The following is a 72,089-nucleotide window of genomic DNA, read 5'->3' as shown; positions in this document are numbered from 1 at the left end:
CATGGTCCTTGGTTCTCGGACCACCAATCGCGCATTTCAATGCGTGATGGCCCAAAGAATCAAGTATGCATTTTTGATATGGAATGCAATGCACATAAGCAAACCAATGGGACTCAACCTCTATCACAAGCACTTCAAGAGGCCAAGCATGCATGCAAATGGGATACAATCCTAGGCATGTGAGCTAAGGATGCAACATGGCAATGCAATGCATTCATGCAATTGTGCAAGCAAATATGCGAGGTAAGCATGCAAGCAAGCAAAGGGTGGACCTAAGCATGGTTTAGGCAGCCCTCACTAAGCCCAAAAACAGTGGCCAAAGTGCCCAAAATGAAGGACTAATGGCATGCAAGCATGCATGTATACAAGGACCAACACTTAGGCATAAAGGGACAAATCTCAAGCACACTTAAAGGAGGCCAAGCACGGACTAATGACATGCAATGTAAGCATTGAAAATCATGCAAGAACATGGTGTCAAACCAGGCAAACAAGATAGGCTAAACATTAGCATGCAAATGGCCCAAGTACTTGAAGCAAGTCAAGGGGACTTAAACCATGACTAAGTCAACCAAGCCTCACAAGGCTAAGAGGACCTAAAATAGGTCTAAGGCAGGCCTAGACAACACTCAAGGGACACCTAGATGGCATCTAAGTGGCTCAAATTCAAAAGCATGCACAATGGCCAAAACGTGGAGCATGCAAGACAAGCTTTCAAAGCTTCAAAGAGGCACCCAAGGCAAGCATACAAGCATGTTAAAGGGACTGAAATAGCATGGCAAATGGTCCCAACCCACTAAATTAAGGCAAGGATGCGTGCTATACATTCACACACTTAAGGCCAACAAACCAAAAATGCAAAGGGGCTATACTAAGCATGCCATGGCCGACCCAAACAACCTAGGACAGACCTCAAACATGATAAAATAAGCACAAACGCTTCACAAAGCTAGACCTAAAACATGCTTGAACAAGGGTTTACAACCTAAGGCATGTTAAGGCCTAAACATGGCATTATAAGGTAGGAATGCTAAGCATGCATGGTGTACCAAAACCAACAAAAAAACAGAGGCATATTATGACATAATAAGCACAAAAAACAGCCAAGGCATGGTCAACATGAAGCTTAGCTAGGTGCTCCCTCAAGAGGCCAAAAATGGTCCATTTCAAGGACAACAAGGAGAGGGGGCCCTCTCCTTCCTAGGACCTCAAGGCACCATCCTCACCTCTGAAATCCCTCAAGATTTCAGTGGTGAGGAGGCCCAACACCAAGGTCCCGGAGCTCACTCAAAATAGCACAAAATGGGGCCTCTCAAGGCCTAAGAGGGGTCAAACACCTCCAAACCACAAAACACTATAAACAAACTATTTAGAGGGCCTAAAAATAGAACTTTTTTATATTATACACTAAGCTCAAAAACAGTTCTAAGATAGGCAAAAATACTATGCAAAAATGGGGAATAAAGGAGTAAGATTGTTACCCTTGAAGACCCTCTTCACAAATGAAGCTCCAACAACTTCTTTGAGCTCAAAACAACCCAAGAACCTCAAGAACAACCTCTGGTCCTTCAAGAAACCAAGGAAAGGTGTAACACTATGTGTTTGTGTGCAATAGTAAGACACAAACACACTTAAACACAAACAAAGGCCAAATGAGAGAGAGGTATAGAGATAGAATATGTATGAAACCCTAAACCTAAAACCAGAGCTCTCACACAACTTTTCTCTCTAAAATGTCTAACCTAGAGCCAAGAGGGGAGGGCTCCTCTTATAGAGGAGCCAATCTTGTAAAGCTTACAAGGTAAGCTAACAATGAAGCCATCCCTCCATACACGTGTATGGAGGGGAACAAAATGCCATACAGCTGTATTAAAATATCTGCAAAAGCATATGAACAGTAGTCGGCTGCTCAAAATTGCCATTTTGTCAAAATGGAGTGCCGACCGGCAACAAAGAATGCCAATCGGCAATATACATTGCCGATGGCAACAAAACACCAGCCGGTGGCTTCTGGCCATGGCCGGTGATGTGTGGGGATGCCTCACAAGGTATTCCCTGCCCCTCCAAGGAAAAACACAAGTGTTTGGTGCAAAACCAGACACTAAACAGTCGAGTTCGGAGATCCTGAGGCAAAGCACGTAGCCGAGACCTCCGGGAACTCCAAACGAACACAAACATGGATGATCACCGGGTGTTCAAACAGTGACGTCCAAGTCTTGAGGACGGTCAAAAATGGGGTGTCTACAGTCGGGTGGAGCTATCATTCTCATGGACTTAGATGGCCTGGAATTTTCGCAACCGATCAATATGGACAAGTTGAAGAAATACTATCCCTGAAAGGCTCGCTAGGTCGAAAACCCGAAAGGGCAACCTAGGCAAAAGTCAGAGCATGAAAAATTAGAAATAAAGAAAAACTGAGCTTGCATGGTTGAAAACCGTAAAGGGTGGCCTTGGAAAAAGTTAGAGCGCAAAAGGAGAGAGTAAATACTCGAGCGAACCTGAACCAAACTATGTAAGGCCTGATTCCCATCTTTGGGATACGTTGGCAACTTCATCCTGAAGTTCGTCTGTAAACACCTCCAACTCAACTATCCTGTCCATGTATCTGATCAAGTCATCTTTGTATGTTCTTTACCTCAGGGTTTGGTTATGATCTTTACTCTGAGAGAAGAGCTGGTTACAATGTTGAGCAGTTGTGTTCAACCAAGTTGCAGTTACAATCTTTTGATTCAGAGTTGTACATCTCGTGGATTGATTTTGTGCGTGTCAGGTGGTGATCCTTTCAAAAATGGTTTTGAAAAGTTTTAATAAGAGTTGATTTTGTACAAATTTTACATTTTACAACTTAGACCATTTTTGGACCAAAAGGGAAAATTTTCAGTGCTCACAACTTTAATTTCATTAATTTCAACATAAAAGTTCTCCAACTCTCTAATATAAGTCAAAGTTGCTTTTATTACATTGAAAAGACTTGAAAGAAAGGTCAAAGCAATAAACTAGGGGCATAGATGAGTCAGGTGCTCCTGCGTCCCCCGCTTGTGCTTGTAGAAGCTTCTGAAGGCAAAATGGGCTCGGTTTGTGCCTCACCCTCAAGCTAAGCCAGGTATTCTCCAGAAAGGGCGCAACCGAAACTAGGGGTAGGGACCAGAAGCTCTCTCATCCTCCAAGAAGTGTGGTACCTAGCCAAATGTGAACCACGGATGGGGAATGAAACCAAGTACTCTACCTCCTCCACTAGGTGGGTCTGATCATGCCCAAATTGACATCTGAACCTGAAGGAGAAGTAGAACGCACAGTGTGTAAAGCCGATCAACTGAATACCAGGCTGCCGAGCCATGCTGTAGCTCATCTTGGTTAGGTTAAGCCAGGGGCAGCGCCAAGCTATGTCCGTAGCAAACTTGTTGCACATCTAGTGGCACCACCCCTCGTTTGGAAAATCCACTACTCAGTGACGGAAGAAATAGCCTCGAGGTGAGTACTCAGGGTAAGAGTCCATTACCTTCAACTTATCCATAAGCCACATTTGGGAAGGAATGAAAGAAAAGAGAGATTAAAGAATAGAGAGGTGTATGTTGAGAGAAAAGTGAGAATACGGTTTTGAGAGAAAAATAGAGCATGAGTGCCGAGCGATGTGAGAAACACATATATGCAAGGGTGGGAAACAATACCTGAAGAAGTAGTGGGCTTCCCACGAATTTGGTAGTCTCTTGCCGATGAAAGACATCTAAGCCCATCAAAGTCTCAGCCAGCACCAAGCCAATGTAACTCTTGCCTTCTTTCAAACCTTGGGAAACTTTAACCAATCAAATGCTGGACCTGCTAAAACTTGGGGCAAGAAGGAAATGAGCAAGCATACATAAGCAAAGGGCATGTTGCTGAAAACCCCACCAGAAAAGGTCTCCTCGGTCACCAACGCCAGAAAAGCGATGAATCAGGCTGGGAACATCTAGCTCACCGTTATGAACCAAAGATCGAGCCTCGTGTAGAGTGATCCCACACATCCGTCCCAGAGCTTGGACATGGCCAAAACGGGGTTGAGGTATGATTTCCTTTTGGCTCCGAGATTCCATTAGTGCCTAAAATTCTTCAATTGTCGATCATATTTCTTGTCCTCCAAAGCTAAAGAAATGTGTAATTAGGTCCCAGCATCGTGTCATGGCATGAAGGAACGGAATACAAAGTAGAGAACGGCTCAACAAAAAAAGTGCATTTATGACAAAATCCAAAAATTTTACCTTTTTCGAGCCATCTAAAGTCGCAATCCAATCCGAGAGCTTTTCGGTGAAAAATGGCTCCATTTGTGAAGAAATTGCAGCTGAAATGAAGTTCTGGAAAAGAATTCATGAAGCTGGACGTTTTGTAGAAGATAAGGCTTTGAGTGGAAGTCAGTTGTCAGCAATCTGGTGATTCTCACCTTCAATGGCCAGCAGGCGGCCGATATGCCACATTGATGGCCGGCAAGATACATAGACGACTGGCAGGTGGTCGACAACCTTTTTTTGGTCTACTGACCACCTTTGTACGGAGCAGTGCTTGAAGCATGTGTTTTGTTTTGGGTCTTTGTGTGTTTTAAGGTCTTATTTTGAGTCTTTTTTGTTATAGTAGATTTGTTTATTTGTATTCGAGTTGTTTTGCTTTGTTTCTCGAGTTGTTTTGTATATCGACATGTATGTTGTTGTGGAGAAGTGGTTTGGAAATACTCTCTGGATCTTGTAGAACGCTCTTGATCCTTAGCTAGTCACCTGAAAAGAAATGAATGTTCCGGTTAAGCGTGCTAGAATTACCACTCCGACGGGTAAGTCAGTGTATACTCTCTGGGTTGCTTATACCTCAAGTTAATCTTACTTTTTCTTACATACCTTTCTTTGGCTGATGCTCCTCTATTTATATTTTTCTTTTAGGACTCAGGGTCGGGCCCACACTTAATCCATTGCACGTTTATTTATTCAGCTTTTGTTTGAATGGTTCTACGACCGATTAACATATTCGGCTTTGGGATCGTCCAAGATACAACCGAATACAAATTCCGTCTTTAATTGTCCTCGTATCGTTATTCGACTTTATTGCCCCCACAGTATTCGGCTCCCACAATTGCCCCCCAAACATCCTATTAACGCTAGTTAGTTGGCATGTTTGGTTTCGAACGGCGTGTTTGGTTTCGAACTTGAAAAGTCAAGGAAAGAACAACGATTAACCTCATTCCAATGCATGTCAGAACACATGCTTTTTAGGCATCATTACATCTTCCTGCCTCTTCGTACGCTTTCTTCATTTAATGCGATTTGAAAGTATGCTGTCCCTTCGAACATAAGTTTTTTTGAATACTCAAAGCTTCTGATTTGCCTTTCGATATACCTCAATTTTGTGACCTCTGCAACTTCCTCCTTGTTTCTCATTATCTCTTCTGCTTCTTGTAAGTTCTCTTCTCCTTCATTTCGAATCCCATTTCCTTGTTTAATTTTAGTTTTTTTTATAATCCTTAGGCTGGATAGGATGGGAAAACACTTTAAAGAACTCATTTCTACGAATTGAATTTTCGGTTTCCGATGCCATTACTTCATCCCCGGTGACGTCCATCTGTCACTCGTGGCAGACATCACCACTGATATGGAGAGGGTTGATGAAAGTACAATCATCTTTCCTCTCCTATCAATTGTTGAGGGCGGAGTCCATTTTTCCCTTCACCCATTTTTAAGGGCTGTCCTTCGACACTGGGGTCTAATCCCTTCCCAACCTAATGTGAATTTTTTCTGAATCAAAATGGGGATTATAGAGTTGAACCGACGCCTTAGGATAAACCTTGGTATACCTTCAATTCGACATTGCTATTCCTTAGCCAAATCTTCTGGCTGGTTGGGACGCTATTTTCTCAGGACGAAGGATACCGATCATCACTTAGTGACTATGCTTGCCAGCTCTGGCTAGCATGTTGACGATGTGATGGTCGTTGTCCGAGGCAACTGGGAATTTGGCGAGGGTGAAGATCGCCTAGATCCCGTGCCAAGATGAAAAGGCGAACCAAGTGGCCGTATAGCACATTTTATTATTATTATATATTTATTCAGCTTTCCTTCTATGTACTTACCATTTTGTTTATGCAGACAATGATTTGAAGAAAGTTTTGGTTTCAGCTGACGATGCCGTACTTGCGGAAATTAAAATCACAAGCTAGTTCGTTGGTCATCCAAGCCTTCAGAAACAAGGGAGGGCGACCCACATTTTTTGAGATACGAGCCAACTTACGCAACATTTTCGGCGATAGATAACATTCCAATTCCGAAGGGCGAAGAGCATCTTACGGCCCTTATCTTCCCCAACTTCAAAAACCTAACGCAGATTGGTTTGGAAGCCTCCGATTCGGAGTAGGTGGAAGAACAAGTAGCTGAAGCGGTCACTGAGGAGCCAGTCCAGTCGAAAGCTGAGGTAGACATGGCTCTAAACTTGGCCTTTGAGGAAGCCAGCCTCAATTTATCTAACCCTCCATCCACTTTAGGCCAAGGGGACGTCTCCTTTGAAGACATTTTTACAGACTTAGGAGACCTTCCTGACCTGTATCCTGAGAATATGGCTGGGGAGTCGCTCACGCAACTTGCCAGGAGGAAAAACGGTGAAAGGATGGCTACCCGGAGGAGAGCCGAGGCCATCTGATCGGAAACTTCACCCGCTGCCGTCGCTGAGTCCTCTCTGCCTGTTATTCAAGAAGAAACGGCACAGATTGAAACGGCTGAGATGGAGCAGGTAGAATACGGGGCTCAGGAGGCTGGGCAAAGGGGCGAAAAGTGCCCCGCCGAGCAAGAAGCCGTCTCTAGCTAGGACCAAATCGATATACTATTTGTCTTCAATTTATTAATGAAAATTCCTTATGCTTTTCTGTTTGCTGCATATGAGTAAATTAAACATCCGATAAATTAACTGAATCAATTAAACATCCTATGCTTGTCTTTGCTATTTTGCCAAATAAATAAAAGAATCGGCAGTTAACAATTTGGAAAGGTGCATGAATATTTGATAAAATAACGAGTAAATCGGCACAAGGGCTCGACGTCTGGCCGATTAGATTAATGAATCTGCCCTTGATCCAGCTAATGCATGAACCAGAACACCGAGTTCTATTAGTTCATGGAGTGGCTGGGGCACATGAGATGATCGGCACCAGGCCTGGATATGTGGCCAATTAGATTAACGAATCTGCCCATGCCCCAGCTGATACATGAACTGGAATGCCGAATTCTATTAGTTCATGGAGCGGCTGGGGCACATGAACTGATCGGCGCAAGGGCTCGACATCTGGCTGATTAGATTAATGCAGTTAACAATTTGGAAAGGTGCATGAATATTCGATAAAATAATAAGTAAATCAGTGCAAGGGCTCGACGTCTGGCCGATTAGATTAATGAATCTGTCCTTGACCCAGCTAATGCATGAACTGTAACACCAAATTCTATTAGTTCATAGAGTGGTTGGGGCACATGAGATGATCGGTACCAGGCCTGGATATGTGGCCAATTAGATTAATGAATCTGCCCTTAAGCTAGCTGATGCATGAACTGGAATGCCGAATGCTATTAGTTCATGAAGCGGCTGGGGCACATGAACTGATCGGCGCAAGGGCTCGACATCTGGCCGATTAGAGTAATGAATCTGCAGTTGACCCAGCTATTGCAAGAACTGGAACGCCGAATTCTATTAGTTCATGGAGTGGCTGGGGCATATGAGATGATCGGCACCAGGTTTTGAAATTTAGCATTGATGAGATCGCCTCGGGGGTGCTGCACCTGTAAGGAATAAATGAGTGTGTGTCGGGTGCGTAGAGGGGCCATTATTGCGTTCAAAGCCAATAAATTGAGAGAGGAAAATAGTTGTGTGCACGATTGTGGATGGCAAGAAGATTATTCTTCAACAGAAGAGGAGAAGGGAGAACACTCACGGAGTTGGATGCAGAGATGAATTGAGGTGGTGAGCTTACGTGCACGGGGAGTAGGACGTCGAGGGAGTGTGAAAAACGCCATTCCCCTCGTCGTTGAAGTAGGTCATCCAGAAGGTAAAAACAGCAACGGGGCAACTCCCTTCCACCACGCTCGAGAAGAGAGATCAGTGCGACGCCGCAGCCATTAAGTTATGCGGTTTTTGTGGGGAACAAACCGATGATGGAAGTGGATTTAATTGTTCACGACCCAAATGTGGCAGTCGAGTTTGCTTGACAGATTTTTCCACCAGAAGTCCAGCAGTCGATGGTCGGTCGACCTGATTTCGAAGTGTTTTGGAAGGGCATCCACGAAGTGATGAAAGGGCAGTATACCGCCTATGAAATCGGCATGCGTCTACGTGCCGCGTGGCGGGAGATAAAGCAGAAGGATGAATGCATTCGAAGCTTAGAAGCTCGCACGGAAAAGGCTGAGCGCAAACTAAGAAAGGTCAAAACTGTTGAGACACAGTCGGCCAGCCAAGCTAACCCGATTGTGGAAGAAAGAGTGACCCAACGGCTTATAAGTCATGCGATTGCCGATCGAGATACGACAAGCATGTTTGCAATAGAGGCTACAAAGACCAGGGCTTATGAACAAGGCTTCCGTGACGGCTGAAAAGTTGGGATACAAAAGACTAGGGAAAAGCTTGCCGAGGAGGTCTGCCGATGCGAGAATCGTGGATTTAAGCACGGGTGGGTCAAGGCTCTCCAGGCTGCAGAGGCTCTCTGGGCAGCAGGCGTTGATTCGGCGTCACCGTTATATCAAGGTGTAGACACCCCATTTTTGACCGACCTTAAGACTCAGACGTCACCGATTGAGCGCTTGGTGATGTTGCATAATGTGCTTGTTCAGAAGTTTCAGGGTCGCGGCCGTAAGCCCTGCCTCCGGACTTCCGAACCCTTTTCTGTGCCTTGTCTCGGTTTGCGAACCTGACTCGGTTTTCTCTGTTTCTTTTCCTGAGGGGAGAGAGAGGTCCCGTAGACCATCTCTCAATGTCCGTAGGCTACATTTGGTGGCCGTAGGCCATTTTGCCCATTTCGGAGTCCGGTTCCCGGTTTTCGGAGCCGTCAGGCCGTGTGCCTCGGTTCGGGACCGCTTAACCATCTCCTATTGCTCTGATTTTTGGCATACATCCTATTTCATCCATTTTGAGGGACACTGAGGGCTGAGAAACCCACTTCGAGGTCAAATACAATTTTCGGTGCTTAACAGCCCATTTCCGGGACCCCGAACTGCGTGTTTTGGCTCCGGAACATTCGTTTTGCAACGGTTTTCGCTCGTTTTTGGCAGGTACCTCTGTTTTATCACAGGGAAGGTCACTGAAGGGTGGGAGGCCAGCAATTGTTGCGACAGCCAGTTATCTCTCCTCCCGAACCTCCCGGCGCCCGTTTTTCCAACTTCCGGGCTAATGTTGAATACCTTAGAGCTAGCGTTGCCAACTTTCAACCACATATCTGTGATCTACACATCTGAGAGGCCCCTAAAAGTTCATGGCCGGCCATTAAGGTCACCTGACCCTTTTGACCCCTTTCTTCCGGGCTAATGTTGAACCCCTTGGACCCTTTTTCTCCAACTTTCAACCACATATCTGTGATGTACACACCTGAGAGGCCACTAAAAGTTCATGGCCGGCCATTAAGGTCACTTGACCCTTTTGAACCCCTCTTTCCGAGCCACTGTTGAACCCCTTGGACCCACTTTCTTGGAATTTCAATTACATGGTTGTGTTGTACACACAAAGGCCTACCTCCCCATTACCTGGCCGGCCAGAAAAGATGGTTGACCCTTTTGACCCCTAGCCGGCCGGCTAGGGGGTGTGGCCGGCCGGCCACCTCCAGCAAAAGTAAGCGGCCGGCCGTGCTCCTCTCACTGTGCCCCTTCCAGCTGTGAGGCAATATCCCCCAGATATTTTCTGTATCCGGGGGATATTTTGGGAGAGAGTTTTCCTCTCCATTTGACCCCCCTTTTACACCCCCTTTCTTGACCTTATAACCAGCTGAGGGCCTTCTTCTAGGGGGTTAGAAAAATTGATCTTAAGGACTCCATAGCCAATTCCATCTCCATCTTCTTCAATTCTTCAAAAACCCTAAGTCCATTAACCTCCATTCCTTCTATACCACCAAGCTCTACCACCACTATCTCATTTCCAGCAGCTAGGAAGGGTTCTTGAAGGCCAAAGGAGCAGCAAATCCATCCAAAAAGCAACCAAAGTCTAGATCTTCAAGGGTAAGTTACACTTTGATCCTTTTGACCCTTTCCTTTGATCTATTTCTAAGCCTCATTTCTTTTTGGTTTCAAGCTTCGGTCCTAACTGAAAAGGGCCATATTTTGAGCTCATCTTCACTTCTCATTGAGGGCTCAACCTTGTTTGAGCCCTTCATAATATACTTGCTCCATTGACCATGTTGTATGTCATGATTTTGTATGCTTTTTTTGACCTATGAGCAATTTATTTTCGAGCATGTTGTAAACTGATATGAGGCATATTTTAAGCTCCTCTTCAACATTGGAGAAGGGCTCAACATTGTTTGGTGTTTCCATGTGGCACTTGTAGTTCAATCTCTTATTTGGCCCCATTTTTTGTATAAATTGATAGCCCTCTTTGCTTCTGTTTTTGGACCTTGGTCCGAACTGAAAGTGGTCTTATTTTGGCCTATACTTCATGTTCCATTCACACTTTTTTTCTGTTTGGTGATTATTTTATACACTTCATGTTTTAGCACCTTTTGAGCCTTATTTTGCATCATATTTTTAGCATGTTTGTATACTGATTTTGAGGCTGCCATATACTGTAAATGTTCATATTTTTGGTCCATCTTCAGTGTTATAGAAGGAAATTTTTCAGTTTGAGTTTTGCTTATACCACTTGCTTCTTTACCCCTCTTTTGGCCCCCATTCTTGCATGCTATGCTTCCCTTACCTATGCTTACTGTTTGGCCATGTTCATAACTGTGAAAGTGCGTCTTTTGGGACTGTCTAGCTTCTGTCTTTGCATTGCATGTCCATATTGTGCATGTTTGGCATGGCTATAGGCCATTTCGGGTGCTTAATGTTGCATTTCGGGACAATTTCGTGCATTCGGTATCATTTCGCTACATTTCGGGACTGTTTTTCCCCACATTTTGTTGCTGAAATTCTGTTAGTGTGCTTGCATATCATTTTTGCCATGTTGCATGTCATTTTAGCATCGCCTCGGTTTGCGTGCCCGTGTGCACGCATTTCGAGGCACTTCATTTTCTGCCATCGGCATCTTATGTGAGTGTGGCTGAGGCTCATTCATGTTAGTATAAGTCCATTTATCATTTTCCATGTCATTCGCATCTTTTTATCATTGCCTCGGTTTGCGTGCCTGTGTGCACGCATTTCGAGGCACTTCATTTTCTGCCATCGGCATCTTATGTGAGTGTGGCTGAGGCTCATTCATGTTAGTATAAGTCCATTTATCATTTTCCATGTCATTCGCATCATTTTATCATTGCCTCGGTTTGTGTGCCTGTGTGCACGCATTTCGAGGCACTTCATTTTCTGCCATCGGCATCTTATGTGAGTGTGGCTGAGGCTCACTCATGTTAGTATAAGTCCATTTATCATTTTCCATGTCATTCGCATCATTTTATCATTGCCTCGGTTTGCGTGCCCGTGTGCACGCATTTCGAGGCACTTCATTTTCTGCCATCGGCATCCGATGTGAGTGTGGCTGAGGCTCACTTATGTTGGTATAAGCCCATTTGTCATTTCCATGTCATTTTAGCATCGCCTCGGTTTGCGTGCCCGTGTGCACGCATTTCGAGGCACTCCGTTTTTATCCGATCGGCATCCGATGTGAGTGTGGCTGAGGCTCACTTATGTTGGTATAAGCCCATTTGTCATTTCCATGCCATTTTAGCATCACCTCGATTTGCGTGCCCGTGTGCACGTACTTCGAGGCATCTCATTTTCATCATTCTGCCATCGCCTCGGTTTGCGTGCCCGTGTGCACGCATTTCGAGGCATCTCATTTTCATTGTATCTGCCATCGCCTCGGTTTGCGTGCCCGTGTGCACGCATTTCGAGGCATCTCATTTTCATTGTATCTGCCATCGCCTCGGTTTGCGTGCCTGTGTGCACGCATTTCGAGGCATCTCATTTTCATTGTATTTATCATCACCTCGGTTTGCGTGCCCGTGTGCACGCATTTCGAGGCATCTCATTTTCATCATATTTATCATCACCTCGGTTTGTGTGCCCGCGTGCACGTACTTCGAGGCATCTCATTTTCATCATATTTATCATCACCTCGGTTTGCGTGCCCGTGTGCACGTACTTCGAGGCATCTCATTTTCATTGTATCTGTCATCGCCTCGGTTTACGTGCCCGTGTGCACGCACTTCGAGGCACTTCATTTTCAGCATTCTGTCATTTTCTCGATTCGCGTGCCCGTGTACACGCATTTCGAGGCATGTCATTCCATAGCATTGTGTATGTTAGGATTATATCTTAGTTGCATTTCATGCATATCATGCATATTGCATCGTGTCCGGAATAGGAGTTAGCCCGGGCACGGGAAACGAGGTACGTTTCGTACTCCGAGTGACGGAATGTGTCTCAATTCCCCAGTCACCGACACTCCGGATTATCCATGATGGGGTTAGGTTTTAGCTATAGTTTCATGTGCATTCATCCTATATAGAGTTGTGCATTTCGACTCTTCGGCCATCATGCCTCGGTATGCGTGATTGGTGGCGCGAGGATCGAGACATGCATATATATGTGCAAATACATTGCTATGCCCCTTTCCTGCTCTCTGTTGCAGCAAAACGGAGAATCAACGACTTTTTGGGACTTGGCACGCTTTTCAAGGAACAGGTGTAAACAGAGGCTAATTGGGGCATCCCGGTGGATTTCCGCGCAAGACAATCCGGACATGCATCATCCATCAGAAGCAAGGCAGTCCCTGGCTTGCACGCCAGTTTATTTGCTTTCTAGTTAATTCATTAATTAATTAGAATTCTGTAATATTTTGGACTGTAATATTCTTTTATTTTGGGGACTGTAATATTTGGACTGTATTATTTATTCGGACCCTCCGAGTGAGGGCACAACTGTAATAAGTGTGCGTGAGTGTGATGTATGTCTTCCAACCCCACGTCTTTCTCCCTTTTATTTATCCGCTTATGATGGTTAGATTAGGGCATGTTTAAATTAACATACAGTATGACAGCATGTTTGCATCATTCATCTGTATTGCATGCACCGGGCTCGGCGCATCATACTAACTGCATTGTATTTTTAATTCCAAGTTGAATACATGTTAGTTGTAGCATCTCATATACCATCTTAGAATAGCCGAGCCTGCTATAGTTACATTTTTGCATGTGATGCATTAGGCATTTCTGTATACTTAGGATCATGCATGATTTCTAATATAGTTTCTATTTTGGCTTGGAGTACTCGGTAAGTTTTTATGCTTTAGCATCCTTGCATGCGTGTGAGTGAATGCCATGATAGCATGCTTACCATGAAGCTATGTGCTTATCTGATATATCTGTCTGAATGCCTGTGGGTGAAGGTTGGGTTATCTGAATTGGAATGAATCATCAAAATGTTTCAAGCCTACCTGCGGGTAACAAACCATTTTCAAAAACAAGCATGAAATGTTTTGTTCCAATTCGGGCGACCCGGTCTATACTTATATGCTGTGCGCGTCACATAGTAACCTAGGCTAATAACCGGTATAAGAACTCACAATGTTTTCAAAAATTGATATCATGGTTAGTAGAGGCCGGTCTATGACCGGGCGAGCGGGGGTGCTCACGAAGTGACCTTCCCCAATCGTACCCAAGTTCCCGAGCCGAGGCAACTTTGGTGATGACGGACGCGTGGCCTTTTGGCACCGAGTCAGGGTTTCCTAAATTTCCCAAAATAAAATATTTAGGTGGCGACTCTGTATCTGGCAAAGCAGTCCATGTTTGGCACTTCTTTCAAAAATCTGTTTTTCTCAAAAACGATTTGCCGGATTTGGACTCTTTGGTTCAGACTTAGAACCGTGACTACGAAAAGTCGAGTCCGAGCTGTAGCGAGGTCCCCCGCGGGCTTGTTACACAAGGTCATCATATTCCCTTTGCAGCTTTCGAAGTCGAGAAGAGCGATGACGAGGGGGATGCCGAATTATGTATTACCGATTGATTCAATGAAACATATTATTTTAAATGTTTGCATGTAGTTTGAATTTATGTTTATAAATTTAGCTATGATCGTCTACTGCTCTATGTCAATTGCGTTGGCGCTTATATATAACAACTCATGAAAGGAGCTCTGAATTCGGATGCTCGTTCGTGCCATTCGTGTTTTCCATAAAGGGCGCTTTTGAATTTGGAGGCTTATACGGCCCGAACGTTGTTCACGTAGGGCGCTCCGAATTCGGAGACTTATTCGGCCCAGGCGTGTTTTTCATGAAGGGCTCTCCGAATTTGGAGGCCTTTTTGCGTTGGTCCAAACGCCATTCGTGAAAAGGCATTTCAAATTCGGGGGCTTATTCGGCCCAAACTCCATTCACATAGGAAGCTCTGAATTCGGAGACTTATTCAGCCCAAGCACGTTTTTCACGAAGGGCACTCCGAATTCGAAGACTTTTTTGTGTTGGCCCACTACTAAAAACTTGACTTTTTGCGACGGTCTTAAACGTCCCAAAAGGTCCATATATCGTCGCAAAAGACTTTTTGCGACGGAGCAGCGACGGAAAATGGGGGGTGGCGGAAAGGGGCGTGACAAAAAGTATTTGCGACGGTTACAAACCGTCGCGTTCTTGTTGCGACGGCTAATCAATAGTTTTTGCGACGGTTTCGCCTGACACAAAAAAAGGGGAAAAAACGGCATTTTTAGTGACGATGTTGATTGCCGTCGCAAAAAACCTTTTTTAGCGATGCTATATGCCGTTGCAAAAGGTATTATTAGTGACAGTCTAAAACGTCGCCAAAAAAGTAGTATTAAGTTAATACCGTATTGGCAACAGTTTAAACCGTCGCAAAAGATTTATTTGTGACAGTTGAAACCGTCGCAAAAGATTGGAACTATTATGTATATGCGACAGGTTAACCCGTCGCTAATAAAATATAAGGAAATGAGAATTACATTAGCGACGGCTTATTATTGTCGCAACAAAATTATTTTTTATAAAATCATATTTTATTAAATATTTCCTATACAAATTATTAATATTTTTAAAAATACATCCACATCCACATTCACATCCACATCCACATCCACATCCAAATTCACATTCAAAAAATCATATATACCAAGAATAATATATGTACCTTGTAACAATTGTCAATCAAATATTAATTACAAAAATATATAAAATAACTTCTAACAATACTAATAATTTTTGAAATTCAAGAACTCAAATTTTTAGTATCGACAATAGAAATAAAAAAATAAAAAAATAAAAACAAATACAATGTAGCTTGTTTTGATATCAATAGTAAGCTCCCATATCGATATGCGAATATATCACGTACTCAAAAGTTTTGCATCTGCAAAAAGAAACAAAAAAGAAAAAAAAAATCGTCATTTACAACATAATTATTTTCAAGCTTACAGAAAATGTAAAACATTTGATATTTTTTTCAAAAATTAAATAAATAAATAAGATTGTAAACTCTAATATCGATATGCGAAGATATCATCACGTACTCAAAAGGGTTGCACCTGCAAAAAAAAACCAAAAAAAAACAATCATTTACAATATAATTAATTTCAAATTTATAGAAAATGTAAAGCATTTGATATTTATTTCGATAAATAAATAAATAAGATTGTAACATATACATGAATCGAGCGCCACACAATGTATCTTCCCACAGCTTCTCCAACTGTTCTTAGACATCGGGAAGTTGTTTCCAAAACAGCGTTCGGCTTGTTCGCTTTTAAAACAAAAACTTTGCAAAATCCAGGTCCAATTGGAACTCCATCAATTTCACACAACGGATCAACACTAATAAGAAGTCCCTCTGCCAATTGGACTCTTGGTATTACAGAACTCTCCAAAGAAACTTTAATTACATCCTACAATGATGATCATACTATTAAAAATAGGCAATGATTGTACACAATGAGCTATAATCTATAACAATAATCGAATAAACACAAAAAGAGTTTGTAAAGAAGAAGTATTGATCGAGTTCCGTCTTCTCCTACAAGTCATGTGTGCCAAGTATGTTGCGCGTGTCAAGTTTCGTTGACATCCGAACCCGTTTGAGCATTTAGTATGTCAACCGGTTTAGAGTTATTAAGTAACAAATTTTCATTAACGGAAATTAGGCTTTAGATTCAAAACCGGGAATCGATTTCGAGTTCCGTCTTATCCTACAAGTCATGTGTGGCTAGTATGTTGTGCGTGTCAAGTTTCGTTGACATCCGAACCCGTTTGAGCATTTTCATGTGTCAACCGGTTTAGAGTTAATAAGTAACAAGTTTTTATAAACGGAAATTAGGCTCTAGATTGAAAACCGGGAATCGATTTCGAGTTTCGTCTTATCCTACAACTCATGTGTGCCTAGTATGTTGTGCGTGTCAAGTTTCGTTGACATCCGAACCCATTTAAGCATTTTAGTGTGTCAACCGGTTTGAAAAAGAGTTATTAAGTAACAAGTTTTTATTAATGGAAATTAGGCTTTAGATTGAAAATCGGGAATCGGTTTCGAGTTCCGTCTTATCCTACAAGTCATGTGTGCCTAGTATGTTGTGCGTGTCAAGTTTCGTTCACATCCGAACCCGTTTGAGCATTTTAGTGTGTCAACCGGTTTGAAAAAGAGTTATTAAGTAACAACTTTTCATTAACGGAAATTAGGCTCTAGATTAAAAACCGGGAATCGGTTTCGAGTTCCATCTTATCCTACAAGTCATGTGTGGCTAGTATGTTGTGCGTGTCAAGTTTCGTTCACATCCAAACCCGTTTGAGCATTTTCGTGTGTCAACCGGTTTAGAGTTAATAAGTAACAAGTTTTCATAAATGGAAATCAGGCTCTAGATTGAAAACCGGGAATCGATTTCGAGTTCCGTCTTATCCCACAAGTCATGTGTGCCTAGTATGTTGTGCATGTCAAGTTTCGTTGACATCCGAACCCGTTTGAGCATTTTAGTGTGTCAACCGGTTTGAAAAAGAGTTATTAAGTAACAAGTTTTTATTAACGGAAATTAGGCTTTAGATTGAAAATCGCGAATCAGTTTCGAGTTCCGTCTTATCCTACAAGTCATGTGTGCCTAGTATGTTATGCGTGTCAAGTTTCGTTCACATCCGAACCTGTTTGAGCATTTTAGTGTGTCAACCGGTTTGAAAAAGAGTTATTAAGTAACAAGCTTTTATTAACGGAAATTAGGCTTTAGATTGAAAATCGGGAATCAGCTTCGAGTTCCGTCTTATCCTACAAGTCATGTGTGCCTAGTATGTTGTGCGTGTCAAGTTTCGTTCACATCCGAACCTGTTTGAGCATTTTAGTGTGTCAACCGGTTTGAAAAAGAGTTATTAAGTAACAACTTTTCATTAACGGAAATCGGTTTCTAGTTCTGTCTTATCCTACAAGTCATGTGTGCCTAGTATGTTGTGCGTGTCAAGTTTCGTTAACATCCGAACCCGTTTGAGCATTTTAGTGTGTCAACCGGTTTGAAAAAGAGTTATTAAGTAACAAGTTTTTATTAACGGAAATTAGGCTTTAGATTGAAAACCGGGAATCGGTTTCGAGTTCCGTCTTATCCTACAAGTCATGTGTGCCTAGTATGTTGTGCGTGTCAAGTTTCGTTAACATCCGAACCCGTTTGAGCATTTTAGTGCGTCATCTGGTTTGAAAAAGAGTTATTAAGTAATAAGTTTTCATTAACGGAAATTACGCTCTAGATTCAAAGTCGGGAATCGGTTTTGTGTTCCGTCTTATCCTACAAGGTATGTGTGCCTAGTATGTTGTGCGTGTCAAGTTTCGTTAACATCCGAACCCGTTTGAGCATTTTAGTGTGTCAACCGGTTAAGTAACAACTTTTCATTAACGGAAATTAGGCTCTAGATTAAAAACCGGGAATCGGTTTCGAGTTCCGTCTTATCCTACAAGTCATGTGTGCCTAGTATGTTGTGCATGTCAAGTTTCGTTCACATCCGAACCCGTTTGAGCATTTTAGTGTGTCAACCGGTTTGAAAAAGAGTCATTAAGTAATAAGTTTTCATTAACGGAAATTAGGCTCTAGATTGAAAATCGGGAATCGGTTTTGAGTTCCGTCTTCTCCTACAAGTCATGTATGCCTAGTATGTTGTGCGTGTCAAGTTTCGTTAACATCCGAACCCGTTTGAGCATTTTAGTGCGTCATCCGGTTTGAAAAAGAGTTATTAAGTAATAAGTTTTCATTAACGGAAATTAGGCTCTAGATTCAAAGCCGGGAATCGGTTTTGAGTTCCGTCTTATCCTACAAGTCATGTGTGCCTAGTATGTTGTGCGTGTCAAGTTTCGTTGATATCCGAACCCGTTTGAGCATTTTAGTGTGTCAATCAGTTTGGAAAAAAAGTTACAAAACGACAAATTTTGACAAACGACAAGTTTTCAAATTGTTTGAAAGTTTACCTCATCATTTGGTGGTGGTGTATGTGTGTTCTCATCGGCGTCATAATCCGTAGGTTCACGGTGTCCACTCAATGCATCCGGTACCTATGATATTCATGGTATTCTTTGTTAATTGTATTTATATTCAATGATACAATTGTGCTATAATTAGATATTTATAAAACATTTATTTATACCGAACCTGTTTGTTGTGATTTGTACTCCCTTCGTGGGACACAATAGCCAACATTTCAGCTTTCATTTCTTGTATCTGTGTCGAAAGCTCTGTTCGCATCTCCTCCCTCAATTCCTCTCTAATCTCATCTCTCAGCTCTTGTCTCAACTCCGTACGAACCTGCTTTGTGATCTCGGCAACAATCGATGACTGAGATCCTGACTGTGATGACTTAGATTTATCTCCATACACCATGCTCCAAGGCACATCCTTGCCGTAAGTACGACAATATCCATGCCCATCTTCACCGACCACATCGTGGAAAACACTATCTCGAGCATCTTCGTTAGTGCGGTAATCTTCAGGCAACATGGACAATTGGCGCTCAAACTCATCCTATAAATTAAAATAACAAGTACATATAATTAAGTAGTTCAAACAAAATCAAATATAAATACAAATTTAAGGATTTGAAAATACCATGGTTTGCCTAACATCAGGGTCAGTTTGATTGCGTGTATATTTCCAAACACTCATTTTATCCGTGGGCAACCCTTCAGCAACCATCTGAAAATTCAAAAATTAATTATTATCGCAGTAATTTACATTCATATTGATATCTACCTAAATAATATATACCTTCCTTCGAATCTGAGTGAATGAAGTACGTCCTGTCGTATGATTAATATAATGAAAGGAACGACTTCCAGCATTGTGGATTGCAATGTCCTATAAAGTTTGCATAAATGTAAGTCGCAAGTATACAAAGTTAATCATTTTTCTATAGATACGTGCTTTGTAATTAACTTATTTTATATACCTCTACTTTCTTAGTCTTCCAATAATCAACAAGATCATACCACTGTTTTGGAACAATTTGCGGAGGCACCATGTCTTTGATATTAGTATGATCCTTGTTAGGCTTAAAATACTTATTCTTGATCTTGCTTTTGTGATCCTTCCACAACTCATTGCACTTTTTCAAGCAACGTGGTTTGTGCCCCTCCGGACAAATTTGTAAATTATCCTACAGTACAATTTAAATCATTAGTTCAATTAATAATATAATTGAACAGTTTAGTAAATATGCTTTTATCTTAACATCCTCCCATATTGACTCAAGAACATCAATAGGCACTTCGGTCCAATCAACGTACGTAAGAGAAACAATGTTCCCATTACGTACCATGAACCCAAGTTGGCTAGTTAACTTAGACTCATTATCTCCAGTAGGATTGAAGTCGGCGTCGAAATCAATGGCCAACTTCTTGCCCGTACCCCAATCTTTAATGCCTTTCGCAAATCCTCGACCTTGGGGGGAAGATAAAGAACCTGTAGGGCATGTGAGGAGTAATGGAAAAAAAAACACATATTACAAAAATTGATAATAAATAACTTGTAGTTAAATTAACGTAATTAGATACATAGCCATTTGTTATACCTGAGTTGACTTGTGAATCAGTCGCTGGATTTGAAACATATTATAAGAATAAACAAATTATATCAGAATATAATAAATAACATATAAATAAAAGCATAAATTAAATACATGAAAACAAACCTGTACCTGAGGTGGGATATGAAGAAGTCGTCGGTCCTAGCATATGAAATTAGAAAGCTTATGTATAGTGAAAATGAAATAATTTAATTAATATAATTTACGTACATAACAAATTTGTATACCTGTGGTGGACTGTGAAGACAACGTTGGTCGAGACAATTGTGATGATGGTGGTGGTTGTATCGGTGGCTGTGATGGTAGTGGTGGTGGCTGTATCGGTGGCTGTGATGGTGGTGGTGGCTGTATCGGTGGCTGTAATGGTGGTGGTGGCTGTATCGGTGGCTGTGATGGCGGTGGTGGTTGTATCGATGGCTGTGATGGTGGTGGTGATTGTGTCTGCATACGCAAAACATCAGCCAGAGTGCGAGAGGGGTTATTAAGCTTCCTCTTCCGTGTACCTGAGATGGGATATGAAGAAGTCGTCGGTCCTAGCATATGAAATTAGAAAGCTTATGTATAGTGAAAATGAAATAATTTAATTAATATAATTTAAGTACATAAGAAATTTGTATACCTGTGGTGGCCTGTGAAGACAAGGTTGGTCGAGACAATTGTGATGATGGTGGTGGTTGTATCGGTGGTTGTGATGGTGGTGGTGGCTGTATCGGTGGCTGTAATGGTGGTGGTGGCTGTATCGATGGCTGTGATGGTGGTGGTGATTGTGTCTGCATACGCAAAACATCAGCCATAGTGCGAGAGGGATTATTAAGCTTCCTCTTCCGTGCCATAACAAGCTGTAACAAATATAATTGAAAATATAGAGAATAGTTTGGAGTTAATAATGTAAATACAAAACAAACATAATAAATAAATTGGAAGCACATAAAATTGTTAAATAAAGTAACATGCCCAAATATGCAAGTCATTAAAGCATGAAAATTTACTGTGGCATTACAGAATCCAAAAATTATTACAAAATATCTTAATTCTCTCTTATTTCAACATCAACAGTTTCTCCTTCTACGACTTCCCTCACCCAGCCAACTTCTTCATCACGGACCATTATATTTTCTTCTAATTGTTGACTCATATATGGCTCAGTTTCTGGATCAGTAGAATACATATCAAATAAACCCCTTTGAGACATCTTCACAACCACTTGCCAATCTGATTCTATAGGGTCTACAACATACCAAACTTGCTCAACTTGGGATACCAAGATGAAAGGTTCGTTGGCGATTTGATCATCTCGATACAACAAATGGTTGAAGTTAATCAACATGAACTTGAAATTATCTTCTTTCTTACCCCGAACATTGTCTATCCAGTCACACTTGAACAATACATACTTCATTGCATTGGTGTACCGGATTTCAATGATATCTGTCAGTTGTCCATAATAGTACACAGCCCCCACACGAGGATTTTTGTCCTTCCGGCTTGCATAACTAATAGTATCTGCTTTCAAAGCTACACCAGAATTTTGAATGGCTCGACGGTCATCCATAGACTTGACCCGAAAACGGAACCCATTAGTTATGTAACCGGTGAACCTTCTTGCTCCGGTATGAGGACCATTTGCCAATGTATGAATCTCTTCGGAAAATATGGCATTATCAGTCCTTCGCAAAGTGTGAACCTATTTAAAACATGAAAGCAAATTCAAAACGCAAATCGACCTAAGTTGTAACCTATAGCTAGATTTGTCCATACATACATGTTCTTTAAACCAAGTGTGAAAAGTTTTGAAATGTTCATTTCGGAGTTGATGATCATCAGCACGAGGCATTTTCATCTTAAGTTCTTCAAGGTGTTTCCTATATACGTTGAAAAATTATCAATTACAAATTAATATTTGAAATGTAATAAAAAACAAAAAAAAACTTGTCAAATATTGAATAAGAGGGGTACCTACTTTAGGAATGGTTCAACTGCTTCGTATTGAACAAGATATATTGATGACACTGTACATAAGAAGTATGACCAAGGTTGAAAGTTGTGGTTTCACCAACAGCACGACCCATATTAGCTGCACCATTGTAGTTCCTTACAGGCCGATTCAATTTAGTTTCCACATCATTCAGATATTGAGAGCAAAAATTCATGCATTCTTCCATGAGATAACCTTTAGCCATTGAACCTTCTGGATAAGCCCGATTACGTACATATTGCTTTAAAGTAAGAAGATATCTCTCGATTGGATACATCCATCGAAATTGAACCGCTCCAGCCACCAATGCTTCATCACCTAGGTGTATAGGCAGATGCTCCATTATATCGAAAAAAGCTGGTGGAAATATTTTCTCCAAATGACAAAGTGTTAGTGCTATACGACCTTGGATATTTGGTACATCTGTTTGACGACTTACTTTGGAACACAATTGTCTGAAGAAATTACTTAATTCAATCAAGGCTTGAACAACATTCTTAGGCAACAATCCTCGTACACCCAAAGGAATAAGTTGTTGCATCAGAATATGACTATCGTGGCTCTTTAGACCCGAAATGCTTTTATCCTGTAATCGTACACGACGAGAGATATTTGATGAATACCCGTCAGGAACTCTAACGTCCTTAAGCATTTTCAAGAACAAATATTTCTCATCCTTGGTCATTGTGAATTGTGCTGGTGGCAAATAAGCTTTATTCATCCCTCTTGACTGCAAGTGTAGGGGTTTTCTAATATTCATTTCTTGCAAATCGCGCCGAGCATTGACATTATCCTTGGATTTCCCTACAACCCCCAGTATTGTCCACAATACATTGTCACACACATTCTTCTCTATATGCATCACATCAAGGTTATGTCTTATTAGATTGTGCTCCCAATATGGCAATTCAAAAAATATACTCTCTTTTTTTCCAACTATGAGTGCGAGGTCCAGCTTTCTCCCTTTCCACTTGTCTCCTATGCCTCTCTTTAAGGTCATCCAGCCTGTATTGGGTTAAGACACCCTCAGATTCTACTTGTAGCAAAATCTCTGATCCAGATAACAATCTCGGTTTGAGACTCAATTCCCGAGTACCATCAAATGATACTTTATCCTTTCGAAAGTTATGACCATTAGATAGGAATCTGCGATGACCTAAATATGAATGTTTCCTACCATGTTTCAACCAACACGATCTAGTTTCCTTATTGCAACATGGACATGCATATTCTCCTTTCGTGCTCCATCCTGACAAGTTTGCATATGCTGGAAAATCACTAATTGTCCATAACAAAGCTGCATGCATTTGAAACATTTGATTTGTTGCTACATCGAATGTAGAGACACCATCAGTCCATAGTTCCTTTAACTCCTCAATCAACGGTTGCATATACACATCAATTTTGTCACCAGGTCCTTTTGGGCCATCGATAAGTGTAGACAAAATCAAAAATGGTTGTTTCATGCACATCCATGGCGGTAAGTTGTATGGAATGAGAACAACAGGCCAGGTGCTGTGAACTATGTTCATCGATCTGAATGGGTTAAAACCATCAGATGCTAACCCAAGCCTTACACTTTGACAATCATCAGCAAAGTCAGTATTTCGACGGTCAAAATCCTTCCATGCAAGGGAGTCAGCAGGATGTCTTAAGACACCATCATCTTGCCGTTCCTCTGCATGCCATTTCATGAGCGTGGCCGTTTTCGATGACATATACAACCTCTGCAATCTTTGTTTCAAAGGGAAATACCTCATTTGTTTAGAGGGTATCTGTTTACCGCCTCCACGAGGAACATTTGAACTATCAACTCCATTTTGTTTCCACCTAGAACTTTTGCATATGACACATTCATCAAGATTGATGTATTCATTTCGGAACAACATACAACTATTGGGGCATACATCCCACGTTTCATATGTGAAGCCCAAATCTGTAGTGATCTTTTGAGCTTTATAGTAAGAATCAGGAAGTTTCGCACCCTCAGGGAAAGCTTCATTCAACAACTCAAGTAACATGGTAACAGAAGTGTCACTCCACTGATTTAGCACCTTCATATGTAAAAGTCGAACAATGAACGACAAAGATATGAACTTCTGACAACCCGGATACAATTCACTCTGAGCATCCTTTAAAAGTTTGAAGTAATTTTCAGTCTCTACATCTGGACCTAACTGCGGATCAGTTGCAAGTGGTTCTGCTACATTGGGATTAGTTGGTGCCTGTGGTTCATCACCTACAACACTTGTACTAGGAACTGAAATACCAGTAACATCGTGTATCATTTCCACCATATCATCCCTAATGTTTTCATTCACTAAGGATTCATTATCTCGGTTACTATGCACAGAAGTATACGACTCTCCATGATTAATCCAATGTTTGTATTTGTTTAGAAAGCCATTTGAAATCAAGTGCTCTCGCACACTATCTCGGACAAGATGATAGCGATTCTCGCATTTCCTACATGGACAACAAATCATCGAACTTGTAGCCCTATTGGTGTATGCAAACACTAGAAATCGATCGATCCCATTCATGTATTCTCTCGACATCCTATTTGGCAAATCAATCCAACTCTTGTCCATTTTGTTTACTTCTCCTAAATATATATTTTGTATACATGAACATGCATATTAATTAACCATAACAACAATTCTAATATTTTATACATCATAAATGCACACATTCCAATAGGTGAGCAAATATATCATGGACAAAAATGCAAACATTCCAATAGGTGAGCAAATATATCATGGACAGAAATGGAAGTTAAAGATGGAAATTTTCATTATGATTAGATTGTATCATTACCAATAAAAACCAGACCACGTAACAATTCAATGCATCAGTCACCAAAAAAGTAATCTTAAAAGTCACAAACCTATATGTAAGAAGGTGATTCACATTAACAACATTTCTTATCTCAAGGTGATTAGGTTACTATTGTACAAATATTAAAAAATTCTATTTGAATTTTTTTTTGGGGAGACACGCATGCCGATCACTTAAACACATAAGAAACACATATTAAGTTTGGACAAAATAACTTGGGATTCAATGATAAAAAGAAAACCTATGTATATTAATATATTTATAACTATTATTCTATTGGAATGCTTGTATTTAACAAACAATGTGAATGTTGTTTTACCAACTTTCCAAGACACCCTTAGCCTAATTCCTTGGCTTGACCACAATCTCAAGTTAATGTTGTGTTTTATAATGTATAATGAACTCTGTATATCACTTAACTAAATGATATGAAATTATTGGTGGCATTCATGGACCAAAACAACCCAAACCACACAAAGAAAGTGCTGCTGGAGTTTTTCTCCTTGCTAATAAATATAACATATTGTCTATAATTTGGTTTTAACATTTAATCAAAACTGATCAGTCAAGATTTATTTATATTACTTTAACTACAGTTTTAGTACCTAAATTGAATAGTGCAGCACTTGAAACAGAATTTTTCAGCATATATATTATAGTTTTCAGCACTTAGAGTCACTTCCAGTACTTAAACACAACATTCCAGATGCCGTGAGGATTTCATCAGCATACAAAAAAGTCAATATTTCAGGGGTGCTTCTAGTTACACCCAATTAATATCTCATCACATCCATATGTACAAGACTTACTTCATAAAGTACAACTTTAACAATGCATAAAATGAGTGTAATGAGAGATTTTTATTGTGTAAATAGAAGCTCCCGTATTTCAGCTTTGACCAGCGTATAAGCTATAATTTCAGCAACTAGTCAATTTATTGTAGCTTTTGAATAAATTTAACACTATACTGTTTCAGCTTGTAAACTTTGTTCCTGCAAATATAATCAAGGTATTAACATACAAAGACTATTTCAGCATTTAACAATAATTTTGTACAGAAAATTTCTGGGCTTTTAGTTTTAAATTCACAATTTCAGCATCTACTTTCAGTTCAACAATTTAGGCACTTGACCCAACTTTCAAATAAACACTAATCACTATTTAGAGAAGCTGTTATAGGTTCTGAATGACTGTTCGATAGCTAAAAATCATGGTTTTTAATCCATAGAGAAATTACAGGTTTTTTTTTTTTAGCAACTTGATCATAAAAGAACAAAATACCAAAACTTTAACTTACAACAACCTCGTACTTATAAACAAAACATGCACAAACCATATTATTCATCTTACCCAAACATCCACTCATGCTACTGTATAACAAAAGCAATCAAACAATATAAAATAGAACCAAATATTAACCTTAGCTTTACAATTTAAAAATATAATATGAACTATTAGCAAGAACTCCTCTTAACTCAAACCAATTTCAAAGTTGAATTCCAAGCAACAACAGTTCCTTTACTCATGGCTTGGTAACATTCAGATTTCTTGGAAGTATTTAGATTTTACTCCAAAATCCAGTAGGTTGCTCAAGAATTAACCCTTATAGTCTTAACCAAAGCTTAAAGCATGTGCCAGAACAAGGCTAAAGCCTAAGGAATTTAAAACAAAATAGGGGTTTTTGTGCACTGCCTTCACCTCTCTTGTTTGTTTTGGCCAGCTGTATCCATTTCAACACCAAAAGAAAAGTTTCACACATTTTGTACCCATTTAACAGTTAACACATTAACTTGTTGAATGAAAAATGCCTATCACTACATTTTTCTGAAGTTGTGAGAAGAATTAGGAAATTCACAATTCCAGTTTTCACCAGGGCTGGCCCATTTGCAAAGCGGTTGAGATAGTTGCCAAAGGCCTTAATTTTAAAAAGGCACCAAAATTTTCAAGTTACTTGCTAAATGCTCCCCCAAAAAAATTCTAATAGAAAATATTTGTCAAAAAGAACAAAAAAAAAAAAAAAAACCTTACTCAAAGGTCAAGGGAAAAAAAAAAAAAATTTGAGCTTGCCCAAAGGCCCCTAATAGTAAAGTCTGGTAAACATCATTCTTTCCAAAGGCCCTCAATATTAAATCATAAAAAAACTATTCTTGACCAAAGACACTCAATACTAAAGCTTAAAGAAACTTTCCTTAAAAACTCTCATCGTCCGAAGACCCCAAATAGTAAAGTCCGTTAATAATTCTCATTGTCCAAAGGTTTTCTATAGTAAAGCTTAAAAAAACTTCCTAGACCAATAATAAATGCTTAAAAAACTCTCATTGTCCAAAAATCCTAATAAAAACAAAACCTCCTTCTCCAAAAAGACTCCTAATAATAAAGGTTGGGAATAATCCTCAATTCTAATTACAAGAATAGAAGAACAAAATAAATTTTACATTAAATATGTTTTAAAATAATAATAATAAACATATTATTGGGATATAGAAAATGGTCTCACATAAAAATTTCACCTTAGGCCTTGTCAAAAATTGGGATGCTCCTAATTGTTTTCACTGTTGCGCTACAGCAACCACTTCAGCACCGCCATTACCCTTATGGTAGCCACCCTTGTTACTTAAAACCTTGAGTTGAACAGACAAACAGTGGAACAAAAGCACCATGGAACGATGTCTGTTGTACAAAACAGGAAGGTGGGTTGGGAATTAAAAAAATGTGGAGAATTGGAACAAAGCTACGATGTCAAGTGACATCTGCAACTTATTTCAACTGGCTATTCATTTGAAAGGAGAAAATTTTGGGTTTGCCAAAGGTGCCCAAAATTGTACGTGAACTCTTGAATCTTGGAAAAGCTTCTAATTCTAAGAGAGAAAACCAGGTCTCTGATTATTAAATGTGTCAACTGGCAATGGTAGGACTAGATTATGCTTTGATCTTTGGTTTCATAGAGGTCCAGGTCCAATATATCAAATAGAGGTCCAGGTCCAATATATGGAGACAGACTAATATACAAGACAGGCCTAAGCAGTGCCACTTCTCATCAAACTCATGACATTGGTCTTTCCATATGATATATCAGTTTGATTTTCTTTTAATTTGTTTGTTCTCTATAAATATTCATCAATGCATGTTGTTCTCTTCAAACTGATCACAAAGAACTCCAAGCACAACTTCACTCAACTCCTACCTTTGCCCTAAAATTCTACTCTGGTCCGGTCCCAAATGGCTGCTTTTCATACTAGTTTTGTTCCATCTCTGATTTTATTGCTATCATTTTCAAGCATCCAGATGAGCTGGGCTGCTCGCAAAAATTCTTTTTGCCTTGTTTTATTGATTTTATCTCTTTAGCGTTCTTCAGCATTGATTTCAAGATTTTCATTGTCTTGAATTAATACTATCCATTTCCAATAAAGAAATTACAATAACAGAAAAAAGGGGAAAAAGTTTATGTCTAAAAACTATCTTCCAAGTAAAAAACAATTACGGTGAATGGAGGAGGTTTAGTTGCGAATGAGCACACAAAATTAATTGATCACGAGCATATATTAACACTTCCTATGGCAAAGCCAAAAACCAAGTCTATGGCTTATCACAATGCAGAGCCGAAATCAAACACACACCAACGCAAAATCAATATTCGCACAAATCAAACACACACCAACAGAAAATCAATTTTCACACAAATCAAACACACACACATTTGAATTGTTCTATTCTTAACAACACAACATGCATGAAATTAAAACATAAAAAAAAATGCATAGGATATGCGTTGTGTGATTTAGATTTATTTTAAGTATGATCCGTGTTGCCATCTTCATGATGAGAATGGTTTTTGAAGACCTTTCACAGGGATCATATTCATATGCAAGCATGTATCGACTTATGCCTAGCTTTTAATGGACATGGGATATGCAGTCTTACAAATGTGCAGATTTTAAAAAAAAAAAAATGTGATCTTGGCGTACGATTGTCTACTTTCCAAGCTGTTAACGGATGGGGTGGCATTGGGTTTGTCTTTAGGCTTGTTCGCTTAAGAAATGTGATGAGAACATGTGCTCTTTGACCAAGCTCATAAGACAACAAACAAGTCGAGCTTCAAAATAGCTGAGCTCAACTCATTAAGCTCACAATTTTTTTTTTATTTATTATAACAGCCAACTTGTTGAATCTCGTGTTCTTTCAACATCATTGAGGCTATGATACTTGCAACTTATCACAGCGTTATTATTCTATGAAACTATGACCTGTGAACCTAGGCACCTAAGCTTGCTATGATTGTTGACATAGTATGTGTAATTGCAGTATTTGTTTCCCCTTATATGTCGGGCCTGGGTCCCCTAATCTGTCACCCTAGGGTGGCTGATCACGTTCCAAAATGAGAAGCAACGAATTGAATGTCAATTTTTCCTCAATCTAGTGGATTTACATTTGTAAATTTGCGAATTCACTGCAAAAGCAACGAATCTGGACTTATTTCAGTTAAAATTGCCATAGGTCTCAGCTTTTAAGCCTTTAACTTTAATAAAAGCAATTAAAGTCTATGTTAATGTTTCACAATATTGACCACGTAAAAGACAAACTCACTGAGGCAACGAGCACAGCTGCCGGTGGCTGGAGCTTTTATAAACAAAAGCCTTCAATACTTTTACAACTCACTCGATAGTCTAAATATGCAACAGTTGAGTTTGGGTTTAAAAGGCCGCTGAACGCCTCAAAAGTTTTTTGCTTCCCACCGATGTGGGACTGCACAAATTGAAAATTTTGTGTATGGCTTGTATCAATGTGTATGGCTTATGTCAAGAGCTATCAAGTGATACAAGTCTCTGGTTCATAAATTGAAATTTATCTGAATACCTTACCTTTCTTATCAATGATGAGGGTGTTACAAATTGCACCTGATATCAGTGATCCACTTATACTGTCTATTGGGTTCCAGTGCATACGTCAAGTTTTATTGAATGTTGCCAGACTTGTCATATTGAGATGCTATAGTTTTGTACATTTTGTTCAACAACTTTAATGGTGTATAATTTCATACTTCCCATCATGTTTATTGTTTGCAATAAAGGATTTATTTGCATTTTGTTATTGTGCATTCTTGTCAAGATATGGCAAATGTGATTTGCACTCCCTAATTGCTTACCCCTAATAACAAAAGTGTTTCAACTATTTCAAGGATTAGGAGGATAGAGACTAACCACACCAGTTATCCTGTGCACAGTGGCATAGAGAGTTTCAAAGATATCAAAAATTATTTATTAGGTGAATTTAATTGTTGAAATTCTTTATATTGGTCTATTTAGGGTAGTTACTGTTGATCAATTTGTAAAATGACATTCACTTGTTAAGAATTTACTTTGGGTTGAGGTAGACTCTAGGGGTGTCCGCGGTTCGGTTTGGGACAGTTTGCGGTTAGGTTTGGCCCCGGTCGCATCTATGCGGTTTGGGGAAAAGTCAGCCCGCAACCGCCCGCAATGCGGATTGCGGTTTGTATGGATAGGGTTCGCGGATGTGCGGGCGGTTGCGGGCGGTTTGCGGATTGAACTTTTTTCCAAAAATTTATTTTTAAACCTTTTTTGAAAACCATAAGCACTTTACTTGATAGGGGATGGGATTCATCCACTTTCCTGCTACGACTACAGAAAGCTCTTTCCTACACTGTAATGAATGGAACCAATGCTAGAATTTTTTTTAAATTATGTATAGGATGAAACAATGGAGCACATTAGGTACATCAAATCAACTTCAAGACTTCAAATAAGTTTGTAGACATTTAAACTAGCACTTACAATTGAAATAATCCTTATGCACAAGCCTAGAACTTTTAACTAGAATGAAATGTGGTCGAAGGAACCATTCATTCGTTGCTTTAAATTACCTTGGTTTCAGAGTTCAGAATGATAAATTAAAAAAAAATTTAAAAAAAATTGTGTAAAGCAGCATAGAACAGCTAGAGAATCATAGAAGTCCCAGCCCATACAACTTGAAATACATTGCACACAGAAGAGCAGCAATATCTAAGGAACTCTCAAAAACATGGAATTTTTATCATATGCTACAAACATTTGAAATTCTAAATTTCAGGTCATTGGACCCAAATTCAACACAGATTCAACTAAGACAGATTCTGATTCAACACATATTTACACAGATTCAACTAAGACAGATTCAACACATATTTACAGATTAATAACAGATTCAACTAAGACAGATTCTGATTCAACACATATTTACACAGATTCAACTAAGACAGATTCAACACATATTTACAGATTAATAACAGATTCTGCTTCAACTAAGACACAACTAAGATCAAAAAAGATTCATATTTACATTCCAAATAGAGGCCAAAACAGATTCATATTTACAGATTAATAACATATTCATATTGGTCCACAACAAAACAAAAATCACTAATAGATTCCGAATCACAAAAATCACTAATAGATTAATACAAAACAAAAGAGATTAATAACTAAGATAAAAAAAAAACAAACAAAACAAACACAGATTCCGAAAGAAAAGGAAGGCTATACCTGGATGCCGGAGGGAGAACTAGAGTGGCGCTGTTGTTGCCGCTGCTACAGACGCTGTTGTTGCCGCAGCAAGACAGACAGAACGACGACTGGGTGAGAGGGAGGGTCTGCGAGAGCAAGAGCGAGAGAAAAGAAGAGGGTTACCTAGACGAAGCTGTTGCCGCTGCAAGAGAGATAGAGTGACGACTGGGTGAGAGGGAGGGTGAGAGGGAGGGAGGGAGAGAGCAGTGAGATTAGGTGAGATTAGGGTAGAGTATCAAAGGGAGAGAGCAGTGAGATAGAGGAAGGGTTTTTTTTTTTTTTTATTCCAATAGATTACAGATAATTTGGGGATTTCGGGAAAGAGGGAGTGGGAGAGAATTTTGGCGCCAATTTAGGAATACTATTTACGACGATATTAAGGCCCGTCGCGAGTGAATGAGAAAAAAAAAAAGAAAATTGCAACGGATTGCCAAAAGAGCGTCGCAAAAAAAAAAAAAAAAATTAAACCAGAAAAATTTTGCGACGTTCAACGTGCCGTCGTAAATAACCTTACTTTTTGCCACGGGCCTAGTTTTTCCGTCGCAACAAAAAAAATTTCGCGACGTCATTAAATACCGTCGCAAAAACATGTTTTTTGCGACGACACTTTAACCGTCGCAAATAGTTCCGTGGCAAATGCCCCATTTTCTAGTAGTGGCCCAAACGCCATTAGCGAAAGGGCACTGTGAATTTGGAGCCTTATTCGCCCCCAACGTGTCATTCACGAAGGGCGCTCCAAATTCAGAGGCTTTATTCGGCCAAAAAGCATCATTCACGAAGAGCGTTCCGAATTCAAAGGATTTTTGTGTTGGCCAATTATCACACGAAGGGCGCTCTGAATTCGGAGGCTTTATTCGGCCCAAACGTGTCATTCACGAAGGGCACTCCAAATTCAGAGGCTTTTTGTGTTGGCCAATCGTGTCATTCACGAAGGGGGCTCCGAATTCGGAGGCTTTTTCAAACAATCAGAACTCACTGCGAAAGAGGACATTATATTGAAAAAAGAAAGATACACACGGCGTAAAATCAAAACAGGCTGTCATGCCGTACAAGTTAATGGTAAAACTTGCGCCAGTGTGTGGAATTCCATGAGCGTGACAAGCTTCTTGCATCCATGTCTTTGAGCCGATATGCCCCTGTTCTTGTGATCGAATTGATTTGATAGGGCCCGTCCCAGTTAGGACCCAGTTTTCCCTCAGCCGGATTCCTGGTAGTGGGAAGTACTTTCTTGAGGACCAATTCTCCTGGTGCATAACAGCGTAGCTGAACATGTTAATTATACAACTTAGCGAGCTGTTGTTGGTACCATGCCATGGATGCAAGGGCACGGTCTCGTCGTTCTTCAATCAGAGTCAAATCCAAGGCCAACATCATGTCATTTCGGCCCATATCAAAAATTTCGATTTCAAGGTTGGGAGGCCAATCTCCAGGGGGATGATTGTCTGGGTTCCGAAGCATAAACCAAATGGCGTTTCCCCAGTGCATCGCCTCGGAATAGTGCAATGAGCCCACAACGCACTGGGCAATTCTTCGACCCATCTGCCTTTAGCTTTCTCTAGCTTCCTTTTAATGCCGTCCAAGATGGCTTTGTTGGAGGCTTTAGCTTGACCATTGCTCTGTGGATAAGCCGGGGTGGAGAAATAGGGCCAAATACCATACGTGCTGCACAATTCTCGGTAGACGCCACAATCAAACTGGGTGCCGTTGTTTGAAATGAGTGCTCTTGGAATGCCGAACTGTGTTATGATATTTTTCCATACAAAATGCCTAACATAAGTATCTCGAATGTGTGTTAATGCCTCCGCTTCGACCCATTTTGTGAAGTAATTTGTCACGACAATCAAGAATTGGCTATTCCCTGGGGCCCGTGGCAATGGCCTGATGATATCAAGCCCCCATTGAGCGAACGACCAAGGACTGGTGATTGAGCTCAACTCCTCAGCAGGCAAATGGGTTATAGGGGAAAACTTCTGGCGCTGTTCACATTTCTTAACGTAACACTCGGCATCAGCTCTCATGGTTAGCCAGTAGTACCCCAATGTTACAGCTCGATGAGCCAAAGAACGCCCACCAGAATGGGCACCACAACTACTTTCGTGTATTTCGGCCAAGAGTTCTTCGACTTTATCCGGATGAACGCCTTCTAGGCATGGACCAGAAAGGGATTTTTTGTAGAGCTTTCCTCGCAGATCTAAGTAATATCGCAGGGCTTTGTTTCGCAGTTTGTGCGCTTCTTTCTTGTCTGTCGGGAGCTATTTGGAAGATAGAAATGCAGTGATGGGGTCCATCCAACTTGGACCTGATTCTATGATACTAATTTGAATTGACTCTGAGGGGGCAATGCTCGACTCAGGGAGGAATCCAACTTCAATTGTCCATTTAATTTCTAAGTCGATGGCGGAGGCTAGGCAAGCCAGGGCATCTGCATGTGTGTTCTGATCCCGAGTTATTTGATTTAATTAATGATGGTCGAATTTTGCCAGCAAAGAATTTGCCGTTTTCATGTAGGATGCCATACAGTCATTTTTGGCAGCGTATTCCCCCTTAAATTGGTTGATGACTAGCTTTGAGTTGCAGAAGACAAGTAGACGCCGAGCACCAATGAGATATGCGTTCTGTAAGCCGGTTAACAATGCTTTGTATTCGGCCTCATTGTTCAATGCTTCGAAGCCCAGTTTGACAGCCTGCTCGATTATTGCCCCGTCAGGAGCCATGATCACTACGCCTGCCCCACTGCCACATTGGTTTGACGATTCATCACAATACAACTGCCAAATGTCCCCAACGTAAATTCCCCAGTTCGGCTTAGGTTGAATTTGATCGGACTTATCCAGTGAATTCAGCCCCAAAGCCGGCGAGCACTTGCCCCTTGATTGAGGTTCTGGGCAGAAATTGAATATTGTACTGGCTGAGTTCGAGAGCCCATTTTGAAATGTGCCCTGATGCTTTTGCACTACGGAGTACTGAGCGGAGGGGGTAGTTCGTTAGTACCCGAATTGTATGCCCCTGAAAGTAATGCATCAGTTTTCTTGCTACCATGATGAGAGCAAGGATGAGTTTTTCCAACAGAAGATAACGTGTTTCGTCGTCAACCATTGCTTTGCTTACATAATAAACTGGCCACTGCTCCCTTAGTTTCCTTTAACAGTACGGCACTGACGGCCCGGTCAGAAATTGCCAGATATAAAATGAGCGGATCATCTACCGAAGGTGTTGTCAAGAGTGGAACTGATCGGAGGTAAGTCTTCAAGCCGCCCAAAGCGGCTTCGCACTCAGGGGTCCATTCAAAAGCTTTACGCTGCTGAAGGGTATGAAAGAATTGTTGGCAGCGATTTGTGGAATGACTGTTGAATCTGTTTAGTGCGGCGGCCATTCCCATCAACTTTTCAACCTCTTTGACAGACCAAGGAGAGCCGAGTTCTAGAATTGCTGTGATTTGCCTCGGGTTGGCTTCGATTCTGCGATGGTTAACAATGTAGCCAAGGAATTTGCCGGATCTGATGCTGAAGGCACATTTGGAAGTGTTCAGCTTCATTTTGTATTTGCGAAGACTGTCGAATGTCTCTTCCAGATCAGCTAGATGAGTTTTCTCCTCTTTGGACTTGACCACCATATCATCGATGTACACTTCCATAGTACGGCCGAGTTGCTCCTTGACATGGCAGTGACTAGTCTTTGGTAGGTTACCCCCGCATTCTTCAGCCCGAAAGGCATAACCTTATAGCAATAGGTTCCTCTTGGGGTGAGGAATGCAGCTTTTCTTCGTCCTCCAGTTGCATGGCAATTTGATGGTCGCCTCTGTATGCATCCAGGAAGCTCATACATTGATGATGTGCCGTTGCATCTACGAGTTGGTCTATTCTGGGAAAGGAAAAGCAATCCTTGGGACAAGCTTTGTTTAAGTCTGTGAAATCCACAGAAACACACCAAGTTCCATTTTTCTTCTTTACAACCACAGTATTCGATAGCCATGTAGGATAGGTCACTTCACGAATTGCCCCGGCATCAAGCAACCGGTCAACTTTTTCAGCAGCAGCAGCAGTGTTTTCCACGGCTGACCGCTGACTTTTTTGAATAATAGGCTTACATTTGGGATCAACGTTTAAGCGGTGCTGAGACACAGATGGATCCACCCCCGGCATCTCGTATGGTGACCGTGCAAATACATCAAGGTTTCCGAGTAAGAAGGAAATTAGCTCCTGCTTGTCGACTTTGTTTAGGGAACCACTGACCATGAAGAACTTGTCAGGATTCCCGTCAATTTCAACCCGATCTAGGGCTTCGGTTGCCTTGTCGCTTGGGAGCTACTAACATCGTCAAGGCTCTCTCGATCTGGCACCTCAATTGAATTCACTTCTAGCTCTCTTGGTGTCTTTGTGGTAAGGAGATAACATGCCTGCGCTGATTTCTGGGAACCTCGAATATGCTCAATGCCGCATTTAGTCGAAAAGCAAAGTAGATGATGAGAGGTGCTTGCCACGGCCTGTATGGTATGCAGCCAAGTTCGTCCCATGATGCGATTATACGGCAAAAGAAGCTTGACAACCAAAAATTCTACATCCACTGGTCTGGAGCCCGCCCGAACGGGTAGTGTGATTTTGCCCAAAGGATATTCCGGATTAGCGTTGAAGCCGAATAATGGATAATGAGCTGGAGACAGGTCCGACTTAGTGAAGCCAAGTTTGACAAAGGTCTTGTAGTACACAACTTCCGAAGCACTCCCGTGGTCAATGAGAACACGTTCAACGGTAAATTGGTTTACGCGTAGTTTGATGACCAAGGGATCAATGTGAGGAAGCGTTACGCCGGCCAAATTAGAATCATTGAAAGTAATACTCGCAGCTTCATGGGGCTGTTTTGCTGGTGTGATTTGCTTTTGGGGGTTACGACGCAACTGAATTGTATGTACTGCGGATGCCATCGGCAAGCTGTATATCATATGGATTACGCCGAGTGGAGGTGAATCCTGCCGTAAAGCAACTATTTTGGTTGAGTTTTTCTTTCGGACGTGTTGTTAAGCTGACCATCTTGTACCAACTCCTCAAGGTGATCTTTCAATGCATAACAATTGTCGGTATCATGACCGTGGTCTTTGTGATATTCACACTGCCTATCCCGTTTCCTCGTGTTGGGAGGTCCCACCATCTTGGGTGGCCTTTTGAAGAACGAAAGTGTTGAACTTTAGACATAACCGTGCTGATCGGCTCCGACAACTCCGTATATTTCTTGTCCGCGTGCCTTATGTGCCTGCTATCCACTTGAAGTTGTTCATTGGCTCGGTGTGAACATTGGTCATTTGATCAACACGAATCTCGTCTTTTGTCTCATTTAGCCCGATTCCGTGGTTCAGGGCTCCGTGATGGTACATAATTTATTAGCTGAACGATTTCAGATGGGGTCGTCTTGTTGGCCTTGTGCCCGGCTCTGACCCATAGGGCGTCATCTTCCACTTTGTAGTATTCCTCGACTTTCTTCATTAACGATCAGACTCTTTTGGAGGGGCCTTCTAGTCAAGGAGTTGAGGAGGGCACTATCAGGATACAACCCCATTTTAAAGGCGATGATGACCATGTAGTCATTGCAAGCATCATCTACGAGATTAAAGCATTCCCAATAGCGCGCCGATTATGCACGTAGGGTTTCCCCTGGTTGGGTTTGCATTGCCCAGAGAGAATCGGCCTGCTTCGGCTGGACCTCATTGGTGATGAACCTTGTCCTGAAGGATTTTTAGAGTTGATGGAAGCTCTTAATCGATGCTGGTTCCAATTTATGATACCATCTGACGGCCAATGGTCACAAACTGCTCAGAAATATTTGACACAAGAGGGCATCGTCGTCTGCATGTCGCGTCATGGCTTGCTTATAATGACGGATGTGATCAGTGGGGTCCGATTTTCCATCGTATAAGGTGAACAATAGAGCTTTGAACTTTTTGGGTAGTACTACCCTTGTGATCCGTCGCACAAAGGGGTAATGTTGATTCTCTTCGTCTAAATCATTTCTTCTTCGCTTATTCCGTGCACACGGACTCCCTTCGAAAGAACTGAAGACTTCGACTCGTCCCTTCTTTTTGGATTCCAGGGATGATGAGTCAGAATCACTGCCACTATCTTGTCTCCGAATTCGAGGTCGTCGACCATCCTTTCTCAGAGGTCGTCCCGAATCTTGACGGGCGGCCTGTTGGGATTTTGCCACCTCCAAGGCCAAATCTTGTCGAAGGAGCCCGTTCTCAACCATCATTTTTTCTAACCTCTGTTCATTTTGCTTCGCCTGATCCATAGTCGCTTGCATTGTCTCATGTGCTGATGTCGAGGGTGAGGTCAGGACAACTGAGTCGAAGTTCAATGCCCTCTTCGTGCGGCAATGTTCTCTGGCCCAAGCATGTTGCTTGGAGTGGCATCATCTCGTAGTGTAAGGTAGTCAATGATTACCAAAGGATTTTCCGTCACACCAGCCATGGATGTGCTGGAGTATTCCCATAGACAGCGCCAATAGTGAAGAAGTGGTTAGGAAATACTCTCTGGATCTTGTAGGACGCTCTTGATCCTCAACTAGTCACCTGAAAAGAAATAAACGCTCTGGTCGGGGGTACCAGAATTAGTACTCTGACGAATAAGTCAGTGTATACTCTCTGGGTTTCTTATACCTCAAGTTAATCTTACTTTTTCTTGCATACCTTTCTTTGGCTGATGCTCCTCTATTTATATTTTTCTTTTGGGCCTCAGGGTCGGGCCCACCCTTAATCCATTGCACATTTTTTTATTCGGCTTTTGTTCGACTGGTTCTACGGCCGATTAATATATTTGGCTTTGGGATTGTCCAGAATACAGCCAAATACAAATTCCATCCTTGGCTGTCCTCGTACCGTTATTCGGCTTTATTGCCCCCACAGTATCCGACACCCAAAGTTGTATTTTGTATTTCGTTTGTTGGTCGCCTCATTACCCGATTAAGAACATTATTTCAATCAAGCGCTCTTCGCTAATTCAATCCCATGTCCATTTCATGCAAATATGGTGCTCATGATGCAAAAAAGAACAACATTTTTTTTATAAAAAACTCCGCAGGCTTTATTCCGATCATGATTTTTACAAAAGAGGAGTACAAGTTTTAAAGCAAAATAAAACCTATCTGAAGCTATACATCTGCTAATGCTATAAACAAAAAGAAACTAAGCAAAAAAATCAAAAATCAGCATCAGTTGCCTCAGGTCCGAGAGGCCCTCTTCGTCCTCTTCCTTGGAGGAGAGGACTCTAGGACACTATCTCTATCAGCATCACCGTCTGAATCAGTCTCTAAGCCAGAACTAGAGCCAGCATCGCCTCCGCTCTTTGCCCCAAAATTCGCCTTGGCATCATCACCTCCGCTTTCAGAACCCAAGCCAGTATCGTCGTCTCCTCTCTCAGATGACTTAGAATGTTACCTCGCTGCCTCCTTGGAGTCACTAGTCTCTGCATCGTCATCACTCAAGATGGGCTCTAGAGGACTACTCCAGCCTCGGGTGCCTCTATCCCTCTCTCTCTTCCCTACTGCCGGATGGGGTACTGCCGGTATTGGTGTTGTGGTCACTACGGAAGCCATCGATATAGGTGGGATCTGAAAATGACAATTGCAAACATATCAGTTATAGTATGTGTATGAGATGCCAGTATGCAAAATGAGTGTATGCGGTAGTTAGATACAGTGTGTGAGTATAGTGTATGAATACAATGTATCAGATATAGTGTGTCAGGTGTAGTTTGGGAAGATCACAGTTTGAAATGCTAGTGTATCAGTAGAAATTTGATAGCATAAAGTGCAAATTGAAGAAATTACCGGGATGCCATGGAGACCGACCAGTTTCTTCCTCCTTCGTACCATGCCCATCAAGGAGGCTATCAGCTGGAGAGCGCTCCCTATGTACTCTATCGATGCCTGTAAATGCATTTGGATGATCAGTGTCATTAATGAACATATCTGAAATAAAATGCGAAATGCGAATGGTAAAGTGTTGTCCATACCTGAGAAGGACCCTGAACTCCGACAAGCTCGTGCCCAGTTGCTGCAGGCTCAAATAGGACCTGGTAAGCCATCTCAGTATACCGCCAGCATGTCAGTGTGGTAGGAAGCTCTGGCTAGACAGTGCCCTGCCCTGCAGGCAGAGCCCCTCTAACACAAGCCCTGGTCGCCCAGCACACCTTTCTCGCTGCAGGAGCCCTTGCCCCCTCCCCTCCACGAGCACCTGTCAGTGGTGGCATGAGGTGTGTCTGAATAAAGGTCGCATAGTCGCCTTCTGCCTTGAAATAATCAGCATCCAAGCCCACCATAAACTAAGTGACTGTATCAACAGATAGGCAGTTTGCTGATCTCATAGACTTTGGCTGTGCCATCGGAATGATCGGGTCTGGAAAGCCCATGGTCTGTCGGACGAACCGCTCACTCAGGAACCAGGCCCGACAGAATAGGCCCTTAAGTAGAATGCGGAAGCAAGAAGTGGCCCAGGCCCGACATACTGGTCTCGTATCCCAATCGGCATCATAGCCCAAGGCTGCCACATGATCTGCAAGTAAAAAGTGTGCAGATTGTTAGTTGTTGTTAGTTGCTAAAATGTGAATCAAAACAGCTGTAAAGTAGAAATGATTGTGTTTTGGGTTACCTCATGGGGAGCTACTGTGTTGAAATAATGACGGATGAAGGTAAAGGTCTTACGAGTCCTACATTGACACCAGCCATCATACCGCCTCGAGTAAGGAACTGTTACTGGAAGCTCTTCCACGGGCTTTGGGGCGAGTGCTAGGAAATAAGCATAAACCCACAGCTGCAAGGAAAGTGTAGTAATATGTGATCAATAGTGCATGAACAGATGTAGAAAGTGCAAAGTAGAAAGCACAGGTGTTGAGCAGATGTAAAGAAGAAAATGTGCAGCAGGAAATGTAAAGTGCAAAGAAGAAAGCGAAGTGTGTACCTCCCAGGCTCACCAATAGCCTTCGATCAGCTCTCTCCTCAGGTGGGAGGTAGAGCTTATATATCCATATAGGGTGGCGAGGCCAGCTCCGCCCTAGTTATAGAAGTGAACCTGAGGAAGGGTCACTAGGGCGCTCAACAAATACAAGTCCACGGTGTTCCACCTGTTCGAAAACAAGGTGGTACAGAGGACACACATCAGAAAACCCCTAGGGTACTGCTTCATCTCCTCTATTGTCTCAGGCTCGCTCCATCAAAACTGCTCAACGAACCAGCTATATCTGACCATAGCTGTCTGGTATAAAGATGGACGTGCTCCCAGGAGCTCGACCCAGGAAGCCTTCCACTCCCCCATGTCGGTGCCGAACGGGATCGGATCACCCCCTACTCCTAAGACTGTGATCATGGCAAAGTCGTAGGGAGTCATTGGATCTCCTCGGTAGTGGAGAAGTGGAAGAAGTTAGTGGTGCCCAACCACCTCTCCACAAGTGCTCCCAGAAGAGAATGGCTAGCAACGACCCGTGTCAGGCTGAAACAGAAAAGGTCGAAGCCAATTTCATCCACAATGTCACGAACCCCTACAGGGAGCTTGTCGTACCAATCTTGTGCAGTCGTAGCCCCATACCCTCTGAAGGCACGGGACTCTCCCTGTGGCAAAGAATAGATGAATCAAATAAGGCAATGATAAAAGTATAGTCAGATAAGAGGCAGTGTAAGAAATGCAAGTGAAGATAGGCAAGAATGCGTGAAAACAGAGTTCATACCTCAACGACGATGGATGAAAGGTGCGAAGTAGGCTCCCTCCGCAAGAGGTCCTTCGGTACACCGAGAACGAAGTTGCTAAAGTGCCTAATGCATCTCGTGAACAAGATGTGTGTGCGGGGATGGTATTTCGCTGGATCAAAAGGGCGTACCTTGAATGGTAGCGGCTCTGGCTCCATCTCAGGCTCAAACTCTGCCTCGAGGTCAGCCTCAATGCCCTGAGCTACCTCCTAGCCTCGGCAACGACCAGCTCCTCTACCTTGGCAACAAGTGAAAGTATAGAGGGAAGCTCTGCAGGAGCCCCGTCATGTGGTATATCATTTGCCATTTGGAAAATCGGTGAAAAGTGGGTGAAAAGTGAAGAAAAATGGAGAAAAAAGGGTAAACTTGGAAAAACTCAACCCTAGGAGACAGAAAATGAGAGAAAAAGTCAAAGCCTAGGAAATTTCGCGAAACTCGAGAGAAACTCAAGGGGAACAAGCCTAGAAGGGTGAAAATGAGGAAAAAAGCATTGAAATCAAATTCCAATCGGTTCAAAGTGAAGAGAATCAAGAAGGTTTAGCAAATAAAGTTTGCGTAGGGCGTTGGAAAACACGTAAAAAGCTCGGATCTAGAGAGGGAAAGTGTTTAGAGAGAAAAGGAGGAATTTTGGCCTTGGAGAAGTGAGGAAATAAGCCCTTGTCCTCTATACTTAAAAACCTGAGAGTGAAATCCCCGAATTGCCCCGAATTGCCATCGGTGGCCGTTATGTGGCCGGCAGGCCACACTGGTGTCTGGTATGGCGCCTTCATGGCTGGCAAGTGGCCGGCAGCCTCCTCCTGTGGCTGGCAGGGTGGCCGGTCGCCTACCTTTGAGCTTTGATGCTGTTTTGTGTCTTTGTTTCCTAAGAAGTGCAAGATTGTTGGGTTCAGATTGTTTCAACAGAAGCTCAAAACTATGTTTTGGCGCACGATGTTCATCGTTTGTCAACATGAATGAGGTGTATCCTTTTTGAACATGTTGCAACATCTCCAAGAGGTAAATTAGAGGTTGCCATCGAGTATCATTTTATTCGTTTTTGTCAAAATTACGCTTTTGTTCTTTTTCGTTGCATAGAATATGCATTTCCCGTATATGCATGTTGCACGTACGTCATACATCATTTATCATTTGTGCATGGAACACGCTATCAATTATGCATAGAATATGCTCTTCTTTTATGCGTAGAATATGCTTTTGATTCTTGCACAAAACATGCTCTTAATACATCGGTTGTCTTTCTTGCATGGAATATGCTTTGTGCATCAATTGCACTTGTTTACTTTCTGCATCTATCACATTTGTTCACTTTGTGCATCTATAGCGCACCTCTCTGTTTTATCTTGGGACGTGTGAAACACGACCCCTAGTGGTTTTATCTTGGGACGTGCGAAGAGAGAGCCCGAGCGGGTCCCTTCTATCTCAAGACGTGTGAAGCGCAGCCCTGGACGGGTTGTATCTCGGGATGTGCGAAACATGAGCCCGAGTGGTTCTCTTGTATCTCAGGATGCGTGAAGTGAGGCCCTGGGTGTGTTGTATCTCAAGACGTGTGAAGCACGGCCCTGGGGGGGGTTTTATCTCGGGATGTGCGAAGTGCAATCCCAAGTTGTTCTCTTGTATCTCAGGACGCGTGAAGCGCGACTCTGGGTGGGTTGTATCTTAGGATGTGCAAAGCGCGAACCCAAGTTGTTCCCTTGTATCTCAAGACACGTGAAGTGCGGCCCTAGGCAGGTTATATTAGGTAGGTTTTATCTCGAGATGTGGGAAGCACCAGCCCAAGCGGTTCTCTTGTATCTTAGGATGAGTGAAGTGCGGCCCTGGGCGTGTTGCATCTTGGGATGTGCGAAGCGCAAGCCCGAGCGGTTCTCTTGTATCTAAGGACATGTGAAGCGTGGCCCTAAATGGGTTTTATCTCGGGACGCGTGAAACACGAGCCCGAGCGATCTTTTTTGTTTCTTAGGATGCGTAAAATGCGAGCCCGAGTGGTATATCTTATTTCTCAGGACACACGAAGCGCGGACCCGATCGGTCTTCCTCGGTTTCTTAGGATGTGTGAAACACAATCCCAAGCAATTTTTGTTCTTCAATTTCTCAGGGCGTGTGAAACACAACCCCGAGCAATTTTTATTTTAAGTTTCTCAGGATGCGTGAAACGCAGTCTTAAGCAGTGTTTTCTTTCCTCGTCTCGTGTTTTGGCATGGTCAGAGTGTGTTTTATGTTCTTTTTGCATGGAACCTATGTTGGTTTGCTTGAAGTTGTTCATTCATATGTTATTATCTTGTTGTCTCGCTTATTGTATTTGTTATTGCTTATTGCATCATCTTGCATGATCATAAGTTTTCAAAATAGCTGGCTTCGTGTAGCCTGTGAGTCTAGCTTTCAAAGTTGCATTGTGCATATCATCTGCATTTTGTCCCAGAGCTACGTTGGTTTGATTCCTTACAAATGGATACGTAGGCAGCCTGCGGGCGTAACCATTTGTTTTTGTCTTGATTGTTTGTCCAACTCTTACAGCCTTGTCAAAATGGGTCGTCTTCGGGCTTTGACATTCACTCACGTCATTTCATGACTCCGAGTTTTGTCAAAGAGGGGCAACTGTAGACAACCCATTTTTGACGGCCCTTACAACTTGGACGTCATCGCATGCACACCCGATGATGAGTTTATATGCGCGCCAAGTGCTCAAAGTCCTTAGCGGAATGCCACAACTTTGAGCCTTTTAAACCCTATACCCCTGTTGCCTTCATTCTTGGAGCAAGCCTTGGTTTTTTAAGCCTGCAGCTTCTGGTGGCCTGCTGGCCACCTTTTTGGGTTGTCGGCCATCACTTTTTGGCTACTGGCCACTAGTAATGGCCAACTGGCTACCAGTTTCTTTTGCAGATATTTTGTGACAGCTATGCCATTTGTTTGCACAGATGCATGTATCTATCCCTATGTGTAGGGTTGGGTATCCTTGAGGAGAATTCATGTTTTCTATATATAGGAGACCTTCCTCTCATGTTTTAAGGTTGGAAAATTTTGAGATCAAAATTTTTCGTCTCTCTCTCTCTCTACAATTCTCTCTCTCTCTAGCACATTCCTACACTTTTGCCTACAAATCCTTAACCTTTTCCTATACACCCTTAACCAAACCTTCTTATCTTTGAGCTAAGGCACTTTTGAGCTTGGTTTGAGCTCTTGAAGGGTGTGTTGTCTTGGTTTTGTTACTTGAATTGCTTCTTATCTTCAGGAGGTATAAGGTTTTGCCTATTTGCTTGCTTTTTTACTATTATTCTTGCGGTTTTCCAACTACTTTTGGGCTATAAAAACTCTGTGTTTTTGGGCTGAAGCTTAGGCTATAAGGCCATTAAAGGTTGAGGGGTTGATAGCCTTTCTTTGTACCTTGTTTTGAAGGCCTTCGCCCTTGTGTTTCCCACCCTTTTATCATCTTTTTTTTTAGGTTTTAAACACTGATTTTTAGTGTTATTTCAGTGGCCAAAATCATGTTTTGAAGTCCAAATTTGCAAGGGTTAGCCTCCCCTCCGTGTGTCTTGCTTACTAGCCTAGTTTATGCCATGTTTTAGCATGTTAATCTAGTTATTTTTGTCTTAATTCTAACATGTTTTAGGACTGTATTAGACCTGTTTTAGCACTATTTTGGGCTATTGGTTGCATTTGAGCTTTATTTTGCATGCTTGTAGTGTAATTGTCCTCATGAGTTTGGTGTTCTAGGCCTTAGACACCATCTTGTTTGAGTTGATAGCATTTATTTATGCATTTCTTACTCATTTTCAGCACTAATAATCTCTGCAACCTCCCTCGTTTCTTGGCTTTTGTTTTACTTTGAAAGTGGTTCAAACAATTTATTTGTTTAAAGCATGAGATTGAGGTGTCATGGTTAATGGTTTCATCATTTAGGCGTTCATTACCAATGATATGATGTCTCTTTCATGCCTAAAACAACTCTTGGTTTGAGCCCTCTTTGCATTAGAGGACTTAAACTCACCCTTTGGACTCAATTGATTAAAGAATGGTTGGTGAGCTAAAATGAAGTAATAAAATTAAGGCTAAAATGGTGAAATATAATAATTTGGTTATATTCAATTGAACGTTAATTGAACATATGGAAGCTTGAACCATTTCATACTCATCAGTGATGAAATGATTCAAGGTTCCAAAGTCACCACTTCCCTTGATCATTCATGATAGGGAGATGGTTTTAAGAGTCTTATTTTGTTGCATTTATTGAACTTGCACACTTTCGTTCACAAGCCATCATGCAATGAAATTGCTCGAGTTGGTGTTTTGTGGCTTAAGCTCACTACTCCTTTGATTTGTTCAAGAAAATGAGGGGTGAGCTGTACAGACAACCCTTGAAAATACCCTGTGCATACTCTGTTTCTCCTCTGTTGCAGCAAAGTGAATTGGCCAACAGTGGCCGGCAGGCCACTTTCCATGGCCGGCAGGTGACTGGCCATCATTGGTGGCTAGGAACCCTTATCATTGGTCGGCCGACCACTGATGTAAAATTCAACAGTGTGTTTTTGAGGCAGAGCTGAGTTATTTTGGAAGTGGGCAACAATGTATGTGTTCTATTGTGCAACAGAGGCTCTCCGGAAGCAAAACATTTACTTTTCGGGTGGAAACCGAGCACGTGCATGAGCATTCTTTGCGTATCTAGCATGTTTTAGTTTAAATATTTGTTGTAATTAATTAGTTGTACCTAGTTAATTTTGTAAGGTGTTGTAACTAATTAGTCTGTTAATTAGTTATTCAATTTCGTTTTGTGATTAGTAACTAGAATAGTTAGTTGATTCATTTGTTGTAATAATTAGTTAAGTGGTTTAACTATTTATTCATTTGTTTTGTAAAAATTAGCCTAGTTTAGCTTTAATTAGTTAGTTTATTCAGACTCTCCTTCGTGATAGCACAATGTTGTAATAATGTGTATGTCTTTCAACCCCATGTCTTTCTCACTTTTATTTACTAGCTTATGATGGTTAGTTTAGGGACATCACGTTTTGTATAGCATACTTCATGTTTGCATCCATTTTGTATTGCATGCACCGAGGGTCGATTCATCATTCTAACTTGCATTGTTCGTTTAAATACTTCTGTGAATACATGCTTAGACCGTATGCTATTTAATTAATTCATATGTCATGTTAATAGATGAGCCTATTTAGTTGTATATCGCATGTGTTGCATTAGTCATATTGCATAGTTAGGAATCATGCATTTTTCTAACTCATTTGTCTTTTTGCTTGGAGCACTAGGTAAGCTTTTATTTGCTTTAGCATAATCGCATGAGTGATGATGTTGTCATGCTTAGCATGTTTGTCATGAGGCTAACTACTTAAATGCTATAACTGCTTGAATGCCCGTGGATGAAGGCTGTTTGCTTGAATTGGAATAATTTGAGCAATGTTCATATGTGATCACTTTTTCAAGTGGTACATATCTCAAAACAATTTTCAAAACAAACATTACTCGAAATGTTCCAATTTTTGCAAGTTAGTCTATAATTGAGTCTCCAATCAAAGTCTTATTTGTGTAACTAGTGGTGAATTCATTACCCTAGGTTTTTCTCGAAATCAATAAATTCCAATTTTACTTTTAATTGTTTAGTTTAAACTCTTAGTTTATTTTAGTTATTACTAGTTTATGAATCATCATATTTTTAATCAAAATTGAATTAGGAATTTAACAATTAAATTAGTTTAATTTTCTGTTTGTCCCTGTGGATCGATACCTGGACTTACCACTATTCTAAGGAATTTGGTGTAGTTTAGTCTTTATTTTTGGTGTGTGAAATGACCTATCAAATTTTGGTGTTGTTGCTGGGGACTTCTGGCAAAACTAATTAATTTAAAGTTACATTCTTATTTTAATTTTTAGTTTATGATTTTATGATTCTGTGTTGCTAAGTGTGCATAGTTTTTGCAAATGGAGTTATCACTGAAGTGCAAGCGGAGCGCAACCAAACTTTCAAAACAAACCATAACACTAAAGTTCTTAAAAAAAATAAAAAAAGAAGAAGAAAATACTCGCAAGCAAAGCACCAAAGTACCAAAAATAGAGAGCTCAAGTGGAGATTGGAGAGAACGGTCTACACGTCAAGTACCCGCAAGACAAGTAAAGCGTTTTTGTTAAATCGCTGTGAGTATTTTCTCCTTTGGTATTTTGCTTTCATAACTAGTGCACCAGAGTCGGAGCTTAGTGTGTGTGTGAGAAATGTATGCACGGGCGCCGTTCTTGTCGCCCTGAATTGTGGATTTTGGACCTTGAACTAGAAAGGACTCTTAGGAACCTTAGAGCCTCTTCCCGCGCTCCTAGGCTTGAATATCCACATCCATACTTCGAGCTATTAGAGATGGCGAACTCGAATGGCCTAAATGGGTCCAACCAAACCCTTAAGGATTACTTCACACCCATTGTATATACATCATTATCATGTATTCAGTAACCCGACACCACCCCTACTCATTATGAGATTAAGTCCAGCACCATCCAAATATGCCCATAATTTCATGGACTAGCTCACGATGACCTTGAAAATATCTACATGAATTTTTGGAAATTTGCTCTACAGTGAGGATCCAGAATTTCACCAATGAGGCCCTAATGTTGAGATTGTTCCCATTTTCACTGAAGAACAAGGCCAAACATTGGCTGAACTCCTTACTTGCTAATTATGTCATAACATGGGACCAATTATAGCAAAAGTTTTTGGAAAAGTACTTTTCCATTGGTAAGACCAACCAACTCAGGTTAGCCAACACCAATTTTGCTCAAATTGATGGCTGGCAATTTCACGAAACATAGGAAAGACTTCGTGACCTTCTCCAGCAATGCCCCCACCACCAAGTGCCTGATTGGCAACTTGTTCAAATCTTTTACTATGGTTTAATTGAGCTTCACCGCCAAATGGTGGATTCTTCTTGTGGTGGGACATTCATGTCCAAAAATGACACCGAGGCATGGCAATTATTTGAGAACCTAAGTGATAATTTCCTTCACCATGCCTCTGCAGCTCGGCAAGTCCAGCAACTGGTAGTTGGAGCCCCGAAAACCAAGGGCATTTATAAGGTACATCAAAACCTAGAGTTAGCCCAACGAGTAGAGGTATTATCCCACAAAATAGACCAATTATTAGCCTTGGGACATGCCCCTACACAGAAACCACAGCCTCAATTTGACGAGGCATGTCCTATTTGTAAGCCCTACTCATGACTTGAGTGAGTGCCCTATAGCATCACAATTTCCTGAATTAGTCCAAGAGCATGTGAATGTGGCTCAAGGTTTCTCCAACCCGGGTAATGACCCATATTCCAACACATAATCTAGAATGGAGGAACCACTCTAACATTTCATGGAGACCTCCTTTACAAGGCACTTCTTACAACCCTCCACCACCAAGGCAGAATTTTAATAATTTTTCGAACCAATCTTCCTACCGGCCACCGCAACCTTACCGGTAACCACAACCCCCACCTATTCCTCAAGGCAACTCGGACTTTGAGACTCAAGTGTTGGAAGTTCTTTTAGAGCTTAAGGGATTAGCACCAGTAGTTCACTCCCATACTCACTCCATTGCCAAGCTAGAGGCCCAATTAGGTCAAATGACTAACAATATGAGCAGGAGGGAGGAGGGAAAATTATCGTGTCAGATTGTGGCCAACCCTAAGGGTCAATATAGGGCAGAGGGGTCGAGTGGGAATGGAAAGCACCATGAATAGGTGCAAGCGGTGATCACTTTGAGAAGTGGGAGGGAGTTAGAGCCTCAACTAGTTACGTCCGACGCAACTAGGGCTAAGAAGGATAACCATGGTAGTAAACCCATTGAAAGCAAGGGTAAGGGAGAAACACATAAGGGGGATGACTTAGCTCCTAGTACTTCACATGAGTCTAAGGCACCATATGTGCCTAAGACACCCTTTCCCCAATGCCTTGATACACCGTCCCCTTTTAATAAGAAGGCGGCATCCGTGGAAGCGATGATATCGATTTTTAAACAAGTTAAAATCAACCTCCCCCTGTTGGAGGCGATTAAGCAAGTACCCTCCTATGCTAAATTTTTGAAGGACCTTTGTATGCAAAAGCATAAATCTAGGACACACGTGTCCCAAAAGGTTGTACTCACGGAGCAATTAAGCTCCATCTTATTGAGTGACACAACCCCTAAGCTTAAAGACCCGGGTGCCCCAACTATTGCATGCATTGTAGGGGACCATTTCATTGAGAGGGCCTTGTTAGATTTAGGGGCTAGTGTCAATTTGTTGCGGTACTCTGTGTACGAGGAATTCGGGCTTGGCAAGTTGAAGCCCACTACTATCACACTCCAATTGGCTGACCAGTCCCTCAAAGGGCCACGTGGCATGGTTGAGGATATGCTAGTAAAGGTCAATAGGTTTTATTTTCATGTTGATTTTTTTTGTTTTAGATATGGAACCTGTAGCTAGCTCTAGGAAACAAATCCTGGTGATCTTAGTTCGACCTTTCTTGGCTACGACCAATGCATGTAATAATTGTTGTACCAGGGTTATGGATGTTTCATTTGGAAATATTGTAACGCCCTCAAAATAACAACATTAAAACCCATCAACTTAAACATGCATTGGTATAAAAGATAAATATTCTTCTATTCATCAGAGTAGTTCCTTACAAAAGTATTACATGTTAACAACAAAAGCAAATGCCCTACGGGCTTACAGCTTTCCAAGTTAACACTCGGTTACAAAAAGAAGAGTACTAACTCAATACATATTAAGCCATTGGCTTGAATTTATACGTAATACATCAAAAGAAAGTAAACAAAACAATCTATCTACCTCTAACCTCCCAAGCTATGTCCTTGGAGGTGGCATGCTACCTGTACCTGAAAATGATGTCCCATAAAGGGTGAGCCACAGCCCAGTAGAAATACACTAAACCAGCCATGAACAATGACTAAAAGATTAGCAGTTGATAGATGGTCAACACAGATACATCCACTTACATCACATTCGATTTCATGACATTAAGTCCATGTTACATTTCATTTCCCATGTCCTTTCAAATTTTGATTTTTGAAAACAAGGCTCAACACCTAGCCAAATAACTTAATGAGGTTTAGACTCAACTTCAAAACACTTTCAAAATTCATGAGGGATACACATTTTAATGCTGTATCAATAACACATAAACCATTCCCACACTTTGCAAAAGATACACATTTCGGTACTGTATCAACATAACATAGAATCACTTCTATACTTTACAATTGATAACGATATGCATTTTAGTGCTATATCAAATCAATTCAAACACTTCCATAAGTCTCGAATAATACACATTGTAGTGATGTATTAATGAAACAAAAATACTTCTAATTCGCAGCCTGATACACATTGTAGTGCTGTATCACTGTCACACAAAATCTGGTTTAGAGGTCCATCCCTTATCTTCCCCTAAACCGTGGAGTACATCCCCCATCTCCTCCCACACAACATATGTATATAAACATAGATCATATACAATCAATCAATACATAGAATTTATGTATTATTCCACTTGCTAAATTCAATATCATACTCAATCGATTAGTTTTAGTTTGCCTAATCATCATGCAGTATCTACAACAATCAAGACTATCCTCCACCGATAGCCCAAAGTAGTTATTTCTACACTGAAAATAAACGTACCAAATGGATATATAATCGACATTTCAACTAGGTGAGCGATAAACGAATCTAACTACACCCTTTAATCCCATGCACCTCAAATTCCAACATTCTCAACTTAATTCCTCTTTTCTTCAAATTAATTATTCCAATTAATTCATCAATGTAATTAGAACATTTCTCATAATTAACATCACAACCCTAAGGTTTCATTTCTTTACCAATAGACCAATATTGATCTCATTTCTCTATGCCAAACATGCACATACGTTTATATAAACAAAATCCCAACTTTTGTAAAATTACACAAAGGCCCAAACTTTCTCAAAATTACCCAACAATCCCAACTCATCAAAATACTAAAATTCAAAGACGAAACTCATGAGGAGGAGTAGGATATCCCTACCTCAAAGTTAGAGCTCAAACGGAGAAGGAGGAGAAAGTGAAAATGCTCCAAACACTACGATTCTCGGATCAACACGAAGCCCTTGACGATCAACACACCTTTTACAAAGGCCGGAGAATAGAGAGACACTCTAACTAGATCAAACCCTAGAGAGAAGGGAGTTTCTAGAGAGAGGAGCTCTCAAAATAGCTTTTTAGAAAGTAAGAGAGAGAGAATGTAAAAAGTGATTTTAAAATGCCCAGCTGCCAACTGATATACGACATTCCCGCTCGAGCTGAGAACACAACGCTCGACCGTCAAGAACAAAAAACTAGGTAGGCTCGAGCGCAAGAAGGCCCGCTCGAGCGCCAAGACACAAGAATAAAGTACATCCGCTCGAGCGCGAAAACCAGTCCGCTCGAGCGTAGATTTTCCTCTCCCAGAACTTACACCAAAAAATACTACCCGCTCGAGCGCCACAGCACCCGCTCGAGCATTACCGCTCGAGCGTAAAGAAACCTGTTCGAGCGTAAAAATCACACCTGCAGAAGTTTTACTGGGAGCGTGCAATCTCCGCTCGAGCGGAACGACCAAAAATCTGGCAACAAGATTTCAGACCAAGGTTCAACCCACCTGTTTGAAACATGCCCAACACATCCTAGAACTCAAACAAATGGAATTAAAGGATGACAACAAGATAGATACAACTACCAACTCTACGGAACCGAGTCCGGAATACAATAGAACAGTAAAGGGACAACCGGGATCGCTATAACCTCCCCCCTCAAAGAATTTCGTCCCCGAAATTAAATACAAGTTTTTCAAAAACAAGATTTTCTCAATTCCCAACATTATCGAAATGCGAATTCTTAACAACTCGACCCATTACCGGTCATCTTATCTCTTTTCAAGAGGCAGTTTACAACATTTTCCATAACATGCATTCTAGTTATGCATTCCTTGAAATTCCACAAATTTCAATACTACATTCCACAATTTTATATCATATTCAGTATTCATGATATGTTTCCATTTCTACAATACATTCAACATATGCAATGTTACATTAAACTTCCATTTTGAGGCAAATTTCAAAATACTTCCATTAAATCAAAACATAAACCATGTTTTACAACCTAAGATATATTCAATACTCTTAAGGTTCAATAATATTACAAAATTACCAAAGTATGGTTACACATCAACAAACAAGTCCGGATATTTCTTGCGGACTTCCAACTCACGTTCCCAAGTGGCTTCCTCCACTCTATGATGTTTCCACAAGACTTTTATCAAGGGAATGGTCTTGCCACACAAGACTTGATCCCTCCTATCTAAGACCCGAACCGGTCTCTCCTCATATGAGGCATCCTCATCTACCTCCAAGTCGGTCTAATCTAACACATGAGACGGATCCGGCTCATACTTCCGAAGCATACTCACATGAAACACGTCATGCACTCCGGACAACTGCGGTGGTAAAGCTAAACGATAAGCGACCTCCCCAATCCTCTCAAGGATCTCAAAGGGACCGATAAACCGAGGGGATAACTTCCCACTCTTCCTAAACCTCATCAAACCTCGCCTAGGTGATATTTTCAAGAAGACATGATCACCTACCTCAAACGCCAAAGGCCTCCTCCTACGGTCGACATAACTCTTTTGGCGACTCTGGGCTGTAACAAGCCTCCTACGGATAAGCTCAACTTTCTCTGTCGTCTCCCTAACCAACTCTGGACCTAACAAAGGTGCATCACCCACCTCGGCCCAACACACTGGAGACCTACACGGTCGACCATACAGGGCCTCAAACGGTGCCATACCAATGCTAGACTGAAAACTGTTGTTGTAGGCAAACTCCACCAAGGGCAAGTGCCTCTCCCACGTCCCACTAAAGTCAAGGACACAACCTCGAAGCATATCCTCAAGGATCTGAATAGTACGCTCAGACTGCCCGTCAGTCTGAGGATGATAAGCCGTACTAAAGGTCAACTTAGTGCCCAAGGCACTCTGGAAACTCTGCCACAACCTAGTAGTAAAACGAGGATCTCTATCTGAGACGATCATCACTGGGACCCCGTGCAATCTCACTATGTCCCAAATATACAAGTCGGCAAGATGATCTACCGAATCTCTTACGCGCATAGGAATGAAATGCGCCGACTTAGTCAACCGGTCTACAACCACCCAAATGGCATCACTACCCCGCTGAGTCCTCGGAAGACCTACAACGAAGTCCATAGTGACATGCTCCCACTTCCACTCGGCAATACGCAAGGGTTGCAACAAACCCGCTGGCCTCTGATGGTCGGCCTTCACTTGCTGGCAAGTAAGGCACTTCGATACAAAAACAGCCACATCTCTCTTCATACCCCACCACCAAAACTGGCGACCCAAATCCCGATACATCTTAGTGCCTCCCGGATGCACCGCAAGGCGTGAACGATGGAACTCTCGGAGTACTTCCTCTCGGCAAGACTCCGGCATAAACAAACGGTCTCAGTATCTCACACTTTGGTTGGGATACACCGTCAAACCCTTCTCAACTTTCCCACTGAAGATCTTCTCTCAGAAGGACTCTACCTCAAGGTCACCTTTCTGTGCCTCTAATATTCGGGTCACAAGTGTAGGCTGTGCAACAACGGAAGACAAGGCCGCAGCCTCAACAGATTCGCCTAGGAGCAAATCAAACTCGCCAAGTGCACCCAACATCTCCCATTCCCGGATGGCTATACAAGCTACATCACTAATGGATTTCCTACTAACGGCATCGGCCACAACATTGGCCTTTCCCGGGTGATAGTGCAACTCAAAATCATAGTCCTCAATGAACTCCATCCATCTCATCTGCCTCAAATTCAAGTCCCTCTGTGTAAACAGATATCTCAAACTCTTGTGGTCCGAGAACACCTCGAACCTCTCACCATAAAGGTAATACCTCTAAATCTTCAGGGCAAAGATAACTGCTGCTAACTCTAGGTCATGTGTGGGGTAATTCTTCTCGTGTATTTTCAACTGACGTGAGCCATAAGTTAGCACTTTCCCCTCTTGCATCAACACACAACCCAAACCCTCTCGTGAGGCATCACAATAAACTGCATAACCCAACCCTCTCTCCGGAGTAATCAAAACCGGAGCGGTGGTCAGTCTAACCTTCAACTCTTGGAACGACTTTTCACTAGTCTCACTCCATACAAATTTGACTCCCTTCCGAGTCAGCCTAGTCAACGGCGAAGCTAACCTGGAGAAATCCTTCACAAACCGACGGTAATACCCAACCAATCCCAGAAAACTGCGGATCTCAAAACGCTCTTAGGTTGTGCCCAATCCTGCACTGCCTCAATCTTGGATGTATCAACAGACACCCCTTCCCCGGATACCACATGGCCTAAGAATTTGACCTCTCCTAGCCAGAACTCACACTTCCCAAACTTGGCATACAGCCTATTGGCTCTAAGCAACTCAAGCATCACTCTCAAGTGTTCCTCGTGCTCCTCTTTAGAAGGCGAATAGATAAGAATGTCGTCCACGAAAATGACTACAAACCGATCCAAGAATTCCCGGAAGATCCGGTTCATCAAGTCCATAAAGACTGCCGGTGCATTGGTAAGCCCAAATGGCATCACCAGAAACTCATAATGGCCATACCTCGTACGAAATGCCGTCATCGGAATATCCTCCTCCCTGACCCTCAACTGGTGGTAACTCGATCTCAAGTCTATCTTAGAGAAACAACGGGAACCCTTCAACTGGTCAAACAGATCATCTATACGGGGCATAGGGTACTTATTCTTGACCGTAGCTCGATTCAACTTCCGGTAGTCTATACACAATCTTAAGGCACCATCTTTCTTTTTAGCAAAGAGGGTCGGTGCCCCCCACGGCGAAACACTAAGGCGAACAAAACCCTTATCTAGCAATTCCTAGAGCTGAATCTTCAACTCACTCAACTCGGCTGGGGCAAAACGATAAGGTGCCATAGAAATCGACGCTGTGCCGGGCACTAAATCAATAGAGAACTCTATCTCTTGGTGAGGTGGCAAACTAACAAGATCCTCGGGAAAAACATCCGAATACTCACAAACCACCCTCGGCAATATAATTTGGGTCACATCACACTCACCACTCATAAATTTAGCAAGTAGACCGCTAAGCTCATTCCACCTTTGCGGATCATACATCGGTGGCAACACACTACCAACCCGATCCCCCAAGAAATGGAAACACTCCCCGCTCAAGGTACAAACTGTGACGACCCAGAATTTTTCCCTCCGCTCGAGCGGAGGAGTTTACGCTCGAGCGGACTTTTGGGGTTCTCAGCAATTTTGCAGACGGCCTGAGATTCTGGGAGTTGTGAATCTCCGCTCGAGCGGAGAAGTTGATGCTCGAGCGGACTGCTTTATTGGTCTGTGCGCGCTCGAGCGGTTGAAGCAACGCTCGAGCGTGAGAAGTAAGATTTCCCTTGACATTGTAGTGGTGTATTTGGAACCTCGTTATTTTATTTTGGGGTCTTGATTGTGGTGGTAATATGATTGTAGAGTAAGATTGGATCAAAAACTTTAGTTTGAATATTTTGTCTACGATCAGCCGTCACTCTTTTGCCCTTTTCTTTTTCCACACTTTGAATTTGGATGCGAGCTTGGAACCATTGGAAAGCTTATTTTCGGGGCTTCAATTTGAGCACAAGAATGACTTAAAACGAAGTCTGGATGGGAGAGTTATGCCTATTTGAAGTTTTGACATCTGTGCTGAATGCATGTACGCTCGAGCGTGAAGATGTGCGCTCGAGCGGGTTTTTCGGACCAGCAGCTTTAAAAACGGGATTTTGGATCATTTTAGATGTTTTTCTTCTTTCCTCTTCCTTCCTCTCTTCCATGTCCGAAACCCTAGCCCCCAAACCCTTGAATTCCTTTACTTTGATCACGATCCACCATGGTTTTTGGCATCAAGGATGAAGAACAAGGGAGGATTAATGTTTTTACCCGATTGGAACTTGGATTTGCGAAGGCTTCTTTCCAAGCTCACTCTTTTGCTTGACTATTGAGGTAGGGGTTCTATTTCTCTTCAATACTTACATCCATGGTTAGATTTGAGGTATTTTCATTGTATAAATGTATAAATTTTCATTTTGAGCATATAGAGGAAATTATGAGATTTTGGGAATTTTGAGTTTGAAACATTGAAGGTTCAATTGATGGGTTAAACTGATGGAGTATGATCCCTAGATGTATAATCAAGGAGGGAATTGGGATGTAAGGTCATGGTATGAGAAGTATGAATTTTTTTATGGAAAACTTTATGTTCTTGAAACCCTAGATGAATTTGTGATGATAAAGAATGATTTTGCTCAAATTGGAAATAGAATCATGGAATTGGTGGGTTGAGTTATACGTGTACAAGTTTAATTGGATTTATGAGATGTTTTGCAATAATGTTAAAAATTTACGAATGAACCTTGTTATGGGCATTATAAATCATGTTAAATTGAGAAAGGAAATTAGGGGAAATGATTTAAAGAATTAATGTGTGACTTCATATGTGTGTAGGACACGCTTCGGGAGGAATAAATGCTCCACCAATGCACTGTGAGTAATAGTACGAAGATGTACATTTTATTTATTATTGATGATTATTATCACTAACGCTCTGTTTCTTGTAAGTGTTACACGAACATGTTACATGAACAATTATGATGAGTGAAAGTCAATGTGAACGTTGAAAGATTGGCATATATCGGTATGACTTTGGAATGACTTTGTTCTATCAATAGCGAATAATAATTCTCTATTATCTATAAGCAAACTACGTCGTTTCTTAATGAATAAATAGAATTATGTTCATCTTTAAGCCAAGTATCTGTATGAAACTGAGATTATTCTATTGTGTTACTTATGGACCCGAGGTCATCAAGAACCTATGACACGCATGCAATGTTTAATATTATTATGTGGCCTCAATTAATAATTGTTATGATTATTATTATCCAGTTGTTCGCGAGACACCTGTATTAATTTGTAATCAGGCCATGGGAAACTTATGTGCATTATTGCATACTGATACTTTAAGAAGACTGAAATCATCCTCATTACAAGTTACATGGGCTTTATGCCATTACAAGTTACATGGGCTTATGCCATCACAAGTTACAAGGGCTTTATGCCATTCCAAGGGCTTTATGCCATCACAAGTTACAAAGGCTTTATGCCATTCCAAGGGCTTCATGCCAACTTTTCAAGGGCTATATGCCATCTTTCAAGAGCTTTTTATGCCATATGTTTCATGTTCCAAGGGCTTTTATGCCATATGTTTCAGGGCTTTAATGCCAATGTGTTTCAAGGGCTTTATGCCGTTTTGATAAGAGCTTCATGCCATTTTGTTAAGGATTTCAAGCCGTTCTGTTAAGGGCTTAAAGCCATTGTGTTCAAGATTAGGCTCAAGGCCGTTCCGTAAAAGATACTTAAAATATAAATGACTTTGATGAAATCGTATGTGGAGTTACGAAATGTTTCATATGATAAGTAATTTCTGAAATGAGAAAAATGTTATGAACTTATGATATGTTTATAATATGATATGCTTGCCGGATAATTTTCCCCAAAATGCCTAGATGCACAATGGAACCCCGAATGTTCAAGATATGACAAGTTTTCTGAAAAAGATACTTAGCTATGCATACAGAAACAAATAAACCATATGTTCTCTTTATTGATAAACACACGGATATGGATTATAATTCACGTTGAGCATTAAATTGTTATGTATTATTATTCACTGAGCTTGACTCACTCTATTTTATGTTTGTTTCTGTAGGCACTCAACCTGGAGATCAACCTTCACTTGTGGCTTTTGTTACCCAGTTGTCAAACCCTGAGAATCTAAGCCCTTAGATGTTGATTGTTCAAGTTATGGAGTTTTGCTAGTTTTAATTTGTACCCTAAATGTCTGTTAAGATCGGCGTATATGTATATGTACATAGCTATCTTCAGGTGCACGTCACTGTATATTTAACTGCATTATGTTCTGTTTGGGATCCTGGCATGGTAGTGGTAGCTCAATGGATATATTGTTATTATTATTATTATTATTTTTGTTTGCTATTATATACTATTAAATGCTTCCGTTTAGGCCCCGTAGATTATATTCATCAGGTTTTATGTCCGTTTTTCTGAGGTGGTCATGCCCAAACTTTTAGGGGCGAGTTCTGGGTGTGACAAGTGGTATCAGAGCACGAGTTGCTATCTCACACACGAATCCATTGAGCTGTAGGATGTCTAGAAAAGACTTAGGCTTCATGCATGACATCCTTAGGACATACGAAAAGACGGATAGCAACGGTAAAGGTAATTTGTTCACGTTAACGATTATGAGTCATGTTTATTGTACATTCCTTGTGTATATTTTGATTGATTGTTGTGTAGAGCATGGCGGAAATAAGGATAGAGGATCACCTCGGGTTGGTTAGACAAAATGAAAAGGGAAAGTGATTGGTGAGTAATGCACATGCAATTTTTGGTTGATTTTGAACTGATAGTTACCTATCATTTATTTAGATGATTTGCAAATTGCTTAAATACTAAGTATGGAATATTTATGATACAGTTATGTCTTCCTTGTCATGGTACTGTATGGACCTATGATTTGAAAACAAAATATTGGGATATGTACTTTGATTATCCCATTTTGTTAAGCGCATGACAATGACATGATATGACAAGCAATGCTTTATTTTCTGATATGTTATGTTACGAATTAAGGAATGATGATGGTTTCAGTATGTTACAAGATATGTTTTGCCATCGACGGTCTTGTACGGATGGTGCCACCGACGGTCTTGTACAGGTGGATTATGATCAAGAATAAACTCTGATTTCTGTTTTTGATTCAAGTATAACTAGGAATATGTATGAATATGTTTCTATTTATCTGTTTCGTTTATGTGCAATCGGGATCGATTATGGAATCCATGATTTGTGATTTGAAGTCTGTAATCTGATTTGTTTACGTGTATCCTGTAATTTGCGATCAGGATTTCGTGTAAAAATGATTGAATGATATAAAGGACCTTACCCACATCGCGTGTCTACTTACACGAGACAAAAAAAAAAGAAAGAGAGAGTAGCTATTGACTACTTCGACGTCAAACTAAATGATCAGTAAATAGCTAAGCTACTGCAAGAATTCAAATTATGTTTTTTGTATATTAAGTGATTTAAGATTGAGAAAATCATTCATGTGAACTATCTGTGTAACTATGCAAATGTTAGCAATTATGACATTGTCCTATATCACTTATATGGCAGTTATGATGTGAATACGAAACCATGTGATTGACCTCGTGTCTTCCAGTAAGAAAAAGAAGAATCGTTTGGAAGATAAAAAAAAAAGAAGAAGAAGAAGAGAAGAGGCCAAATTAATCTGTGCTATGACAAGAAAAAGTGTTAGCAAAGGAAAATATCATACCTTATGGTTATGATTGATTAATCAAGTAAGATTTTGAATTCGACTTCTAGCCTTGTTTGATAACTGTATATATTATCCAGATTTGAACTTATGACGGCATGATCAGGTGCTTATAATGGGGATTCTTCTTCCCACCGTTCCGATCTTGTCAACAATTAGTAAATGTGGTTTTGACTCCACATAACGATATGATTTTGATATGTTTTCGGAAATGAAATATGACTTTGAGCTTATCACTGTATTGGGGACTGGTGAAATGGAATATATCGTGCCTCTTAGGCAGAACCTTATTTGGTAGGTTATAAGATCTGGTTCAATGATGCAAAAATCGGATTTTTATTTGACCACGTAATTAAGTTGTTTTGAGAACTATACATAACCGTAAGGGTCATGTACCACCGAGTAAATTGCCTTATAAGATTCACTTAAGGAATTAATGTATGCTGTAGGAATTTATAAATCATGTTTTCAGTCCTTGTTTTGTACCTTTAAATGTTTACGGTGAAATCCCCTGAGCAGTTAAGACTAAATAGTGGAACCATGTTTAAGGATGCCTATCTGTTTAACAAGAAACGTATCTGTTATACTTAGAATAATCGAATAAGGAATTGGAAGCCTTAAAGGTTTAGTTATTTGAATTGATTATGTATCTGTGATTAGTATAATTTTATGTAATCTTAAGTATGACAATTTCGGAATGATTTAACGATTGGATTTTGTCCTATATGTTTTTATATATGACTATCTATATGTATACCTAAGTCTTCATACGTAAGAAATAAGGGTTGAAAAGAAGAGCATAGATCTTCTAGGGAGCAAATGAGAAAGTGAAAGAGGGTATAGAAATCCTAAAACTTAAGGTATGTTTGTTTGGCCTCTCTTGAAGTTCAGTAGGAACTCCTCTACGTAATTGTTTTTAAGGAGTAATTGTATGATGGTCATCACTGTTTTTGTTTTTTTTTTAAATGTCAAGTGGAATAAAGAATTGATGATGCCGTTAAGTGAAGTGTAATTGAAAATTTGTTGTTAATTGAGAAGTTATTATGGACTTTGGGATTATAAACGGTTAGTGTTGCTCCTTACCTGTTGAAATTCTGATATGTATGTGTTGATCGAAAGCATTTGTGACCCTATCCTATCCCAATTGTGGATCTAGTTTTGGAACATTGCAGGGTGTGTTTCTGTTTATGTTTGAACTGTCTTCTATTTGGTTTCTTCAATTTCGAGGACGAAATTTCTTAAGGCGGGAAGGATGTGACGACCCAGAATTTTTCCCTCCGCTCGAGCGGAGGAGTTTACGCTCGAGCGGACTTTTGGGGTTCTCAGCAATTTTGCAGACGGCCTGAGATTCTGGGAGTTGTGAATCTCCGCTCGAGCGGAGAAGTTGACGCTCGAGCGGACTGCTTTATTGGTCTGTGCGTGCTCGAGCGGTTGAAGCAACGCTCGAGCGTAAGAAGTAAGATTTCCCTTGACATTGTAGTGGTGTATTTGGAACCTCGTTATTTTATTTTGGGGTCTTGATTGTGGTGGTAATATGATTGTAGAGTAAGATTGCATCAAAAACTTTAGTTTGAATATTTTGTCTACGATCAGCCGTCACTCTTTTGCCCTTTTATTTTTTCACACTTTGAATTTGGATGTGAGGTTCGAACCATTGGAAAGCTTATTTTCGGGGCTTCAATTTGAGCACAAGAACGACTTAAAACGGAGTCCGGATGGGAGAGTTATGCCTATTTGAAGTTTTGACATCTGTGCTGAATGCATGTACGCTCGAGCGTGAAGATGTGCGCTCGAGCGGGTTTTTCGGACCAGCAGCTTTAAAAACGGGATTTTGGATCATTTTAGATGTTTTTCTTCTTTCCTCTTCCTTCCTCTCTTCCATGTTCGAAACCCTAGCCCCCAAACCCTTGAATTCCTTTACTTTAATCACGATCCACCATGGTTTTTGGCATCAAGGATGAAGAACAAGGGAGGATTAATGTTTTTACCCGATTGGAACTTGGATTTGCGAAGGCTTCTTTCCAAGCTCACTCTTTTGCTTGATTATTGAGGTAGGGGTTCTATTTCTCTTCAATACTTACATCCATGGTTAGATTTGAGGTATTTTCATTGTATAAATGTATAAATTTTCATTTTGAGCATATAGAGGAAATTATGAGATTTTGGGAATTTTGAGTTGGAAACATTGAAGTTCAATTGATGGGTTAAAGTGATGGAGTATGATCCCTAGATGTATCATCAAGGAGGGAATTGGGATGTAAGGTCATGGTATGAGAAGTATGAATTTTTTTATGGAAAACTTTATGTTCTTGAAACCCTAGATGAATTTGTGATGATAAAGAATGATTTTGCTCAAATTGGAAATAGAATCATGGAATTGGTGGGTTGAGTTATACGTGTACAAGTTTAATTGGATTTATGAGATGTTTTGCAATAATGTTAAAAATTTACGAATGAACCTTGTTATGGGCATTATAAATCATGTTAAATTGAGAAAGGAAATTAGGGGAAATGATTTAAAGAATTAATGTGTGACTTCATATGTGTGTAGGACACGCTTCGGGAGGAATAAATGCTCCACCAATGCACTGTGAGTAATAGTACGAAGATGTACATTTTATTTATTATTGATGATTATTATCACTAACGCTCTGTTTCTTGTAAGTGTTACACGAACATGTTACATGAACAATTATGATGAGTGAAAGTCAATGTGAACGTTGAAAGATTGGCATATATCGGTATGACTTTGGAATGACTTCGTTCTATCAATAGCGAATAATAATTCTCTATTATCTATAAGCAAACTACGTCGTTTCTTAATGAATAAATAGAATTATGTTCATCTTTAAGCCAAGTATCTGTATGAAACTGAGATTATTCTATTGTGTTACTTATGGACCCGAGGTCATCAAGAACCTATGACACGCATGCAATGTTTAATATTATTATGTGGCCTCAATTAATAATTGTTATGATTATTATTATCCAGTTGTTCGCGAGACACCTGTATTAATTTGTAATCAGGCCATGGGAAACTTATGTGCATTATTGCATACTGATACTTTAAGAAGACTGAAATCATCCTCATTACAAGTTACATGGGCTTTATGCCATTACAAGTTACATGGGCTTATGCCATCACAAGTTACAAGGGCTTTATGCCATTCCAAGGGCTTTATGCCATCACAAGTTACAAAGGCTTTATGCCATTCCAAGGGCTTCATGCCAACTTTTCAAGGGCTATATGCCATCTTTCAAGGGCTTTTATGCCATATGTTTCAGGGCTTCAATGCCAATGTGTTTCAAGGGCTTTATACCGTTTTGATAAGAGCTTCATGCCATTTTGTTAAGGATTTCAAGCCGTTCTGTTAAGGGCTTAAAGCCATTGTGTTCAAGATTAGGCTCAAGGCCGTTCCGTAAAAGACTTTGATGAAATCCGTATGTGGAGTTACGAAATGTTTCATATGATAAGTAATTTCTGAAATGAGAAAAATTTTATGAACTTATGATATGTTTATAATATGATATGCTTGCCGGATAATTTTCCCCAAAATGCCTAGATGCACTATGGAACCCCGAATGTTCAAGATATGACAAGTTTTCTGAAAAAGATACTTAGCTATGCATACAGAAACAAATAAACCATATGTTCTCTTTATTGATAAACACACGGATATGGATTATAATTCACGTTGAGCATTGAATTGTTATGTATTATTATTCACTGAGCTTGACTCACTCTATTTTATGTTTGTTTCTGTAGGCACTCAACCTGGAGATCAACCTTCACTTGTGGCTTTTGTTACCCAGTTGCCAAACCCTGAGAATCTAAGCCCTTAGATGTTGATTGTTCAAGTTATGGAGTTTTGCTAGTTTTAATTTGTACCCTAAATGTCTGTTAAGATCGGCGTATATGTATATGTACATAGCTATCTTCAGGTGCACGTCACTGTATATTTAACTGCATTATGTTCTGTTTGTGATCCTGGCATGGTAGTGGTAGCTCAATGGATATATTGTTATTATTATTATTATTATTTTTGTTTGCTATTATATACTATTAAATGCTTCCGTTTAGGCCCCGTAGATTATATTCATCAGGTTTTATGTCCGTTTTTCTGAGGTGGTCATGCCCAAACTTTTAGGGGCGAGTTCTGGGTGTGACACAAACTGTGACCCTCTAGCAGTGGCAATCAATAACAGCCCAGTATGACGATAGCCAGTCCATACCCAAAATAACATCGAAACCCTTCATGGGCATGACAACAAAAGGAAAAGGAAGCCTATGGTCGGCGACCTCTATATCACAACCTCTAACACCTTGTTTCGAGATCAGCTCACCACCAACAGGCGATACTACACATATAGGAGATGCTAACTGTGCCAACTCCAATTCCAAAACAGATGCAAATGCAACAGATACAAAAGAATGAGATGCACCCGTATCAATCAATACACTAGCAACCGAGTTACAAAACAGAAAGGTACCTCTCACTACTAATGGAGCAGGCACAAGATCCTACGTAGTAACAGCATACACGCGTCCAGTAGGCCCCTGATCCAACTGCTCACCCCTTAGAGCGTACGACTGCCGCACAGACTGGGACGATGAAGCCCCCTGGTTGGCCCTCGAGGCCTGCACAGACTAAGCTGGCTAAAAATCCTGCGTCTGCCTAGAACCAGACGCTCCCGAAGTGGCACTCAACTGTGGGCAAAACCTCTTCAGGTGCCCAGGCTGACCACACTGATAACAAGAGAAGGACTGACCGCTGCCCTGACTCTGGCTCTGTGGTCTAGCTGAAGAAGAAGCAGCTCTCTGACCTCCTCCCCTCTGTGGGCAAACTGAAGCCTTGTGGCCCAACTGACCACACTTGTAACAGATGAACTCCCCCTGATTACCTCTTCCTGAGCCCGCACTCGGCACCGGAAAGGTCGATCTAGCAACACCACCCTGAGACTGCTGAGTGTTAGCACCCCTCTGTCTCCTGCCATCACCCTGACCATCTTGGCTCCTCTTGGAGCCTCTCTGTCCCTCCTCTTCCTGCATCATGATCTCCATATGGGCTACAGCATTAACCAAGCGCCCATAATCCCAGATCATCGAACCTCCAACCCTCATCTTGAGGCCGCGCCTCAACCTCTTCTCGAACTCAATACAGCGGCGTTCCTCGGATGCCACAAGTTCAGGTGCGAACCTGGACAAGCTAGTAAAAGCAGCCTCATACTCGGTTACTGAAGAACTCAACTGCAAAAGCTGACAGAACTGGTCTCTCAGCTTCTCCCTGACTGCTGGAGATAAATACTTCTCCTGAAAAGCCTCCACAAAAGCCTCCTACGTGCCAGCAATACGGCCCCTCATGCATTTACACCACTGACCCGCACCCCCTTTAAGCTGGAAGGATGCCAAGGTCACTTTCAACGCTCCGTCCTCGATGCCAAGCATCTCGAACGTCTTACTCATTTGCTCTAACCACTCGTCAGCCTTCAGTGGCTCCTTCGAATCCCTAATAAACTCGTCCGGGTTAGACCGGAAGAACTCCCTTTTCAAGAAGGAAGGCCCTGCCTCAACAACCTGGTTCTGAACTGGAGCCTGAACTGGATTCTCAGCTTGAAAAATACCCACAGACTCCCTCAAAGCGTCGGCTATCCCTCGGACTAAAGCGTCCATAGCCTCCTGACCTGCTGGCTCGGCCACATTGGCCTGGTCATCCCCCTCCTGCTGTGCCGGAATATCATCCGGTAAAGGCATCTCCTGCCTACCACGTCTGCCACGTCTACCACGTCCTCATCCTGACATCCTAATAAAGGTAACGAAGAACGTCAGCACATTCATAAGTGTGCCAAAACTAAACACTCGCGTCCTAATACATAGACAACTGTAATTCACTCCACGTAAGCACATAAACACATAAGCACTTACGAATTTCATTTCCGGATGATGATAGTCCCGAGGCGTTACTAAAGTTCCGGTTAGAAACAGCATTCATCAAGTGCTTTTCCAACAAGACTCACAGAAACCCAAGGATCCAATCAACATCCTAGAAACTAAATCCCATACCCAAGTAGTCACATAAACATGTTATCAAATAAACACATAATGTCACACATAAGCCTCTAATAAGCGAGACAAACCCATTGTCATACAAATCACTTCCCACGTACCCAAAGTATTCGAACCCGGTACGCTCTGATACCAAGTTGTAACGCCCTCAAAATAACAACATTAAAACCCATCAATTTAAACATGCATTGGTATAAAAGATAAATATTCTTCTATTCATCAGAGTACAAAAGTATTACATGTTAACAACAAAAGCAAATGCCCTACGGGCTTACAGCTTTCCAAGTTAGCACTTGGTTACAAAAAGAAGAGTACTAACTCAATGTATATTAAGCCCTTGGCTTGAATTTACACGTAACACATCAAAAGAAAGTAAACAAAACAATCTGTCTGCCTCTAGCCTCCCAAGCTATGTCCTTGGAGGTGGCATGCTACCTGTACCTGAAAATGATGTCCCATAAAGGGTGAGTCACAGCCCAGTAGAAATACACTAAACCAGCCATGAACAATGACTAAAAGATTAGTAGTTGATAGATGGCCAACACAGATACATCCACTTACATCACATTCGATTTCATGACATTAAGTCCATGTTACATTTCATTTCCCATGTCCTTTCAAATTTTGATTTTTGAAAACAAGGCTCAACACCTAGCCAAATAACTTAATGAGGTTTAGACTCATCTTTAAAACACTTTCAAAATTCAAGAGGGATACACATTTTAATGCTGTATCAATAACACATAAACCATTCCCACACTTTGCAAAAGATACACATTTCGGTACTGTATCAACATAACATAGAATCACTTCTATACTTTACAATTGATAACGATATGCATTTTAGTGCTATATCAAATCAATTCAAACACTTCCATAAGTCTCGAATAATACACATTGTAGTGCTGTATTAATGAAACAAAAATACTTCTAATTCGCAGCCTGATACACATTGTAGTGTTGTATCACTGTCACACAAAATCTGGTTTAGAGGTCCATCCCCTATCTTCCCCTAAACCGTGGAGTACATCCCCCATCTCCTCCCACACAACACATGTATATAAACATAGATCATATACAATCAATCAATACATAGAATTTATATATTATTCCACTTGCTAAATTCAATAGCATACTCAATCGATTAGTTTTAATTTGCCTAATCATCATGCAGTGTCTACAACAATCAAGACTATCCTCCACCGATAGCCCAAAGTAGTTATTTCTATACTGAAAATAAACGTACCAACTGGATATATAATTGACATTTCAACTAGGTGAGCGATAAACGAATCTAACTACACCCTTTAATCCCATGCACCACCAATTCCAACATTCTCAACTTAATTCCTCTTTTCTTTAAATTAATTATACCAATTAATTCATCAATGTAATTAGAACATTTCTCATAATTAACATCACAACCCTAAGGTTTCATTTCTTTACCAATAGACCAATATTGATCTCATTTCTCTATGCCAAACATGCATATACGTTTATATAAACAAAACCCCAACTTTTGTAAAATTACACAAAGGCCCAAACTTTCTCAAAATTACCCAACAATCCCAACTCATCAAAATACTAAAATTCAAAGACGAAACTCATGAGGAGGAGTAGGATATCCCTACCTCAAAGTTAGAGCTCAAACGGAGAAGGAGGAGAAAGTGAAAATGCTCCAAACACTACGATTCTCGGATCAACACGAAGCCCTTGACGATCAACACACCTTTTACAAAGGCCGGAGGATAGAGAGACACTCTAACTAGATCAAACCCTAGAGAGAAGGGAGTTTCTAGAGAGAGGAGCTCTCAAAATAGCTTTTTAGAAAGTAAGAGAGAGAGAATGTAAAAAGTGATTTTAAAATGCCCAGCTGCCAACTGATATACGACATTCCCGCTCGAGCGGAGAACACAACGCTCGAGCATCAAGAACAAAAAACTAGGTACGCTCGAGCGCAAGAAGGCCCGCTCGAGCGCCAAGACACAAGAAGAAAGTACATCCGCTCGAGCACGAAAACCAGTCTGCTCAAGCGTAGATTTTTCCCTCCCAGAACTTACACCTAAAAATACTACCCGCTCGAGCGCCACAGCACCCGCTCGAGCGTAAAGAAACCCGCTCGAGCGTAAAAATCACACCTGCAGAAGTTTTGTAGGGACATGAAAAACTGGGAGCGTGCAATCTCCGCTCGAGCGCAACAAGGCCCGCTCGAGCGGAACGACCAAAAATCTAGCAACAAGATTTCAGACCAAGGTTCAACCCACTTGTTCGAAACATGCCCAACACATCCTAGAACTCAAACAAATAGAATTAAAGGATGACAACAAGATAGATACAACTACCAACTCCACGGAACCGAGTCCGGAATACAACAGAATAGTAAAGGGACAACCGGGATCGCTATAAATATGCAAGTGAAACTCAATGTTTTCCAAGCATCCCAACAACCCCATGAAAGAGAGGAGTGCATATTTGTCGATGTTGTGAGGGAGATAGTAGAGGAGGCTTTACCCTCTATTCTTGTGGAGGACCCTTTAAAGGCTTATTTAGCTCATTTTGGGTTTGAGGATTTTAATATTGGCATGTCAGTTGAGGAAGTGAATGCTTTACTCTATTATTCTCCTACATTGGATTTTCCTCTGTGGAAAGCCCAGCTTGAGTCCTTTCCTCCTTTGTCTAGTGAGCCCCCATACCATCCTTAGTCACACCACCTACACTTGAGTTGAAGCCACTCCCGGCCACACTTAAGTATACCTTTTTAGGGCCTTAGGACAATCTACCGGTCATCATTACATCTGACTTAACTACAGAGTAGGAGAGTCAATTAAGGAGTATTCTTGTGGCACATCGGAGTGCTATAGGGTGGTCGATGGCTGATTTGAGAGAGATAGATCCCTCTGTGTGCATATATCATATACACTTAGAGGAGGACACCAAACCTTCTCGTGAAATGCAATGGAGACTTAATCCTAACATGAAAGAGATAATAAAAAATGAGGTTTTGAAATTGTTAGATGCGGGTATTATATATCCCATCTCGAATTCCAAGTGGGTGAGTCCCACACAAGTGGTGCCCAAGAAATCGGGCATCATTTTTGTTGAGAATGAGCAAGAAGAGTTAGTCCCCAAACGAACCACCATTGGGTGGCAAGTGTGCATTGATTATCATAGGCCCAATTCCATGACTAGGAAGGATCTCTTTCCCTTACCTTTTGTTGATCAAATCTTAGAGTGGTTAGCAGGGCAAAACTACTATTGTTTCCTTGATGGTTAATCTGGTCACAATCAAGTTCCTGTGTATCTTGGTGACCAGGATAATACCACCTTCACATGTCCTTTTGGCACTTTTGCCTATCGCCAAATGCCCTTTGGGCTTTGCAATGCACCAACGAACTTTCAACGGTGCATGATGGCTATCTTCTCTGACAAGGTGGAGGAATTCTTAGAGGTCTTCATGGATTACTTCTCCGTGATTAGGTTGTCTTTTGAGGAATGTCTCTAGAACTTAACTAAAGTCTTTACTCGTTGTATGGAGACAAACCTTGTTTTGAGTTGGGAGAAGAGCCATTTTATGGCTTACGAGGGTATAGTGTTAGGACACATTGTATCCCCTCGAGGTATACAGATAGACAAAGCTAAGGTTGATCTCATTGCAGGCCTTCCACCATCCACTTCTGTGCATCAAGTTTGGTCTTGCCTAGAGCATTCAAGTTTTTACTGTCGATTCATCAAAGACTTAAGCAAAATATCCCATCCTTTGTGTAGTTTACTTGCTAAGGACACACTATTTATCTTTGATGATAATTGTTTGAAAGCTTTTGAAACACTTCGAGCTGCACTTTCCACTGCCCCCTACTATGCAATCCCCTAAATGGTCCCTTCCTTTTGAGATTATATGTGATGTATCTAATTATGCCCTTGGCACCGTCTTGGGCCAAAGAGTGAATAAAGTGCCCCATGTTATATACTATGCTAGTCGTACTCTTTCTGATGCTTAATTAAACTACACTACCTCTGAGAAAGATTTACTAGCTATTGTCTTTGCACTTGGTAAGTTCTAGTCCTACCTCCTACGCTCTAAAGTCATTGTGTTCACTGACCATGCCGCTTTGCGGTACTTATTGTCCAAAAAAGAGACCAAACCTAGGTTGATTAGGCGGATTCTACTCTTTCAAAAGTTTGACCTAGAAATCTGAGACAAGAAGGGATCCGAGAATGCCGGTGCGGATCATCTAACCTGAATCCTTATTGAGAACTCGAGTGATCCCTTAGCCTTGCACGACTCATTTTCGGATGAGAAACTTTTTGCAGTATCACAAGTGACCGTCCCGTGGTTTGCCCACTTAGTGAATTACTTGGCTATTGGTCAAATTCCTAAAACTTGGTCTAAGTAAGACAATGACTAATTTTTCTCACAAGTCAAGCATTATTTCTGGGAAGACCCAGAATTATTCAAGTATTGTCCGGATCAAGTGATTCAGTGTTGTGTGCCTGAGAGTAAAACCCATAGCATTCTCACCTTTTGTCACTCTCATGCATGTGGCGGCCATTTCAGTGGGCAAAAAACTTCTGCCAAGGTTTTAAAATGTGGGTTCTACTCGTCCCGTATCTTCTAAGATGCCTATTACTTCTGTAGAGCTTGTGTGCATTGTCAATGAATGGGCTCTATGTCACAACGAGACATGATGCTGATGACCCCCTATTTTGATTGTTGATGTTTGGGGCATCAACTTTAGGGGTCCCTTTCCACCATCTTTTGGATTTTGTGAGACCAAGAAAATCCTCTCACATGGATTGTAGAGATCCAATGAAGAGATAAGCATTGCCCTTATAAATCTGCAAAAATAAATATGGTCGGCGCCACCCAACCGGGGATGCCGGCTGGAGACACTCTGATGGTGAAGTCAGTCACTAGATTCAGAAAAAGAAAATGAAGAGTGTTTGTGTGCTGTATCACAGAGAGAGATGAGGCATACCTTCATTCCATAGGATGCCCTCCTTTTATAGAGGGGGGTGTGATATTTACTTAATAGGCTCCCTTGTTTGGGCTGGACCCATTATAGGCCTTGTTTGAGTTAACCCCAATAAGTGGATATATATATATTTTCTGGCTCCCACAAGTGCCCCAAAACTTTTGTTGTTTGCGGTAGAAGGAATGAGAGTTTTTCTTGCCGAGTTACGTTGTTCAAATAGCTGATACGTTTTTGATATAGAACACTCTGGATAAATGAATAAAATGTATGAATGAATGACTGCATGTATGCTTGAATGTATGCATAAATGTATGTATGTCTTGAATGTATGTATAAATATACATATGTCTCTCATAGGATGAAATTATATCACATGAGTTCCAAATAAATCATATTACCCCTGGGTGAGGGTGTCGGCCTTTGCTGATGATGTTCCATGCTGAGTGCAAAGATTACACTGCACTCAGAGACTTATGCTAAATTTAAGTGGCGATCAAGTGCTAATATTGCAAGGATTTTGAATAATGCATCCTATGTCAATGATGGCTTGTACCAAATGAGGTAGACGTGTTAATCACAAATAATATTGCTCCCCTTGTAAGGAATTGCCAAGTAGATATTGGGCCAACTATTTAATTGCCGAGTTGCACGATTTGTATTTACTCTAAGGTAGACTAGCCCCATTGCTTTCGAATGACAGGTGTTAGTCCGAAGGAATGCAGATTGGACTTGCCCCATTGCCCTATTTTGTAGGGAAAATTCGGCTTTGGTAAAATGACGGCGTGCAAAAATATGCAAACTGCCGACTGCCAAGTGTGTAATGTATTGCCCCAAAAACTGGCGCTTGCTTTGAGCTATGTGAAAAGGAGCGAGAGTTTGTAACTTAAGTAGATGTCGTTGTAATGTTTGGACCAAGTTGGCCGAGTATGCATGTATAGCAAAGGTGCTGAGAAGATGATCCACTGATGTGCCCCAATTGGAAAGCGGAAAATTGACCAAGATGTCCCAGTGGGCAACTGTTTTGCCGAATAATATTGTTAGGCAAGTAAAGTTGCCAAATACTGTGGCCAATGTTGCTGCATAAAGTTAACAATGCATAAAGTTGACAAATAATGTTAGTTAGCCGAATAAAGTTGATGCACGGCCGAATAATGATCATGTATAATGTTGAATTAATAATGGTGCCGAATAATCTTGCCGAGTAAGATTGATGCACTGCCGAATAACTAGTGTCAAAACATCGGTGTCCATTTGATATATAATGTGATTTTGCCGAAAAGTTGGTCAGCTACACTTGGGTCGGTAATTGT

The 72,089-nt window shown here is 41.1% G+C and overlaps 1 protein-coding gene and 1 long non-coding RNA gene across 2 annotated transcripts; both read right to left on the bottom strand.

The window, feature by feature from the left end:
- Nucleotides 1-19,054: 19,054 nt before the first annotated feature.
- On the bottom strand, nucleotides 19,055-19,444 carry LOC145790118 (uncharacterized). The gene is made up of 3 exons (XR_014328762.1): nucleotides 19,347-19,444; nucleotides 19,188-19,274; nucleotides 19,055-19,103 (listed from the first exon to the last, which is right to left on the bottom strand). It is a non-coding gene; the product is annotated as an uncharacterized LOC145790118 (long non-coding RNA).
- Nucleotides 19,445-21,190: 1,746 nt separating this feature from the next.
- Nucleotides 21,191-24,696, bottom strand: LOC145791450 (uncharacterized). Its single transcript, XM_082871802.1, has 3 exons — nucleotides 23,691-24,696; nucleotides 22,179-22,990; nucleotides 21,191-21,847 (listed from the first exon to the last, which is right to left on the bottom strand). Exons 1-3 carry the CDS (start codon nucleotides 24,694-24,696, stop codon nucleotides 21,191-21,193), a joined length of 2,475 nt encoding a protein of 824 aa, XP_082727928.1.
- Between the last annotated feature and the right edge of the window lie 47,393 nt (nucleotides 24,697-72,089).

The sequence above is a fragment of the Camellia sinensis genome, chromosome 5 (genome assembly GCF_055761805.1).
Source record: "Camellia sinensis isolate YWXY chromosome 5, ASM5576180v1, whole genome shotgun sequence".
In the NCBI taxonomy this organism is placed as follows: Eukaryota; Viridiplantae; Streptophyta; class Magnoliopsida; order Ericales; family Theaceae; genus Camellia; species Camellia sinensis.
The sequence above is the reverse complement of the archived record's forward strand: the minus strand, read 5'-3'. Positions and strand labels throughout refer to the sequence as shown.

Excerpts from the sequence above, each read along its gene's own strand:
- LOC145791450 (XM_082871802.1), bottom strand. The coding sequence starts at position 24,696 with ATGTCGAGAGAATACATGAATGGGATCGATCGATTTCTAGTGTTTGCA. Across the intron at positions 22,991-23,690 it reads GCTTGGGTTAGCATCTGATG|AGAAGAATGTGTGTGACAAT; the intron begins GTTTTAACCCAT and ends TGATGCATATAG. Across the intron at positions 21,848-22,178 it reads ACCTTGGTCATACTTCTTAT|GTTCACACTTTGCGAAGGAC; the intron begins GTACAGTGTCAT and ends TGTTTTAAATAG.